At 27.4% G+C, this 72,089-nt stretch overlaps 2 protein-coding genes across 6 annotated transcripts; one reads left to right on the top strand and one right to left on the bottom strand.

Moving 5' to 3' along the window:
* Positions 1-216: 216 nt before the first annotated feature.
* On the bottom strand, positions 217-21,869 carry LOC129975638 (probable serine/threonine-protein kinase DDB_G0282963). 2 transcript variants are annotated; one of them, XM_056088728.1, is made up of 6 exons: positions 21,512-21,869; positions 20,576-20,646; positions 18,912-18,989; positions 17,538-17,670; positions 14,364-14,460; positions 217-9,206 (listed from the first exon to the last, which is right to left on the bottom strand). In XM_056088728.1, exons 3-6 carry the CDS (start codon positions 18,950-18,952, stop codon positions 2,683-2,685), a joined length of 6,795 nt encoding a protein of 2,264 aa, XP_055944703.1. In that variant the 5' UTR covers positions 18,953-18,989; positions 20,576-20,646; positions 21,512-21,869; the 3' UTR covers positions 217-2,682. The 2 variants fall into 2 exon arrangements, with proteins under 2 accessions (XP_055944703.1, XP_055944704.1); XM_056088729.1 differs by lacking the exon at positions 20,576-20,646.
* An 834-nt stretch (positions 21,870-22,703) lies between these two features.
* LOC129975883 (protein turtle-like) lies at positions 22,704-56,223 on the top strand. Of its 4 annotated transcripts, none has more exons than XM_056089148.1 (18): positions 22,704-23,134; positions 23,730-23,777; positions 29,649-29,838; positions 30,824-31,159; positions 32,066-32,181; positions 32,268-32,421; positions 34,087-34,374; positions 37,048-37,332; positions 38,565-38,680; positions 41,094-41,247; positions 41,727-41,838; positions 44,662-44,840; positions 45,021-45,098; positions 45,938-46,117; positions 47,421-47,522; positions 48,381-48,518; positions 49,121-49,202; positions 52,922-56,223. In XM_056089148.1, the coding sequence occupies exons 3-18, from the start codon at positions 29,772-29,774 to the stop codon at positions 54,435-54,437; spliced, it is 3,903 nt and encodes a 1,300-aa protein (XP_055945123.1). In that variant the 5' UTR covers positions 22,704-23,134; positions 23,730-23,777; positions 29,649-29,771; the 3' UTR covers positions 54,438-56,223. The 4 variants fall into 4 exon arrangements, with proteins under 4 accessions (XP_055945123.1, XP_055945121.1, XP_055945120.1 ...); XM_056089146.1 differs by having other exon boundaries at positions 23,684-23,777; positions 48,378-48,518; positions 52,922-56,222; XM_056089145.1 differs by having other exon boundaries at positions 48,378-48,518; positions 52,922-56,222.
* Positions 56,224-72,089: the final 15,866 nt, after the last annotated feature.

Here is a 72,089-nt window from a genome sequence, read left to right on the forward strand (position 1 = left end):
TTAGTTGCTTTTAATTTTCTTATTCTTTTTTCAAAGTATTAAGACACTAAAAAGATTAAAGCATCTTGTAGCATCTACTTATAAATTCATTTTTGGATTTTGCAGATTAATAAAAAAAGATTAAGGATATTAATAAAAAAGAGATGATTATACTATTTTATAATACACTCAATCCTAAAAAATAAGATTAAAATATTATTATATAATATTTGTATCACTTTTTTTACGGTTTGAACTCGCAATTTGTACATATATAATAGACTTACATATCAATTAGAAAAATTTTGGCTGAAAGCATTAACGAAATTAATATCAAAGTTAAAATTTTTTTGGTTTTGGAATTGTATGATAAAGGATAATATAACGCAAGATTATTATTTTCTATAATAATGCTTTAAATGCATTTCTCTAGTCCAACTATCAGATTTCTTTGTAAAACATAATGCTTGTAGCATTTTAATTCATTTTTAACAATTACGGTTTTTCTAACAAATGAATTAGTAAGACTGAAGTTTTAGAAAAGTTAAATATTCATGCTAGTTAAGAAATTACAAATAACATCAAAGTTAAGATATATAAGGCAGTGGTTATGAATTTTTTCTATTTGCGCCATATAAGTGGCTGCACTGAATTTTATGATTTTCTTTTAAATTTTCAACAATTATTTAATAATTAAATTGCATTATTTTTTATTACTTATACTTACAAGGCTATTTTGAACCCATTACTTTATTGAATAATTAATTGAAAAAGATGTGTAAATAAATACTTTCTGCACTCAAATACTGAAAGTTAATTTTTCAAAAGTCAATAACAATTGAGAGAAATATTAAATATAATGTTCATAATATGCTAAGTTACTAAAACTTCAAAGTAATTTTCTATATTTAGGAGGAAATACAAAATTATAAATTACAAGAAATTAATCTGATTTAAAAATTATAAATAAAACAAGTAATTAAATTCCAGCCTATTTTTTTATACCAATTTCTGTGTGAAAGCAGCGAATATAATTAGAAAATACAGATCTTGTATAATCTTTATTACAAAGAATAAAAACTATTGCTAAAAAATAAAACTGATGATCTGAATTTTTTATGATTTTCTTTTCTTTTAGATAAATTTATTCAAAAATGATTTTTCATATCCTTTTTTGACCCAATTATATTATAACCTCACCTGAATATATAGGTTTAAATTCCATGATGGGTTATAACTCTCACAAGACAGAGATGCATTGTCTTTCGCATTTCTAATTTGAATATATAGAAGAAGAAGTTTTTCTTATGCATCAGATTTCAACAAATGATTATTTATATACAAGTCAACTAAATAATGAGATACTATTATTATTATTATTTTTTAATTTCTGAAGACTGAAACTTTAGAATAAAAATTTATTCTGTAAAATAATTTACTAATCAACAAAACAATTTTTTTAGTAACAAGATGGAAGCATATAATTTTTTAATGCTTTTACTTCAAACTTATTAAGTCATAAAATTTTGATTTCCTGCTTGATAAGAAACGGAAAAATCAACTTTCTGGTTTACTAACATTGCACCAGTTTACATATCATAACAATAAATGAGTGTGAATGGATTCTAACAGAGCAAAGCATTAGGAGAGTTCTTTCACGAAATTAGTGTCAATCAGTAAATTTAGAAGAAAGAATTGGACAAATAAAACTCAATTGATTCTTATATTATATATTTTACCCTCGTAATTAAAAAGTTACAATGCATTTGTATGTTGATCAGGACAGCAATAAAAACAGCAATTCATAAACTAAAAACAACTATGTGCATTGTATTATCTTTTTTCTAAATTAATAATTTCTTTTCTAGTACATGGGGTTCTTAAAATGACCAGTTTCTTTTTATTTATGTGTAAAAGTAATAAAAGAAGTAGATGTAATATCAATAACAATAGAAGAAGTAATATAAGCATACTAGGATTTTTTCTTTCAGCATATATGCTATATTGTTTGTATTATAATGCATATAAACTTAGCATTTAAAATCAATTTAGACTTCTCTGTGATTCTGTGGCTTTTATTCTAAATCAATATCATTGTTTAATTGCCACAGTACACACATATAAAATTGTAAAATATGTTCCTTTATCCGCATATATTAGCAGTAAATCAATAAATTATTCCTATGTCATATCTTAGTGATCTATGGAATATGGACATTAATTATTTAAAAATATAGATTATAAATTAAATGCAATGTCATAATTAAAATTTAGAATTTAAGAATAGATTGACCTTCAGTCTTTTAAGTATCTTCATAATAAGATATTTAACATAATAATAGTCTAGAATCACAACATTTTAAAGAATATTAAAATTCATATACATAATTACAGCTAGGCATAAATGAATATGCTTATTAAAAAGAAAAAAATTATGTTGAATATAAAGAATGCTATATTAAATTCATGCAGGCCCTTTTCCTTGTTAAAACAAGTAATCTAGTAGATTCATGTGACATATTATTACTTTTACAAATTATACAAAAGTTAAAGAATTATTATTATTTATTTGAAAAAAAAAATAATAATAATATGCAACACAAATGAAACTTTTAGTTTTCTTAAATATAAGAATGAAAAATATTTCCCATCTATGACTTCTTTAATGATATTGAATTAAAGCTCCACTTTTACTAAAGATAATTATCGTTCATTACGAGGAAAACTCAATGAATGAATGACATTCCTAAAAGTTGGATTTTGAGAAGCTGAAAAAGTAATATTTTGAGACATAACAGGTGTGGCACCAGTACCAACTAAAGGTACTTGATTTTCACTAAAAGACTGGGGATTGTGGCTTAAAATTGGGTTGAGGGATCCACGTACCATGGGAGGATGTGGTGGATATAAGGCAGGAGTGCAGGTCTGATGGGATATAATATGTGCTGAATTGCTCATAGTGGAATTTGTTTGACATTGTGCTGAAGAAGACTGAAGAGTATGGTTCACTGGAGGAAATTTTACAGGCGGCAATGAAACTTGGTTGCTGGAACAACCCATATCAGGCAATATATTGCTTAAATTGAAATTTGGAACAGGATGATTAGTAGATGAAAATGTATGACTGATGATTGGAGTTGTCAAGCAGGAGCATGATAATGGTTGAGTTGGAGGACGGGGTAATGGACTCATTGCAAAATTTGAAGACTGAAAGTTCAAATTGAAGAAATTATCTCCTTGTTGATGCAGTACTGGGTTGAAAGGTGGATTGGTAGGTATCACAGTGTTTGGAGTATTCTCTGCTATTTTATGCTGGGAGCATGGCAATTGACTAGGAGGAGGTGGAATGACAGAATGACTATTGTTCTTAAAGTATCCATTGGGAACACAAGATATGTTACTTTTAGTACCAGGTAAATCTTGAGAAATGGGAAAATTGCCCATGCTGCTTGGGACCATATTTGTGTTTCCCTCATTAACAGGAAGATTTTTTCCCTTTTTGGATTTTGATCTGTTTGATGTGGCTGTCTTTCGACCAGGAAAGATTATGGGATTGTGATCGTGGAGATTCTGACGATGTCCTTCAGGCACAAAAGCTTCCTGAGTTGGTCTGATGTTGGACGGTTTGACAGTCATGTCATTTACATCACGTGTAGTATTATTTGTGTTATAAAATATATTTCCCACAAAATTAGCATTATTTTGAGAGAATGAAGTTTGAAGAGATGATCTATTAGTTTGAAAATTAGCTTTATCTGTATGAAATGATGGCACTGGAGGGCCTACAGGCAAGCTAATATCTGCAGGAAGTTCAGGATTAGTCGTTAATGTTCGATGAGGAAACTGGCAATAATTAGATTTTTGTGCTGACTGAGAATAGTTATTGCTAAAAGATGTTGGTGGAAAGCAAGCTCCAGATTCTGGAGTTCTAGAAGTTTCTAATGCGGGCTTAACATGAGGCAAGAAATTACAATTGTTATACAGAGATCCATGATTTTCAAAAGGTAATGTTATATTAGAATGAGGTTTAGGAACTGTAGATGAAGCATCATGTCTATTGGTAAGCACTTGAGATTCAACACTTAAATTCATATGATTCAGGAAATTTTCAGTTGGTAAAGATAAAGGAATATCGTGAGTTCTTGTAACAGAATTAAAAATTGTGGTGGATGGTACAGAGTCACACAAAGTGTAAGTTGGAGGAAAATTATGAAAAGAGGTAACAGGTGGCAAAGGAACCAAAGGTGCATTTGAAATATTTATGTCGCAACTTGTTACAGGCATAAATATGTTTGTATCACTAATACTATGCATGTTTGTAATATTATTTCTATCAGACTTCTTTTCTGCAATTCGTTGAACATATCGATTATTCACAACATTTTTGTTTTTGCTCTTTTCAGAATTAGCACAAGATGTCTGAAGCAAACTCTCAGCTGAGTAAGAGAGAGATGATCTCTGATTTCTACTACAAGATGAATTATTAGATGTATACTGTGTATCAGAAACAGATGGAGTGCAAACAACCGAGCTATGTACATACTCAGAATGACAAGCTGAAGACGAAGGCGACTCAGAATATGATGAATGATCAGAGATGAGAGATAAAGCAGAATATTTTGATTGAGATATATTAGAAGTTGAAGAGGAACTTGAAGCTTGTGAAGATGCTGGACCACTAGTTCCAATACGGTTTTCTCCCAGAATATTAGAAGTTTCTTTAAGGAGAGAGCATAAGGAATGGCTAAGGGAATCAACTTTGGCAGCAGCTGATTGAGATTGATACACTGTATTTGTGCTAGCACTGACTGTCTGAACTGGAAAAGATAAGCTGGTAAGATTTGAAGAAGTACTGGAATGAAAATTGGTATGTAATAGGGTTGAAGATGAACTTGAGGTGAAATTTTGCACATTGTTAGAATTTGACAAAGAAGGATAAAATGTCACTCCATGTGAAACAGAAGTAAAGTTGTCACGGGAAGAAAAATGAGGATCTGTTTGGGATACTGCAGAATTATTGCTTTGAGGAACATTCACACCATTCTGTATATTATTAAGCGTTTGATTATCAAATAACAAAGAGTTAGAACTATTGGAAACTTTTGCAGAAATACTAAATGATGGTTCTGAATTGCTTGGTTTTGATAAGCATTCAGAAGATTTTGTTACAGAATTTGTAATTGCTAAACTATGATTCAAAGAACTCAGATTATCCGAGGTATTGCAAAGATTGTTCTTCTTTTTAGGATCATTTTTGTTTTGCTGATCTGCTGAAGAAGTGGTTTCAGTAGTTTTAGATGTGTCACTCTGTGTTGAGCATAATGATACAGTATGGGCAAAAGAAACATTGGTTGCAGGAAGAACAGGTGGAACAGAAATTTCAGAAGATACAGGTAGATGCATTCTGGGTAAATTTAAATAATCATCATTAGAATTAGTGACAAAATTAAGAGACAGAAAACTTTTTTCACCCAGAAATAAGGATTGATTATCACTGCAAGTCAAGTAACCATTATTTCTAGTTTCCATTCCAATGCCATGAGAAACATCTTTCAGTATATCACCTAGCATAGGTGTGAGAGAGAATATGGCATCTACAGATGTTGGTGTTTTGCAATTACTTTCAGCTAAATGAATTTGATTTCCAAAATGACTCAAAGAATCAATTCCAGAATGATCTACTTCAGATGCATGAGATTCTGTTGAAACTTGTTTTTCTTCACAAGGCATATTTAACTGCGAATTTGAAGCAGATCTTTTTCCAATTTCTTCCTCAGTTTGGTGTGTATTTGTGAATATATGGCTGTTCGATGATTTAGAAGAAGAATCAATCGTTTCTTTCATTTTTTTCATTGGTGGCTCCAAATCTAAAATAGTTTTTGATTTTCTAGTTTTACAAGCTTTGTTTTGTTTTAATTCCAGATTATTCTGATCAGTTGTTTCTGAATTTGTTAATTCTATGGAATAAATATTTAATGAACCAGAGTTCTTTTTGCTGTTATCAGTCATCAAATTTGAAGACGTTTCTATATGTTCTACATTTGAAGAAGAACAATCTAATTTAAAATTAACATTTTGTTTTTCAGATGAAGAAGTTGGAATATTTAAATGCGAGCCATCTTCTGTATAATACATTACTGATCGTTTGGGTAATTGATTATTTTCAAGCATGTCACTACCAAATACTGATTCAGTAGCTCTTGCTAAAATATCAGATGTATATAAAAAGTTATTGGATTCTTGTCTCATGCAGACTCCTTCATCACTTTTTGATAGTGTTTCTGAATTTTCAGCTGATTGAGATTTATTTAATTCATAACTGGAGTTTATTCCTGAAGTGTCATTAGAATTGCAGATAGTTTGGGCATCACTGGTATTAACTTTGATTGGAATTTTCATGCCACTTTTTTTCTTTTTAGCATTTGGAGATTGTTTGGATGCATCGACAGATGTATTGATTTTATTATCCAATTTCGAAGTGTCCTGCATATTACTTTTGGCATTATATTGAAAATTTGCATCAATCATTTCAGAATTTGAAAGGGTATTAGTTGAAGTTCCATTAGGCCTTTTAGAATTTTCATTGGGAATTGTTAAAACTGGATATGTGCTTGATATATTTTCCTTATTTAAAGTTGTAAAAGATGGTAAATCAGAGCATGAATTGGGCAGCATGCAAGTTGTTATTGTTACAGATGACTCGCTAGATACATTGGTATTATGGGCCAAATGAACATTACTTGAAGCATTATCTTGAACAGGATACACAAAAGCTGGTGAATTCATAGACACAATTTGATTTGTAGAAAGTAAAGGTAAAATATTTTGATTAACAGAAGAATCATGCACAATATATGGCACATTTTCAGTAAAAACACTATTTATAGAATCCATGGGTATAGCTGAACTAATTAATTCTGAACACTGTTTGTTTTGGTCATGGTTCTGAAATACATTGATATCCTTAGGAGTTAATGTAGTATTTTTAGGATCAACATCAGAGTAGTGAGCATCATGCTTGGAAAATCCAACATTTTGATCAACCTGGTTCAATGTATTAGAATTTCCATGTGTTGTTATGCTTGTACTAGCACATGAAGTTTCATGATTTAATGTTGAAGTATTGCATAGTAAATTACTTCTTATACCATTCATATTATTATTTTGCTGAACAGATAATTCATTGCTTGAATTTTTCTCCACTCTATTTTTTGCATTATTACTTTTATAAGGCTCTGAATTTAATCCTGCACTAGTAACTGTAACATTGAAAGAAGTATCAAAATGTGTTGCAGAATTCAAAACATTGTTGCCATTTTGAGCAGAATTTTCTCCAATGGAACATACGGGAATATCAGAACAGTTAACAGTTGCTACTATGGAAGCATTATTGGTAGTTGCAATTGTAGAAACAGAATAAGCAGTTGGGACAGCCTGCAATTTTGAAACAGATTCAATTGAATTTTGAGAATTAGAGGGTCTAACTTCTTTTGAAGATCTATTGTCTTCAGTTTTATCTGAAATTGTGTCACCCATTAGAACATTTAATGAAAAATTTGATTTTGCAGTTAAGACAGGATCTTTTCTAATTGTTGGGGATGCAGTTGTTGCAGGAACAATTTTTTCAGGAAGATTTTTAGGGATGTCATTTTCACTCAAATTTACAGAAACACCAGGTGTATCAATTTGTAAACAAAAATTATTGGAGGACTGCAATGATTTTGTTTCATTTGGTAGAAGTGATACAGAAGAGATTTGGGAAGATTCCTTCCCCATCAAAGGCAAAGATAATTTTGTTTTACTCATTTGAGACTGATTTGCTAAAGAAATTATTTTATTGGCTGATAATACTTGCAAAGATGGTAAGGAACTGAAAGAAATACTTCTTATTTCCCTTGAGACAGATATTGCTTTCTTTTGAGATGATGCATTGCTTTTATTTCCATCTACTGCAGAACCAATAGATTCTGTAGGAATAGATGAAGAATTACTAGCTTCACAAGGTTCAGTTTGAGAAGCTTGTAGTGATGAACTAGGCGATTTGTTACTTTTGCATTTATCAGATAGACTCTTATCAAACGTAGTACAAACATTCTGTGGAGGTAGAGCACTTTTTTCCACGGTTGCTGTCGCAGAAGTAGTTGTAGGTGCTTTCAGAGGCAAAGGCACTATAACTTGTTCACTTTGCATTTGTGGCACAGGCTGTATAATAGAAGATATGACATTCTGTGTCAAATTGCCACTTGCACAAGCACTTCCAAGAAGAGCAGTTTGGGGAGATAAGATGATACCACCATTTGCTGTGATATTGGATGAAATAGGAACAACTGAACCAGGGTTTAGAGTCACTAATGTGTTACCCAAAGTAGCTTTCTCAGTCTGTGAGCAAGGATCATTCACTGGCCCAGAACAAATAAGTGTTGATGATAAACCTACATTCCTTGCCACTGATGAAACATTGAACACCTGCTGAGGCACAATAATAGGCAAAGTGCTAGGACATATAATGGATATGGTATTGGATGGTTTTTCAGCTGCAGGAAAATGTTGTAGAATACCACCACCTGTTGGAATGATAATGGTGGACATATTTTTATTACACATATTAACTAAGGAGGAACTGTGGGTAGTTGACATCAAGGGAAATTGTGACAGCACAGTTGTTACACCACCTGTATGAAGTGAAGGTGCTTCCTTTACAACTTCATTGCAACTTATATTTGATATTGCACTTCCCTGAGAAACCTGGCAGCCAAAAGGAACAGTATTGGCTGCTGTCAAGGAATTAGTAGAGACTGCATCAACTAAGTTGTTTACATAAGTTGCATCTTCATTTACAGATGTTTCAGAGGTTGTTACACATGGAGGTGGATTCACAATTTTGTCTTTCTTCAAGCTCTTTGTCTTGCAGTTTTTTACAACTGCCTTTGTTTTCTTTATGGGTTTTTTTGCAATTGAAGAGCAGGTGTTTAAGGAATTCACATTTGAAATGTTCACAGGCAGATCAGAGTTGACTTGAATGGCACTGTCAACTCTGGAGTTAACATTTATGTCAGAATTTTTTACAGTTAAAATGCCATTTTTCCTTTCAAATTTATCACTATATTTTAATGGCTTCTTAGGCAAGGCATTTAAGCTGATATTGGCTTGAAGTAATAACTTTTCATACACTGCATTCTGTTCTTGAACAAGCTTTAAATCTCTTTTAAGTTGCTTAACTTCCTCAGCTTTAAAAGAAATAAAATATAATTAGAAAAATAAATGCAGCAGATTTTAATGATAGTATTTGTTAAATATAATCATTGTCAAATACTGAAACTAGAATAGTACTAATTGTATTTAATGTATGAAAAATAGCATTTGATGTCAACAATTAAAATCCTTAAAATAAGAATAGTTTATAATGAGAATCCCACTATTATGATTGATTTGCAGTTCACTATCAATGAACTAAAGTTAAAGATGCAAAAAGTGGTAACAGAAATAAAAAGTTAGTAGGTTTTCTTTATAATGTTGACATTATAGTTGTTGAAATAAATATATGTCATTTTTATCAATAATCTCAGAAGAAGCATGAAAACAAAATATATTGAAATGGATTAAAGTTGAAATTGTGAAATTTCCTTATCATGAAAGGCATTATCTGGACACATACAGCAGTATGTTTCAAATATTCAGAATTTCAAAAAGAATGTGTTAAAAGATGTTACTATAGGTTTACATTCACTATAAACAAATCTTGAAAGCTAAAATTTTATTATATAGAAAAAGGATACGAAATTTTCATTTCAGAATGAGTGAAGACTAGAATCATGGAAACATTAATCTGGAATCCGTGTGATATCATGGAAAGAAGATACAAATGGAAATATATTGAACTTAAGAATTTTTATTAAAAGAGGAAAATAAAATAAATGAAATTCTCAGCAAAAAGAATTAATAGAAATATTGAATACAATTGGCTATTTTTATAGTTTTTCAACTGTCCTGGTCCCAGAAATTGCTGTATTCCATTATGCAAGCATTGCAACATACAAAATTATAATATTCAATTGATTATGCATAAGCAAATTACATTCCATATTCAATTTGGATGAGCACTTAAGAAATAGAACTAACTGAAAAGGAAAAGAATGTTTTTTATTTTTAGCTTTCTTTATCGTAATTTACTTTATTATGGAATAACAATTTTTACTTCCATTATGCTTTATGATATATTGTATATTATCTCTACTATTAATATAGCTGAATGTGTGGGACAGATTGGCATTCTACAGGTCACACTGTTTGACCTAGGATTACACAAATTTTGAACATATATATCTTGGTGAGTGGAAATATGCACTTCAAAGGAGGTTTTTGAAATTTTAATTAATTAAAAAATTTACCAGAATATAAAAACAGCTACCAAAAATATTGTACAAAAAATTTTATATCATTTCTAAATAAAAAAAATGTGTTTTAATTATACCAATTTAATACTCATGCAAATCTTTACTACATTTTTGCTATTTTTAAAAAATATTTTATAGTCTAACTTCCAACATTACACTATTGCCCACAAATTCAAATCATTTCCTTTGTTTTATCAAATATTTTACTGTGTGATATTCTTCCATTATTAAAAGCTAAAGAAGAAGATTCTGTTTAATATCAATGTAGTTTATGAGACATATATTAAATTCAATATTTAAATGAAACATTTTTAATAGTGCTATGATGTTATGGAACTGTTTCTATTAGAAATGTTTATGTATAAATAAAGAGAACTTAATTAAAATAATACAACTTTAATGTGATTCAATTTGGTGGAACCAAGGATATGAAATTATACCAAAACAATTGATCAGAAATTAAATATAAACAATATTCCTGATAAACCAGCTAGTTGCCTGAAATAGTTAGTTATTCAATAAAGTTTGGTTCATGGTCTCATTTGCATACCATATATTTACTGTTAGTGCTGTAACTCAAGTTTAGGATCAGCAAAGATTAGTTAGCTATGCTGGATTAGTAACACAAAGAATTAACCAAAAAAAATAGTAAATCACTTCTGATGTGCAAACAGTGCTTTGTCAGCTATGTCATGCATAAAAACAGCATGATCAATCCCAGATAAAAAAAGGGGAGGGGAGAAGAAAAAGAAGGCAAATAAATAGAACATCCTTGAATAATGTAAATATACAGTATGAACCAAAATATACAGTACTGAAATGAAAAGATGAACAAAATTACATTATTGTCATCTGTGAGTTTATTTTTCCTAAAAAGAAATTAACATACATACACACTATTAGCATGTTGATTTACCATGGTATGTGTAATGTAACTGTTCAAAGTGTGCACTGCCTTGCTGTAGACAGTGTTCATATCGCTCTTGTAGCTTCTCAAACATATCCTTAAACAAAGGTTGCTGCAGACTCCTGCAAAAAGAGATGATTTTCTCACATAATGCACAGTTCTTGGTGGACCTTCACAGTTAAACACATTCTTCTTTAACATTCCCCACTAGCAGACATCAGGTGGTGCAAAATTGGGGGAAGGGGATGGGGATGGAAGTCTAAACCACGTAAAATGATTCACACTGGAAAGTTTTCTGCTGCAGGACTTAAGATTCTCGCGCTGTATGGCTGGTCGTCCCGTCCTGTTGATACCACAATCTATTCATCTGCTCCTCCCTTGCATGACAGAACCTTTTTTAATCCTGAAGAAATGGCTTAATCATTAAACTCCTTATCATATTAAACTTATAGTGCTATCTTATTAAACTACTCTTATAATTGTTCTGCCACCTTCACAACCACTTCCATATAAGCGGAAATAATGCCCAATTATAAATATTTTTTCCTCCTCGAGAGACACATTTCTAACAATAACTGCACAACACAATTTCCTTTTCACTACTGCGAGCACATGTGGCTGGAGTTATGCCTCATCGATAAACATAATCACGTGTTCGAGATGCGCAAGTTTCAGTTCTGTATATTTTGGTGCATACTGTATTTAGCATAAATCATTTTATTTAAATCATGCTTATAGTGAAAAGGCTATTTCTTTAAGAAATGCAGCATTATTATTAAAAAATTTATACATTCCTACAATAGCCTTATATCTAAAGTAATTTAATGCTTTAGTAAAAATTTAATTAGATGAAAGAAAACCGCAGTAAAAAGAATAAATTAACAGTAATAATTATTTAATACAAGAATGAATAGTAAAAAATAATAACAGAATAACACAGCATCCCATTTCATTTTTTTAAATATTAAAAGTAATAAATGTCTTTTGCACAGATTGTATTATTAAACTGAATTTGACGGAGAAAAAAAATCAATTTAACAAGAACCATTATTTTAATATGCAGTTTTTTAAAAAAAAATTATGAAATATTTCATTTTTAATATTTTTAATTTAAAAAATTTATTTCTTGAATTATTGACAACAAAATTTAGTATGGAACTGAAGATCTGATTCTTTGTAAAATTTCAATTATTATATTTTTAGCTAAATAACCCCCATAAAATTTCTAAAAATATTAATTTTATCTTTTTTTTTTCTTATAAAAAATAACTAATATCCTTAGATCTACATTAATATTAATTGTAAAAATGCATATATATGAAAGTGGCAGCAAAAAATTTTAAAGCTCTATCTTGAATAGAAAAACGAATTAGGGAATAGAAAATACTTGCATAAAAACTGAGAAAAATGCATTTCAAGTTTGTAAAGGCATTAAATAAAAACAAATAATCTTACAGAATCCTAAATTCTTAATGTGTTATTTCAAAATTTAAAGAATGCACAAATAGAATGCGTAAGTTCAATATGATCAAAAATATTTTTTCTTACTCAAATTATGTTTTTGCACAATATTAATAATAGTGGTTATAACAACAATAAATTACTTGGCTTAATTTAAACCTAATATTATCATAAAAGTTCCAAGCAAATACACTTTAAAAAAATTATATTTATAACAACACAAATTAAAATGAAAAATAGCCATCTTTAATCATAAATTCTTATTTTTTTTTTTCAGTTTTAAATTGACGCAATTTATTTAGTTTGATTTGTTTGGTAATTATTAATTAATGGTGAAAGAGCCAAAACTCGCCAAATGTAGCATCAAAATTGGCATTGTAACCCTATGAACACATTTCTAACAAGCATCTGTTTATACAAAATTTACATTAATAATCACAAATCCTTCACCGCTACTAACAATTTTTTTATCTTGTGAATTTTTAGTTCACTGATTTTATTTTCAATAACCATAGTAATATAGTTTTATGCCACAGGGATAACTTTAACTTTATCTGCAAATCTGTATGCAAAATGTTTGCATTACTTATTCTTAAAAGTCGCACAAATGGTTATAGCAGGCTGAATTTTTCAAATTACTGTTTTCATCAGTTTGCCATCTTTTCAAAACATTATAGTACAGTATAATATTAATTAACAGTGAAGATTAATGATAATTTCATTGGCAAAACCAAACTAAATGTTTATTAGTGTACTATTAATGTAAACTTTGTATAAACAATGCATACTGATGCTTGTTTTCTTCTCGTAAGTGAGAAGCACACTCACAGGGTTGCTATACCATTTGGTTTTTGTGTTACATTTGAAAAGTTTGGCTATTTCTTCTTTAATTAATAAGTATCAAAAATGCATTATTTAAAATTAAGCAAAAAACATTAAACTTGAGAACATTTTTGTAATAGTATTTTTTTCAATAGAAAAATGAATAAGAAACAACAGAGCGTTAAAGTGCAAAGCTTTCAAATAAGACAAAACAAACTATATTGGTCTTAAAAAGTTATGAATATTAGTCAAGTAGTAATTAAAACTAAAAAAGAATGCAAAGTATACACAGAAATGATCTTAACAGTGAAAGATGATAATAATTTCATCACAGGTATTGATTTATTCAAAAATATTTTTAATCAATTAAATTTGAGAATGGGAAGTTCCTTCAAAGTAAAGTTGAAACTAACCACATCATCTAAATTTGAGACTGACAACACAAAGAAAATATATAATATCTTTTAAATAATAGATATGAAATCTGAAATTTAAAATCAATTGTATAGACCATAAAAACTGTATAGACCATAAAAAATGCAGAAAAAACCCTTTTTAATATTTTGGCCAATTTTAGGATACTGTGTAGCCATAAAGAATTGAAGCTGTATCTGAAAATTGACCCAACACACCAAAAGGACAACAACTTTCCACAGAATTCAATTTTTAACACAATTCTCTGTTTCTTAAACTTTTTATTTTTAATCATTTAAAGAACACTCATTAAAATTTTTTTTAATCACTTTTATCTAGAAACATTAGTAATTCAAACAAATAAATTAATTGAAAACATATATTACCTTGTACCTCTGAACGATTCTCTGAAAGTAGCTTTTCTCTTTCCAAGACAAGGAGTTTAATGTAATCAACAGTTTGTTCCAAAATGCTGATTTTGCTCTAAAATAGAATAGAATACATAAATAATTTAGATATTTAAAATAGGAATTTATTAAATATTCATTTGACAATATAATTTTTGAAGTTTTATCGAAATGCCATTTCATTCCTTGGCATTCTTGCAACTATAAAAAAACTTTGAGCATTAGATTTTGGATAAAACATGGCATTTAATATTTTTCAGAAGACAACAACAACAAACAATTAGGAGTCCCCTGCATATGTGAATATGATTCCTCAAAAATGACATGATCCCTTGGTATTCTTGCAACTATAAAAAAATTTGAGCATGAGATTTTTGACAAATCTTGGCATTTAATATTTTTCAGAAGACAACAACAAGAACAAAGAATTAGGAGCCCTCTGCATATGCGAATATGATCACTCAAAAATGATATGACTTAGATGTCTCACATTTGGAAAGTAGTTGCTGCAGCAAAATTTAGACTGTATCTATCAATGGGCAGAGGTGTGGCGACTAAGTTGAATGGTGATGCCAAGGTATTCATATTTCCCCACTTAGTTATTTAAATAAATACAGAACTAATAACTTGAATGCACTAAAATATTACATCAAAGCAAAACTATTCTTATAATGGTTTCTTAGCATGGAAAGTACCATACATATACTAAATAAAAAATTATATAAATTTTTAATTACTAAATTCATTTATCTATGTGTTGCCACTCAAACCAATGGAAAATATATACATTTTCATTAATTTTATTTACTTATACACATTGCGCAATATTAATCTATCTAGTGAAAATATAATATTTGAGCATAAGTCATAAATTAAAAATAAAATTTTCAAGAATTGTAGAAACCATACTAAAAATAATGCCGTAATAAAACTGGATTACAATATTATTTTTAAAGATTTTTTTTTTTTATAAAGGTTAAAAAAAAACAACTATATACCACCATTATAAAGATATATATATATTTTGAATTTTAAAACAGTGTAAAAATATTATTGTTTCTGCAATAGTTTCTAAAGTTATCATCAGAAAAACATTGAAAAAAACATCAGAAGAAAAAGTACTTTTGAATATATTTAAAAGATTTTTAAAAGAAAGTAGATTTTGGATATTTTTAAAAGAATGTTTAAATGTAAAAATTATAAGTAAAATAATTTTCAATGATACAGTATTGCCAATATCTTTTTATGAAAACATAAAATAAAGTCAAGAGATAAATTCTTTCAATTTTTCTGATGTTTTGTTATTAATATAAGAAAAGTAGTGCATGTAATAGAATGCCAGGAATTAGGGAGAAAATAAGGCATTAATATTTTACACATTTTTCTACATATTTATGAAATGCTAAAAACACAAAATATAATATACTTCTCCAAATGTCAAGCAGAGACACGTGATTTTTGACACTAACTTTTGATAGAAAATTCTCAATTAGCATTTCTCTTTTTTTTCTTCAGAAATGTGAAATATGTTACTTTGAATTCCTCCAGAATGATAGAATACTTTGAATTCCTCTTTTCATGATTCCCTTTTAATATAGCTGCAGTGTAATCTACATTAGGTCTAGATATTATACAAAACATCTCTTTTTCATACATTGCCAGTAATATAAAAGACAAGTTACGAATTAAATACATTATACTAAACATTAACATTGCTGTTTGATGCTGTAATAAGTGCTTTCTGAGAGAAAATCTTGCAGCTAACAGAACGAAATAATTATCATGTTTTCAACAAATAAAATGCATCTACAGGATATATATAAAAAATTATTCAGAGAAATTACTGATATCATCAGAGAACAATAAAACCATGTACCCATTTTAGATATAAAGATGAAAATTTTCACTAAAACTATTTTCAAATATGCATACATATTTGAAAATAACTGTTTAACAAAATAAATAATAAATTCAATGCAAGTATTTGCATGAGCTTCATAAAATTGATCTAAAAACCATTCGATCTTTGGGAATTCTGCATCAAACATAAAATTTGCATGGAATATATATATATATATATATATATATATATATATAAAGTATAATTTTTTATCAAAATACAGATAATTTTCAAACCTACAGGAAGCTTCCAAGTACTATATTTTTTAATAAATTAAATTTGCTGTATAGTTTTGCAATCAAAATTGTAGATCTGTACTAAATTAGGGTACACGTTACAGTTAATGATGGTTGGAAGAAATACTTCCATTTGCAGATTTTGTTGTGATTTTCAAGGCCTTGCTTCCCTCTCTTAAAAAGATGGTGATATATTGTTAAATTAAGCATCTGGAAAATATACAAGAGAATACTTTTTCTGGCTATATAGATTTGTGATTATGCTTTAACATTTTGAGATAGCATTTATTTCATTCTGGTGGACAAGTTATATATGTTGATAACATAAGGTACATCAGTTATTTATAAGATGATCACCCATTGAATAATTGTGGCCCTCTAAGGAAAAGTGCCATGGGCAACAAATAACTTAACTCTACAAAGGAAGTATATAAAAAATGAAAGCTTTCTACCATTGTTTTATGAAATGTATCATTCTACCTTATCATATCTCCTCTTGCTCAAGTCATTTCTAAATTATTCGATAACATAAAAAAATGCAATAAACCAGGATTTAAAAAAATGCCAATATTAAGTAATTAGAATCTAAAAATTTGCTATTTGACAGATAAATGACAAAGTTAATCAAAGTATCAATTAATTAAGGTAATGAATTAATTAAGGTTTTAGTAACATTAAAAAATATCAGATAATATAAATTAATATTTTTTTTTTAATTCATAACTGAAAGAAAGTTTTAAATCCAATATCTAAAGTTTTCAGTATGTTAACTCAAATATAATTAGACATTTTTAAATTCTGGATATTTTTTTAAGTCGATAAACAAAATGAAAAAAAAAAAGCAATCTATATATATACATATATAATTTTAAAATCTATTTTCACTAATTAAAATATAGAATGTCTGTAAATAAATTAAATAAAACTATTCCACATTTTACAGAAATCCATAATTTACATATATATAATTTCAAATGATAATAAAAAAAAAAAAAAAAAAAAAAGGTTTCTCTTTACTCTCTTATGAGGCTCTTTACATGGAAGCAAATCCCCAATTTTGGATATCCAACCATTGATTTTATCTTTCCGACGTCTTTCAACTTCATTGTGCACTTGTCGTTTACGAGAACCGCAAGGCCTCCTGCTTTTTCTAATAGAAAGGAAACAATAGCAATATATATATGTTTAAAAAATTATATTTTGTATAGTTGCACATGAGATAATAAAATTAAGTATTTATGAATTAACCATAAATTAAGAATTAATCATCAAACAAAAAATAATGATGATGGTTTATTGTAACCATTGATAATTGCTAAAAATTCCATCTTAATCTACTGACCAAATTCACTAATGAGATGCAGTTAAACCTAAAGTTTAAAAATAGGTACACCAGCAGTTTACCAATAGTTAACTAAAAGTTTACAATTATACACAAGTGCTTAAAATCACACAATGATTACCATTATTTTAAACTGTTTAGCCTCTTAAGGACTTTCATTTATTTGTAATTTATAATGATACTTACAAGAAAATAACTAAAATGCAATGTATTATATTTTATACTTTTAAAATATATAGTCACTTACATAAACATTTTCTCACATGCATTTTTACTTAAATCCAATATCTATTACTCATGAGAAAAACAACAATAATGTCCATAAAATTTTAAAAGTTGGACAAATAAATTTTATTTAAAGGAGAATAAATAACTTTTGAAGCATATATTGACTGAAAATCTGTTTAAAAAAAGGTAGCATAATAGGAAATAATAATAACAATAAAAACAAACTAAATCCAGCATCAATTATATGGATTATTAAATCAGTTTGTTAAAATCAAAAACAATTCTATACAAGCAGCTACAAATGGAAGAATAGTCAAACTGATGTTAGAAAATATTAGATGACATAGGATGAACAAATTAAATTAATTTCATAATTCTAATATTTAATTTAAAATAATTTTTACCTTAAAAACAACTATTTAGACATGTGCTTATTATATATATGCACATTTTAGTTGAGTGCTAAAAAATACAAACTAATTATAATGAATTAAAAAAAAATTAAATTCACTGTAATTAGTTTGTATTATTTAATCTTTTTTTACACAAAATCTACAAAACTCTTTTTTTGAAATGATTACAAAGTTGCTTTATATGGCAATGAAAAGAAGTGCAGTAATAAGATGAAATTTAATAAATAACTACAGTTAAATTGTCAATCATAGATGTGAAATGATGTTTAACTGACATTCAACACATTTTGGAAAAAAGATATCAAAGAAAGCTTTTATCCTTACATTGAAACAAATGTTCTGTTTAATGTTTAACATTTCTCACAAATTTTACATAAAGTTTTAATTTAAAAATATCTAAATACATACTCATTGTCAGAGTTTGTCTGACTGGTCTCTGACATTTTCATTCACAGCATCATATATATTTTTTACATGTCTTGATACCTGTAATTATAAGAATGTGTATGTTATTATTTATAAAGCTATTCAATTTCTTAAAGAATATTAAATTCAAAAGCACCATACTTCGAATAAAATAGTTAATGAAAATACATAATACAAATATTGTAAAGAAAGACACTTTTGTATAAGTCCAGTAAGAATTGCCACATTTCATACATGTTAGTGGATTAATCTTTTAGATATGTCTTGCATATTTTGTTTTGAAATTGCATTAGGACATTCTAATATTGAGATTTTGAACCACTGGGAAATGATGAAGATAAAAAATTAGAAACACTTCCTTAGTAAAATTATACATCACAAGAGCTGAAGAATAAATTATATTGACAAATGAATTCTATTGCCTTTTAGAATATATGATGGATTTTTATCTTCTGATCTTGAGATTCAGATTCTGACAATAGATCCTGCAAATATGAGATGTAGTAAGAAAATAAATGGACAGATGTTTTTAAAATATTTTATTTTATGTCTAACAAGATCACCTTTAATATATTCTACACCTTGATCTTCATACTGCTCAATAAGAATTTTCCACAGTTCATATCAGTGTCTCTGTTTCATGAAAGCCCTTTCATCACCTCCATGATTTTTTATTTCACATCTGCAGTCTCAAACCTAATTCCTTTTTGTGACAATTTGATTACAATTAATATATTCATGTTTGGCAAAATTAGAAGAATAGAATAAGTGTTTTAGGACAGAGATTTCATGTTCCACTAAAAGTATCTTGATCAAAATTAAAATGGATTAATGAAATCAAGTTTTTTTTTTCTCTCACAGATTGTATTATTTCCTCTATTTCATGTAGACTATTAGCAGATATGTAATATTATGGGTTGATATCAGACTTGGAAAAACTTGTCCAACTTCATTGGGATATAGGGCCTAATCACCTGTTGAACTTGTTTGAACTTTTTATAACATGAAAAAATTTGCAAATATGAAAAGAACACTCCATCCACTTTTTATGACATCAAATAAATTTTATTATTGATTTCATAGTAAGAGGAATTTCTCATTAACCTACTATTCTTTTTGAGTATTTAGCATTCTTTTTCTGCTGTAGCATACATGAATTAATTAATTTACATGAATTAATTAATTTACATGAATTTACAGTTGAAAGAGGAATATGCATTACTGAAAACTAAGCAAACAATATATAGGAAAAAGCAGGTGACACAACTATGCGTCATCTTTGAATTACTGTGAAGGTCATTTCAATGCAACTTAAAAAGTATAGTTATCATTAAATCACACTTTATATTGATTGGAAATGACAGTGATAAGTTATAAAATAATTATATAATAATAATAATAAATGTTTCTGGTTAAATTTGGTTAATAAAGTTACATGTTGCCCCATGTAAGGTACAATTTTGATTCACCTAATCTAAAACATAATACATCTGAAACAAGCACAGAAAATTTTAGTACAATGATGAAAACTTCCATTTCAATTACATCAAGAATAACTTTTTATTACTTTACTGAAAATAACCTAGATTAAAACTGCAGCAGAAAAGTTTAAATACATATATACAAAATATAATATTTATAATCACCTTCGAAATATAGTAGATAAATCTTGCATATAATGAATTAAATTTTGATATTTCTACAGATTATCGTGAAGCTAAAATGTTTTGATGAACATAAAAAAATAAAAATATCTTTAAAAATAATCAATGTTTATTTGCTTTATCTGCAAATTTGATTAAACATCAAATTAAAGTCCAGAAATCAAGTAAAAAAAATTTTCAAAAAAAAAAATAAATTACTACATGAAATTTTTATTTATCCCATTGACTTATATTATTTTTGCAATTTTACGATTTTAATTTTATAACAAAATTCTTCATAATCAATAAATTTTTATTTGTGTACCAAAACTTTTTATGAAAAACCCAAATTTCCCTTTTTTAAAAATAAAGATCATATTAGTAAGAATTTTATATGCTACAGAAATAATTTTTTTATAACTTTAATAAATTAGATACAAATAAAATAATATTATGAATTACCTTTTCTACTATAAATGTTTTTCATTTTTATTGCATTCATAGTTTTTATAAGAAAATCAGTGAATTTAATCATCCAAAGTAAATCATTTAATGTATATTATGTTTCATTACATTTACTGAAATGTAGAACTTGAATAAAAGTTTTTGAATAAATTTTAAAGGGCATTAAAAAATTTAAGAATTTTTAAGTAGGGAAAACTTATATTTATTAACCCAATTATTTAGAACTAATTTAACAAAAATATATTTAAGATATTTAAGGTTTATATATAAATGTATATTCTATAATTTTTCTTTATTCCTTTTTTACAAAGTTTTAGATTTAATTATGCAATATCAGTTTTTATATCTGTATTTTATTTGTTATCAATAAATAATATAAACATACAAAGACTTAATACCGTCATAAATTTAATTTAATTTAAATGGAATTATTTAATAAAAATTTAACCACATTTATTTGTAATATAAACATACCTTTATTTTTAATCATTATTTAAGCTCATGAGAAGCATAAAATCCAGAATGCTTATCACTTGATTACAAACACTGAAGAGAAATTAAAATTGTTAACTGTTTTAAAATAATAATTCATTTTGAAATTGTTTATTATTCACACCAAACAACAAAACAATTAATTAGAAGAAAAATATTTTTCCTTTAATTTCAATATCAAGGTCTAAAAACAATTATTTTTTTATTTTGTCACTGAAAATCCCAAGGAAAAAAGTAAACTTCTTTATTGGCCCAGTTCATTAATTTAAAGCAATCTTAGGATCCAGAAGAAATATTAAACAATTTAAGGCTAGGGTAACAAGTTATCACATATGTCTATATTAATTGCAGACGAAAAATTATCTGACAGCTACAGTTGTAGAGTAAATTAAACTTCAGTGATTCAATAAATAAATAAATTGTTGAATTTTTTTTAATGGAATCAATCATTAAATTAATAAAATATAAATTAAAATATAAGACAAACAAAACAGTCAAAAGGATTATATTTTCGATCTATTCCCGCAATAAAAATTAAAGGACGATTCGGTTTCATTGGAATTAGCAAAGTGAATAATTTGCTTTCAAGGGGATGAAAAATTAGAGATCTGATTTAAGCTTTCTACGAATATTAGATTTACACTCAGAGAAAGAATAAAAATAGTGATTTATCCAAGTTGCAAAACTGTATCGTTAATTCAAATATCAATTATAATACTATATTCTATAATAATATAGAATAGCTACTACAGTTTTTATTTATAGTTCATAACATAAACGTAAGATATTTGTTATTGTTTTGATAATGTATATGCTCATCAGTCGTAGAGCAGAAAAATTTTGAGCTTATTATACATGAAATCAAAACCAAAACTAAATAAATGCTTTTGAGATACGAAGACATATTATTTTCTACAATATGTGCTGTACAAATTTCTTTTCCGATTAAATTTCAAGTAGAGCCAAATAATATGATATTTAAAAAATATATTAAATCATAACTTATGTTTGTATTTAAAAGATGAATATAATTTGTAAAAACATTTATCATGTGATTTTCGTAGCCCCGAACCCAAATTTTCCATGCATTCCTCTGACTGCAGGGATTACTATAATGTATCCGAAGGGAAATGGTATCAAAAATAAAATAAAAAAAACTCTCTTGCATTCTCGCAGTAAGATTGCCGTGCAGATATTGGTATGTTGCCTTTAGCAACTGTAGAAGCTGAAAGTAAATAAATACATCATTAGCATTCGCCGTACTTGTTATGAAAAGATTGTTGAACCGACTTGAACTCACATGTCAACATAAAAAAAGAGAAAAAAATCAAATAATCAGAGGGCGCTAGCTGCGCAGGCTATGAACTGAAGTGTTATTGCTCTTGATAACGGCTATATTATAATTTCAAAGGAATTTGTATATATTATGATTGTGAAAATGTGTTTTGATTATCACAAACCAAATAGATTTGTAAAGCAATGGGTACTGATTAGTTCCTTTTACTTCAATACTTTTTCCATCACTTTAAACTCTATGGACTTCTTGTAGTAAATGATCGGTTTACCTGACAAGTCTTGAATGCTTTTTCTGCTTCAGTTTGACAGGTAAGAATCATAGATGTGTATCGGTATTTAAACTATATATTGTTTTGTTTGTCCGTTTAATTGTTTTTAATATTCAAATTTGTCAGGATTATAATACTTAGTAACATTTTTATTTGTATTTGTAATGTATAAATTTTTAAGCCTGAGCTGTAGATGTATTTAAATTTTACATAGGGTTCACACCCCCAAAATTTGATCCTGCTGCATAATTTTGAATGCAGTTTGAGACAAAAATGCATTTATAGAATGAAGTCATGCGATTTTTTTTCAATCTTTAAAATTTATTTGTTGCAATCGTCTCTTTTTATTAGTTATAAAAACGCTATTTATGTCTTTCATCCTTGTTTTTGATACTATTTTTTAAAAAATATCTGTTCATATTCTGATCTTTAATTTATTATGATTGTCTATTCTTTGGAATCGTGAGAATATTTTTAAATAATATTTCAATATGCATATAAAATATATATTACCTTTTTGAAGAAATCTATAGTATAAATGATTTAAGTGATTTTTTTTTCTGTCAGACAAGTTTCTTCTTTTTTTTAGTTTTGTGGACAAGTTCTTACACAGACATTTATTTGTCAATTTTCAGATGCAGTAGAATACATTCTGTACATTTTTCATATTGCAAATATGACAGGTTAGTGTTACTTTCCATTTACAATGTTTTTTTTTTTATATTAAAATATTAATTATATGTTTTGAAAATTTATGCATCTATTTGTGGTTATAGATCTTTACATAATGCACAAATAATTGTGTATGTTGATTGTTGCAAACAAGACTGTATGATTTTTTTTTTCCAATTTAAGATTTTAAAGTTAAAAGTGTCAAATTGCAATTTTCAGCTTATGAATGAAAATATGAAGTGTTTATAAATATAAATTATATTGAGTTTCCCTTACTGCTTTTTGCAGAATGAAAACTGAAAAAATTATTTAATTTTGAAATTAACATATCAAGTATGAAATGTCCATTTTTTTCTTCTTTATATCAATTTCTTTTTCTGTCTGGATACAAAATTAATCAAGCAATCATCATGTGAATGCAATTAGATTGTGTTTATAAATTTATCAAAGGAGAGTTCTTTTTTTCTTTTTTTTTGCTTGATAGCTATGATTTGTATATTAGTTTAATTTGTGCTGATGCGAGTCATATTCGTTGATTATTCCATTGTTTCTATTGAGTACTTTTTTTTTTTCATTTTTTTAGACCTAAGCCAGATTGTCTTAAAATTTTGATAGCCTTTAGATTTCAGATCCCCTCCCCCCCAAGATCATAAAATTATGAAATGCTAGATGCTTCCTGATTTTCAAACTGAAATCCACTATGTTTACTTATCAAGAAATGTCAGATTTCTATTTTGATTTTGTAATTTTTATCAGTTTCTGGACTAGAAAAACATTTCCAATGCCCTAAAAAGTTGTTTTAAAAATAGTAAATTGAGTTTAAATCTTGGATATGATTTTTTTTTTTTTGTAGATAAATGAGAAAGATGTTTGTCTTATTTTGTATTGAAAAGTTGATAGTTTATATATCTATCTTCATTAAAATCCTTTTTTTAGAAGACTTATATTTTATTACATGAAAATCATATAATTTGAACGAATAGAGAGGAAAAAAAGTCTTTGCTTTTATTGTGATATAATGCTCAATATCTGAAATGTTATGTATGATTGTAACGGACCTTAAAAGGACTTGAAAATCAAATATTAGCTATCAAAAATATTAGAGATGACTCTGCATTAATCTTTGCTTGTGTGCTTTTTATATATTATATATTAATCCTTTTGGTGATATATAATTAAATTTAAATTATATCTTTTATGCATAACTTTAATATATTAAACAAAGTAGTTTCACAAATTAGATTGTAAACAGACAAAGCCACATTGTTTTAATAACTCTGTATCTGATCTCTTCATTATATATGTGATTTATCCTTATGGAGTCAAGTTCCATGACATTATAGTGCTTTAAAAATATAACTGTCCTGCTTATTTACTGTATCTTTTATGTTATTATAACTGCATTTCTTTATTTCTCACTGACCGTCTTTTATGATTAACTGGTTTATCAGAATTATTGATAATATAATATTTCAATTAAATTTTTTTTATGTAAGTTTTAATGGCTTTCTCGGCAAAGTATCCATAATTGTCAAATATTGATAGTCATGTAACTTGTTCTCTTTTAGAAGCTTTTTACCTTTATATTCTTACTGCTGTATATTTCTCTAATTTTCTGTCATTTCATCTGAAATGTGATAAATTTTAAATGCAAAATGATTAATTTTCAACTAATGCAATAGATTGTATTCATTGAATCAAAGTTATTTTGAAAAAAAAAAAAAAATAATAAGAACAGAAAAAATAGTCATTCAGCATTGAAACATTGTATGTATTACAGGATAAGTTTCATGATTGATATGGTATGTTGGAAGATTCCAATAAAAATTTCTGATTCAGTAAAAAAGAGCAATAATGTAAATGTGTTTAAAAATAAGTGAATTTCAATTGTTTGTATCTAAAATTAAATGTTGGCTGCAGTTTAGCAATAATATTTTATTCAATAATTTTTTTAAAAATGTATTTTAATAGAAACCTATGTAGTATGAATAAAGTAATATGAGTTTGATAATCATCATATCTTGATTATCAAAAGCAGGGAAAATAGGATGAAATATTAGCATCAATAATGAATATGCTTTTGGCAATAAAAATATTGTTATAAAATGTATTTAAAAGTATTTATTAAATCTTGACAAAACATATTGTTTGGCAATTAAATTGGTGTCTTTGAAAAGATAACTTTCTGATTTTTAAAATTGTATAGAATAAATTTGTGTATTATAATATTTTCAGAAATTGTTATGGAAGATTACCAAAATCTAGCCTTAATTTTAGTTAATTAAAATTTTAAATAACATTTTCGAGAAATAGCTCTGAAATGGGAATACACCTCCGACAAATTTGGTAGCTTTGAGTCTGGCGGTGTGTTCTGTAAAATACCAACACACTGACAGAAGCACATGTACATGCATTTTTCTTTATTATTAATATATATAAATTTTTTAATCAATTACTTTAATGTATCTTTTTATTATGAGACAAATTTTATTGCATTTACCCATATAGTATTGTGAAACAATTTAATGTGATTTTTTTTAAACATTTACTATTAAAACTCTTTTTTTTCTCATTTAAGTTGTGGAATTTCAATTAAGGTTTTGCTTTTAAATTTCAAATTTTATATATTCTATTCCATTAAATGCATTTTCATCCATTAAGTTGAAGATTCAATGCAATAAATTAAGCATTTGTTACTGTTTGGTCAATTCTGAAAATATTTACAATTTTGAGTGCACATTTTTAATTAAAAAATGCATTAATTTATAAAGAAATTACTAATATTTAAAATTTTTTAATATCCAGCATCTTTATTTGAAGACAATTTATGATTCATTTCTACAGCTAAACCACTTGCATTCTGTAATTTTTTGCTTTGCTGTTGTATCAAATCAATATGCATTCAGGAACTCTTTAGCAAGTTTCAAATCTTTAAGTTGCATGTTCTCATTTTGAATTTTTTTTTCTCCTTTTGTGTTTTTTTCTTCAGGTAATGCGTGGAAATCAAAGTTAACCTTTATTTTTTTTAAAAAAGTTTACACTTTTTGAAATGGTTTGAAATTGAAAATGTCTATCTATAAAAAAATGTTAAAGAAAATATTTTAAAAAGCTAATTTTTCTAAAAGAATTATAAATTATTTAAGAGTGAAATTTTAAAGCAGATTACTGAAATTTATACTTTACTTTAATTTGGACATTAACAGTTTAATGTTGCATAGTGAAGCAATAGTGTATTTTATATGAAATTATGTATTTCTAAATAGTACAAAAGAGCTTTGCTATATATCACATTTATTGTAAATTTTTAAATGTACCAATTATCACATATTTAGTTTGTTTATTGTTCTGTTTGTAATGAAAAAGAACTTTTAAAAGTGCTTTTTCTATTTAGGTCTTTGAAAAAAAAAAAAGTTGTAGAATATAGGAAAAAGTGAATTGCTGTTATAAGCTAATTTTGTATGAATGAAATGATAAATTTTAAATTTTAAGAATAAATTTTAGTAATTGTTATATTGCATCAGCAATTTTAAATGTTGTTTCAAGATAACTGGGAGAAAAGGTCAAAAGTATTATTTTTTTCTTCAAGTTTGGTAAATACCTTGAATTAATGGTGATGAATTTCAGAAAGTAATATTTCTAGATATGCTCTAAGCTAATTCTCTCCTTCTAAAATTCTACATTCATTTTTTTGGCACTTTATTTTTTTATTACAAATTGAGTGTATAAATTTTATGTTTAGTTGAGTTTGAAATTCTTCTCTGAATCACCTTTTTGAATATATATGTTTTACTTTGAATATTTTATAATGTATATCTTAAAATGGTATTTTTTCTATTATTTTATGAGTTGCACAAAATGAATATTTCTGATTAAATTGCATTCTAGTTATGTAATTATTTTTCTTCAGATATTTTATTAATCATTTTTTATACTTGACACATCAATATATCTACTTTTTCAGATCCCTTCCATAATGATAATATTTTTATTTTTCTGTATTTTTGAAATTCTCTCTTGGTTATAAATATACTGAGCTTATTTAAGAAATTCTCAAATATATATTGGAATCTTGGGGGAAATTTTTTGCCTTTTATATTCAATATATTTAAATATGCAGTTTGCTTTTCTTATATCATTTTATCATGAAAGGAAATTTTTATGTTTTAGTCATTGCTAGCAGTTATAAATTTAAGATATAGTGTTTATTCATATTCACAGCATTTAAAGTATGTACAATTTTTTATTTTAGTATTTGTTGATGTTTATTTTTCTCTAAATTTACTTGGTAATTTTCAAATTCTACCTAGCAGTATTTTTATAAAATGCTAAGATTTCATCAAGATGGCTGCATTCTGGTGTCATTTGTAAGTGATTTATCTTAAGCGACTTTAATTGAGGATGATTCTAATTTTTTGACGGTTTATTGTGCGGGAATAAATATGAACAAGTATCTTTATGTCATTTGCAAAAATCATTCTTGAGTAATATGAATATAGTTGATTGACTACGGCTATGATATAAACATTTTATATATATTGCCAATTTGGATCAAGAACAAATGATATTTGCCAATTATTATTAACAAATAATTTTCAAATGACTTCACAAAGGATTTATTTTGGATTAAAAACACTTTAGAGTTAATTTGGTTTCCACAATCAAATATCTGATGAACTAATGAGTAAGATTTTCTGAAGTTTTATTCAAAATCTTGTTATTGTTTTTAGCAGTTTCATAATCTTTTTTTAAAGTGAATAAGGTAAAAATTTAATTGTTTTTAATGTGAATGTTTTATTGATAATTATAAAGAGAAATTAAAATTTTTAAGATAAAATTTTACTCTATTATTCATTATAATTAGTAATTGATGTGGATTTTATTCCATTGTTTATAAGATTTCAAAAATTAATTTTTGTCATTACCATTTTTGTATTATCACTCTTCATTTAAAAATTTAGACATTGCAAAATATCTTCACTCTTTCTATAGTGAAAAGTCTGATAATTTATTAAAATCAATGCAAGATTACCTACATATAGACAGAAAACATTAGACTTAAAATTATACTTTTGGTAATGTTTATCTGCTGTTTTTGGTAATATTAAATGCCATTTTTTTGTGTTATGAGAATTTTCAATAAGATTGCACTGCTGATTTTTTTTTGTCACTGTCTTTGAAACAATGTTAAAAAACTTGCTAAATGTCAACATTAAAGAATACAATTGAGTTAGAACATTTGGTGAATTATTGCCTTTGAAAAATTACATTATTGACATTGGTGCTATATTTTTTTAGTTTGGCAAAATTTTATTATATTTATGTCTAAATTATTCAGGTTAATTGGATTCAGGACCGGTTTTGAATAATTTGACAGTTGATGAGTAAAGTTATTTTTCTGAGGAAAATTTTAATTTGCTGATAGTACTTTAATGTAAATGAAAAGAACACATTTGGTGTGCTTACATACTGTAGGGAAATATTTCTGCAGTTATTGAAATATCTCTATCATAAGTTATTAAAGCCATTTGATTTTCTCTCTTTACTCATTTGATTTTCTCTCTTTACTCATTTTTATTCAGGGAAATTTATTTTTGCAGTATAGGTAGATAGAGTTTAGATAAATGGAGTCCTATTGTATTTTATTAATACAATAGGATTCCAATTATCTAATATACAATTTAATTTTTGCATTTGATTAGTAAAAAAAATTAAAATCTTTCCTGATTGTGTGTGTGTGGGGAAGGGGGGCTTGCAGTTTTACTCATGTTCATTTCTGTTCAAGCATGGTTTTTTTGAACATTTTAAACAGTTCTACTGTTTTGAAAAAAAATCTATTTTGTTTAAGAAAATTCTCTCTATATATATTTATTATTATTTTGCAGAGCATTTGATGTTTTCCATTATATGCTCAATGAGAAGCTCTTGCCTCCTTGGTAAAAGAAGGAAAGGATATAAAGTTTCTTACCTTGGAAGATGAATCTAAATTTTTAGTGATAAGTTGTGAAATGGTGATGAAGAAAACATGTCATTTTATTGTTTTTATATCAGTTTGCTCATTCGCTGTTTATTCAGGTAAGCTGGATAGTTTATTTTTAATTTGTTTCAATTTTATGTAGTGTAGTGTCCTATTAACACTGCATCTGTACGTTTAAAATAATCATTAAAATCAAACAATTCCCTGTCCCTAAAATTTGGTTAATTTGCTAATTTTTATTTAATTTGAAAGTTTTTGACCCATTGGGAAGGGGGCAACCTATGCAACATATCTGTGGATCATAAGCTTCTGTATGATGCAAAGATTGGAAAATTGATACAGGGGCTGGAATTGAGATACTTTGCCAAGATTTCTCTCTATTAAGAATGTGCATTGTATAGAATCAGCGAAGCATTACTTTTGACACTTCTTTAAAAAATGGTTGAGGAAGGGTGGGGCTATTAACACTCTCTATTAGGTAATGTAAAAAATAAAAAGGATTCATTTTTTTAAAAAAAAGTGATTTGTGCAGAATAGTATTTTTTTCTAATAATCATATTCATTAAAAGATTAATGCAGTGTAAAAATAGAATGCCACTTGCTGTTTACTAATTTCTATTTTGGTACAAATTTCATCTACATATTTTTGCAACTTAACAAATGGTAATATATATGCACTGTGCAATGTAGGTTCATTACACAGTGTATCATTGTATATCATTTTTTGATAATGCATTGCTTTGACATATTATAGGAAGATTGTCGTATACTGCTTGTAAAATTAATTTTTAAGCAAATTTTTCAAACCAATAGTTTGCTTTATTTTGCATTATAATATTTTTACTTTTAATTGATTGGCAAGTGAATGAAATATAATGAATAAAATATTGCTCTTTCAAATTATTTTATGAAATATAATGAATAAAATATTGCTCTTTTAAATTATTTTATGCACAAAAAAATTGAAATCGGAGTTTTCTTAATAGCTTACATGCTGTTTCATGCTCATTTGGTATTAAACAGTACAAATATACATTCCTTATAATTTAATATTGAGTTTGTAAAAATTAATAACATTTTTAGGTATTACCCAATCAGAACCAGAATATACCACTGCACTCCTCGGTGAGGATGTGATACTTCCTTGTACCTTCTCATTTCCTGAAGGTACTCCAGTACCGTATGTGGTACAGTGGCAGAAACAGGATGTGAAGATACCTATTTATATTTGGTATGATGGATATCCGCCTCATGCGGGTGAAGGTTATGAAGGAAGGGCATCTCTGGCTGGATTAGCAGCTCTGAACCTTACTTCAGTAAGGGAAGCAGATCAAGGATGGTATGAATGCAAAGTATACTTTTTGAATCGACCGCCTGATTCACCTAAAAATGGCTCATGGGTGCATCTTGATGTACTTGGTAAGTCTAGGTTTATATGAATTAGGATTTTAGGTATTTTGATTAAATAAGTTGTGTGTATCATGAATATAACATAGTTTTTCTTCAGTAGTATGCATTCATATTAAATATGTATTTGAAGTATATTTCTTTTCGATTTTAAACTAACTGCTTTGAGAATAAGCTTGCATGTCAAAAATACTGATTTTTCTTGCTGTTAAATTATTAATATAAAACATATTCATTAATATTTGACCTTTTTATTTAATAAGACTGAAACATATGAATTGAATGGAATTAGTCTAGAAAAAAAAGTACTGGTCAGGTAAATTAAAATATAAAGGAATTCATGTACTTCAAATTATTTTTTGAAAAAAAAGCTAAGATAAATCATAATCAGTTATTTCATTCATAATTATGCAAGTCACAGTGATTTCTTGTCTGGCACTGGTTAAGCCTAATTTTGTGCTGGATTAAAATTTCTTCTTGATGCCAGAATTTTGATTTTGTTTGCATTCCTTTTCTCTAATTGAATTGAAGCTTCAGTGACACAATGAATCCTTTTCTAATAATAATTTGCAGCTTCGTTACTTAGCTATGCTAATTTCCAAACTAAGTGTAGCTGTAAAAACATTCAGAGAAGTTGTATGGAATATTTGTATGATAGTTTATTTATATTTGATTGTTATCATTTTACAGAAATGGGTCTTATTACTTATGCTAAGTAATAAGACCAATTTCTGTACTACATGTATTAGAGTATTAAATATAGATGCTAATATATATAATGTAATGATTGAGTAACAAGTGAAAATAATTTTGTAATTCAGATTGCTTAAGAGTGATTGAAGTTTAAAGCTTTTCTCCTTAATATTCAAATAATTACATTTGTATTGATTTAATTATTCATATTTTTTTCCTACATAGCTCCTCCTCACTTTAAACTCAAACCACCAGATACAGTATATGTCAAAGTAGGAGAATCTGTTACTCTGAATTGTGAAGCTATTGGAACACCTCTTCCTGTAATTTCATGGACAAAAGTAAGAGTTTTTTTTCTTCTTTTAAAGTGGGGTATCACGATTGAATTGTTTATCATGGGCTTTATGATTGAATATTTTCTTTTTAGGACAATCTGCCCTTGCAGGCATCTCCTTCTATACAGATTACTGCATCAGAACTGAGAATCAACAATATTCAACAGTCAGATATTGGTGACTATCTGTGTGTTGCCTCAAACAAAGAAGGAAAAGTTAGTGCTTTAACAAAAGTTATAGTTGCAGGTAACTATTGCATTACTATAATATATAATATGTGTAATATATATATATATATATTATTACATTCTTATAATATATAATGTATTTACATACAAATTTATTTATATTACAACACATAAATTACCATAAAGAAATATACATTTTCTCACTTTTTTACTTATTTGTGATATATTTATTTTTGATGAATAACATTTTATAGCCATTTGATTGCAATTATATTCTATATAAAGGTCCTTTCTTATAAATCTGATCAGTAGTTATACAAAATATTTTGCTTTTGTGAAAATTAATAAAAATTCTCTACTGTTTTTATAAATATTTTATCAGTTTAAGATCATGAGAAATCTAATAATTCATGTTTTTAAAATGAAATTTAAATATACCATTTTAGTGAGAATGAGATTTGAATTGCTATATGATTTTCTACTGCATCTGGAATTATTGACAAGTAACAAAAAAAAAAAAAAAAAAAAAAAAAAAAGAAAAGAAAATGTAAAATGGTTTTTAGTTATAGTGAATATTATTCCTTTTAAATTACCTGTCTTAAATCGAGAAAGGGAATTTCTCAGTGAATTTTTCAGTGAATATTAGAATTTCAAAAAATGTTTATAGATTGCATTATTTTACTAATAATAAATATGATTGATATGATAAATATGACACACTTTTAAAATAGTTGAAATCTTTTTATGTAGATATAGTTTCTTTGTTATTTCTCTTTAATGTAGGAATGTTTACTTAGTTTCATTTGGAATATTTTGGTTCTTGCTTATCAGACAAATAATTGAACAAAAAGAAGTTTATTTATATAATTGTAAACATAATGATGTTTTTTTGTAGATTTAAGAATTGTAACGATTTTTTAAAAACTAAATAACAATATAAAAAAAGAGAGAATATTTGGATCACATTATATTTAAATTGAAGAAAACCATTCCTTCATAATATGCAAATCACAGGAGAAGATAAGTGTAGAGAAAAACGACGTATTCTTGCTTTCTTTAATTTGTATATGAAATACTCTACATACTTTCTTTTATACAAAGTATTGGAAGAGACAGTATTGTGAAAATCAAAAATTTGACCTCAACAATTTAAATCATGTCTGTGAATATGATAACTAAAAAAATACCTTGAATTAGATAGATGAAATTTAATGTACAATCTTTATATTAAATTTGTAGGCTTAATGGATTTTGTCAAATTTTGGGTAAAATTTATTTAGAAAGTCTTTCTGTATGTCTTCCCGAATGACTGTGTATATTAAAGCAATAACTGTAAAATGAAGAGAGCTAAATGCATAAAATTTGATACACATTTAACATCTGAAGTGTAGATATTTTTCAGATGTTATACCATATCTGTCAAGAGGTTGACATCTGCCGGTTTGTACTTTCATAGGCATGTAAATTCAATGACTTAAATGTATGAAATTTGGCATGTGATTTTGTGACTGTAGGTGTAATTCTGTATCAAAGTTTAATTTGAGTTGGATTTTTGTTTGGACGATTAGTTTCAATAAATAAGATAAAATTTGATTATATTCATTCTTTAATGGTCTTTAAAAATGATTGATTTTTTTAGGGAGTTATGCATGCAAAATATACTGATGGAGTTAAACATTAAAACATAAATTTTTGTCTAAAATTGGGCCAAATTATCTTTTAGGACCTGCTGTGATCACAGTGCCTCCTCGCAATACTAGTAAATTGGAAGGTGGTAAAGTTGAATTTATCTGTGAAGCAAAGGCTTTGCCAGCCAATATCACCCACCGCTGGTATCACAATGGTGTTGATATCACTCAGCTCTCTTGGCTGGAAAGTCGATCTCTTATTCGCAAAGATGGACTACTTTTCATCAATCCTCTTACTGCAGAAGATTCTGGCCTTTATACCTGTGAAGTATCCAATGGAATTGGCAATCCTGATTCTGCATCTGCTTATTTGAGTGTGGAATGTAAGTATATATAACTTCATAAGATATCACTGAAAAATAATAAAATAATTTTTGCTATTCTACTTTTAAATCTTTAAAATTTAGATAATTCCCTGTGTTTTTATTGTTTATAAAATTTCTGCTACCATTTTAATTGGAACTCATTTAGAGATATTTATTTGCATTAACAGCTGTTAAATTATTAAAGCAATTAGTGAATAAATTCTTTTTAAATTTTGAAATGTATGAGAAAAGTCACAATTTTTTTATGAAGATTAAAAAATGTTTCCATCTAATTTTAAGCTTGTGTGTGAATTAAAAAAAGTGCCGAAACAAAATTCCAATGAAGCTATTCTCAAAATTTTGATTAAAATTTTTTATTTGATGTATCTTTCTTGTATCGGTGATTATTTTGTCAAGAGATTTGTATCTGTCATTATTCCTTTACTTTCCTTTAATTCTACTTTTTTATGCTGCTTGATATGAGCCTGACTATGATTTATTGATAATTTCTATTTGGTTAATATTGGGCATATGAAATTTTGATAACAAATATTGCAAGTTTCAACTATTTGATATTATGTTATTTCCTATGAATTTATTACATCAAAATAAGAACATTAACTATGCATTATGAAAAACTAATTACAAAGCAGTTTAAAAAATCGTCATTTATGTGATTATCGCAAAATGTCATTCATATTAGATAATGACTAACACTATCATTAGATTATTAATACAAATTTAAGCACGTTTCCATTTATTTCTTTTTTAAATTGTCATTAATATAGTTCTCAGGTTAAAATATCAAGATGTTTTTATACTTTTACTTATTGCCTCTGAATGTCTTTATTAAATCTATACAGGAAATTGTATTCTAGTTATTGTTGCGTAAAGTAGAAAGAGTTGGCTTGCAGCATTATCTGGCTTCCTTTTGTTGGATTCTCGTATTAAATTCCATACAGAATGTCTTTTTCTTCCTGCTGCTATTTCTGTTTAATTATCTTATTTACAAATAGATTAATTCTGCAAACTTATGCGGTTTTGATTCATTTTTAAAAAAGAATTTTAACCATATCATGTTATTCTCTAATATTTTGATTTTTAAGACATTGAGAAATTTATTATCATACAATTATCAGTAGTTGAATAACTGGTTTATTAGAATATTTTATAGTATAGGTGAGAACAGGATGTATATTATTTCTTTTGGAAAACCAAATATATTGTGTGTTTCAGAATTCATATTAAATTCTCTTGTTTGAATTTTGTTTAAAAGTATTTGAGTGATTTTTTTTATTGCAGCTGTTTGTTTTTAAATGTAAGTGTATATAATGAAATATTGACTCTCTCTCTTTTGTTTATATAAAGTTTCCAAATTTTGCATTGAATTCTAAGAAATTTTACTGTTTTTAAATTGAAATGAAATAGTTAATTTTTAGTATCTTTATTTATTCCTATGTTTTGTAAACTTAAAAAAAAAAAAAAAAAATCATATATTTTGTCCATATTATTGGGTACCTTAAAATGCTATTCATTAGATTTTTCTTGTTATGAGGATTTTATTTATCTTTAATTTTAAATGTTGATTTCAAACAACAAAAATATTTTTTAAATGTCTTGATCCATTTTATTGGAATTTAATTTTTGGTGTTTCATTTTTCACTCAACTTAATTCAGTTTTTTTTGTTTATTATTTATTGGTTTTTTTAAAATTCAGATACAAGCAATGTTTATTATAAAAATAACATGTAATTGTGCTATGGTGAGACAATGTTTTAAAATTTTCCAAGTTGTTTAGTGATTTAAATTCTTGAGATAGTAATGTAAAAAAATAAATAATGTAAAAAAAATATTGATTTTAAAGAATTGTAAATGATTTTCAAAAAAAAAAAAAAAGCATTAAATTAAATAAGGTATATTAATGGTGTCTTTTGTATATTGTTGTGGAAAATTCAAAATCAAAAGAATCAAAGGTCCAATGTAGTGGTTGTACATTAAAGTAGTCCAACAGACGTGATAATAAATGATACTTTATTGTATATGATGAATACGCTGAAGCTGAAGTGTGTGTAAAAAGAGCAATTGCAATAAATACAGCATGCAAGAAAATATTGTGTGCTCAAATAGTTAGAAATCATCCATAATAGACAATTGGAGAGAATTTAGCTGGATTAGAGACTTCACTTTACTGTTCATGCTTCTCAAACATCTGCTACTCTGCCCCTAATTATCCACTAGAGCTGAACTTGACTGATGATCAGATCAATGCTGGACTCAGTACCGACTCAATATTGAGTGAGTAAAGTTCAGTTTTCCATTTTTTTTTATAGTTTCTATGACAGGGCAAAGAAGGTTGTAGAAAGATTATCATAGCTCACATTCTAATGGATCTTTTGCCAAGTTTGTTGCCAAGGTCAGGGGTCATTGATTTGGCATCCATTCAGCTTCCATTGGAATCTGTAAAACTATCTTCCTTAACATGGGAACTGCATTGGAAAGCAACATTACAAATTCCTAACAATATTAAATAATTTTTTTCAGCTTTCTGATAATTTTTTAAATTAAATAATTTAAAAAATTATTTAAATAAATAAAATCTTTATTTAAATGTTTAATTTATGGTAACTTCAGTTATTTTTTGTTTGAATGTTTTTTATTTTGTTTGAAGGAAATTTATCAATTTTATTTTAGATCCAGCTCGTGTTACATACTCTCCTACTATACAATATCTACCTGCAGGATTGTCAGGTATTTTACGTTGCTATGTTCAAGCAAATCCACCATTTCAATTTATCAACTGGACAAAAGATCGGCGGCCATTTGATCCTAATGCAAATCCAGGGGTGATAACCCTTAATAATGGCTCTTTGTTGTTTCAAAGAGTAAGTCATGAACACCAAGGCAGATATCGGTGTACTCCATATAATGTTCATGGTACTGCTGGGACTTCCAATATTATGGAGGTTCTAGTTAGAGGTAAGTTTATTGATTTTTTTAAAAAAGAAATTGATTTACTGTTTATTTGCTTTCCACCTCATCCCCCCCCTCCACCCTTTTCCCACTTTAGAATTTGTAGGAAAAATTATAAAGTATAATTATGGTAATGTTCTTACTGTATTTGTCATCTTGTGCAAAAACATTACAAATTCGTTACAATATTAAAAAAATTTTTCAGTTTTCTGATAATATTTTTTGTAAAAAAAATTGATTTATTGTTTATTTGCTTTCCACCTCATTCCCTCTCCCCTACCCTTTTACTTCTTTAAAATTTGTAGGAAAAAATTATAAAGTATAATTATGATGCAATAACAAAATTTGTTTTGAATTTATATGATATAATAGTATTTTCTTTAAAAAAAAATCATGAAAAAATTTTCCCTGTCTGGTTTTGTCTAGCACCAAGTTTTTTTTTATAATAATTATATTATAAAAAAAATTGGTTTTTACTGTCAGTGGTAAAAGAAGAAAATGCTTAGAGTAATAACAAAAAATATTTATTTTAATGACTTAAACTTTTTTTTATGTAACTATAAAGGTTCTTTTATTCAAAATGTTTTTTAATTTTACTTGGTTTTTATATTGAGAATGCAGTGTTGAAAGAGAACACAGATTTAAATTATTGATGGTTCGTTATGATGGTTCGTTTAAAATTGTTTAAAAATTTATGATTGTGTAAAAATTTATTTATGCTTACCAACAGAAAATTTCATTTTCACTTAAAAATTTATTCTAGTGACCAGATGGAACGAGAGATTGTGTGGGATCTTTTATATGATAACAATAGATATTTTAAAAAATATTCATTTTATTATTATATAACATATTGAAATCTCTTTATTAGAATGTAAAATAACTTTCCGAAATATATATATATAAAAACTATAATTTATATTTTTGATTTATTATGTTTGTCCTTAGTTTGAATTGTATTTTGTGAATGGGGATTAAATGATGTTTCTAAAAAAAGCTTAAAGAAATATTTTTTGTGGATTAGCATAAATTATAGTAAGTGTTATTAACTATAAGTGTTATTAACTAGCATATAAAACTATGCCGGATTTATTGTTTTCACAGAAATCTTTGAATTAATAACCAAGGAAATTATTTATTGCAATCCTACAAAAGGCATACATTATTTAATAATTTGTCCTTTCACGCAATATATTGTTGTTAGTTTTAATAACTTCTATTTTGGCCATTTTTTTTAGATCCTCCTATGTTTATTGTTAAACCTCATGACACTTATCAAAAACCGGTGAACAGTGAAGTAAAAATGCCCTGTGTTGGTTCTGGACAACCAAAACCTACCGTAGTATGGCGTCGAGTATGTATCTTGTTTTTATGTTTTTCTTTTTAGTGCTTTCTAGAAACAATATGCTCCCAAAGACCTTATTTAAAAAATTTATTTATCTGATGTTTTGGTTTAATTCTTATTTACTTATTTTTTACGAAATGGGATTTAAAAAAATTTAAATTTTTATTGTAATTTTCTAAACAACCAATTATGAACTTTTGAGAAATTTATATTTACAATGAATAAATTATCTTTTTGATATGTAATCAAGTCTTTGTAAACTACAAAATGTTTTGTTTTTGCAATATCAAGAAGATATTTAAATAAGGTATTGTCTTGAAACTAATCACTAAGAACAGAAATAGCCTGTTTGACTACTAAGAGGGTTAAAGAAAATAATTTCGATAGTAATCAATTATAGATTTTATCAAAAACAAGTTTCTAGCTTCTTAAAGATTTAAGGTAAATATATTTAAATATATTTGTGATTATGCATATTGAATTATTTTAAACAAGTAAATTATTTTTCAGCCAGTATTTTGTCATTGTTCTCTTTACTAATTGTTATATTGAAAGTAATTATCTTAGAATAAATTGCTTTAATTTAATCATTTTTTTTAAAGCCCCAAGTTTTCCATATTTGAAATCTCTTTGCAACAGTATCTCTTAATGAAATGGATGCCATAACTCACTTGTCACAAGTTAATTTTAATCATGAATTATATTAATTTCTTGAGAAACGTTTATTTTTTTACGGTGAGAAAATAATGACTTAATTTTTTTCACACAATTTGTCCATTTTTTTTATTGATAGGAATTCAAAAAGCAAATAAATAAATAAAATAAATTTTAAAAAAAATAAAAGAGCAAAAAAAAAAAAACCAATAAAAAAATTGCAAAAGAAAATAATATCCATATTGTAGGCACTGAGTGTTATTGGTAATTTATGAGTGAAAAGATTTCATACATTCCGAGTATGCCGATTCTTCACATTTATCACAAAGGTAATGAGCTTGTCTAACACATTTTTGCCATTACATCTTGGTCGATTTTTCAGTTTTTTTAAAGTAAAATGACCTACACTGTCCAGTCTGATTTCAGGATTAACTTAAGCACAGATTTTGGATTTTTTTAGGTTGATGTTCATATACAGAGCTTGAAATAGATCTGCCTCATTTTTTTGATTTATTCTCACTCATTTTTATTATTGTAGTAGCTATTGATGCTTTAAACTCCAGAAGAGACATTTTAATGTTTTGTTGATTACAGAACACATTGAACTGAGCTTGATGAAACTGTGGAAAGTTGATATTGTTTTATATCTGTATCAGCTGGTCTTTCTTAGTAATTTTCCAAAATATATATGTATTTTTTATTGGGCAATTATTTTGAGCAGTTATCTCAGAATCTGAACATTCTGCAATTATAAATGGCTTGTGTAGGTCACTTTCATTTTTTATATCAAATAATATTTCCAAATCTTCAATGTCAGTTTTTGTTATTTTCCCTTCCTGTGATAATTTAGATCTCAGTTAAATTTTTCTTTTCCATTTTTGTTGCTATTTGGTCATAAAAATAATAAATATAAAGTCATGAAAAGTTATGAATTTTGTTACTTGCTTCCACAAAATGTTAAATTATACTTATGATTGTATTTAAGTAAAAACATTATCCCAAATGATATAGTATACATATATGTGTATATGTTTGTTAATATCTTATAAAAAAACTAACATTCAATTTTTTTGTTAAAATTATTAGATCTTAATATATTTAATGTATCCGATATTATTTTTATTAAATATTAAGGATTTGTTTAAATAATCCTACAATACTGCAAAAAAATTATTTCATGCTTTTTTTATAACATAATTAGTGCAGCCAAATTATGAAAGTTTTACTTCTCTTGTGGAGGAATTCTGCAATGAATAAATTTATTATCACATTTTTTATCTTTTTATTATTGACAGTAATTAAATTATACAAAAACTAAATATTCACATACATGACCAAGTGCTTGAAGAAGTTTATAAAATTCAAGCATCTGGATGTGAAAATACATTAACATCTTGTGTGATAACCACTATGGTATAATTTGCTATTTTGATGATTGCAAAAATCAACAATTAAATTTTCTTTTATTTCAGAAAATAGTGAGCATTAATTTCTTTTCATTTAAAAATAGTTTTGGCATGCAATCTTTTCATATGATCAGTCAGTCAATCTTTTTCTTATTGACTGATTGCCATATTAAATTTTTTAAAGGCAATTTTGTCAGGAGACAGAATGAGATGTAAATAAAACTATTTTTTTTTTAAATGGACAAAGATGTTTTCTGACAATTTTCTTACTAACATACTTTTGATCAATGTAATTGAACATTAGTAAAAGGGCTTTGGAAATCAGTATTATGAATTTAAAAAAAGTTTCTGTAATTCAATAGGCTGATGGTGAAAAATTGCCAAGGGAAAGAGCTATTATCAGAGGAGGCAATTTAACTATTAAAGGCTTGAGAAAGGAAGATCATGGACGATATGAGTGTGTTTTAGAAAATGAAATTGCAACATTGGTCACCAGCACTCTTCTTCTTGTTGAAGGTATAATTATTATTTATTTTATGTAATTAAATGATTCATTTAGATTTGTAATATATAATTAGTTTGTTTGATTCAATTAGAAAATTCACATAGTTTGATGATATTGAAGTTTGCAACTGGATTTAAAATTGATGCTACCTCTTCTTCTCTTCAATGCTGTCCTGTTTCTCGAATCATGTTTTGCATATCATTCATGCATTTGTGCAATATTTATAAATAAAATAATTACAATCGTGTAACAATTTGTTTCTTGTCTCATTAAAATAAAAATCTAACAAAACAATATATTACAAATCTTGTTAACAATCAGTAATTTATTTAGTTGCATGCACAATATATAATATGTGAAATCAAAATTTTGAAGTATCGTATTTTGTATGATTTTTTATGAAGTATTAATATTCACATTTTAAGAAATTTTCTCCTTATTTCTGTTTTTAAAATTAAGTATTTGTTATTGATATATTTTCATATTATAGGAACTACGCCTCATGCTCCAACTAATGTCACAGTTAATACAAGTTCTTTTGATGCAACTCTTACATGGTTACCTGCATATGATGGGAATTATGAGCAGACATATGTTATTTGGTAAAGGTTTTGGTATTTGTTATATTTTTTAAAGTTTTGTAATGAAAATGAAGTATGGATCAGTATCTATACTCTAAGGCAGGCCAATTTGAGATTGCTATTCAAGCCACCTCACAACAGAATGTCATTGTGTATGTTTCTACACATCTTAAGTGTACTCTGTAAGACTTCCAATAATGAACAAGAAATTCACTTTTTAGCCATGGTTAAAAACAATTGAATAATCTGAAATTCACTTTTAAAACAAGAGAGAAAGTTAACAGACAGATTAACTCATTTTTGTTCACACTATTGCATTTAAGTACATGCCTTTTTCATTATAAATTCAATTAATCGTCCTAGTTTCCATTTTCATTTTTTCAAAATGGGTACTTGAGAAGTCCTGATTTTAGCATAAATGTCATATAATTTTTAAATTTGTACATAAAGGAAAAATTTTGTGCAGTAAAAAAGGATTGTTATACTTTCATACTTTTATGTTGACAGAATATTTCAATAATTTAAAAATATTAATGTAATATATATAATAATGTAAAATAATATTTAAATTACATATATGATTTATTTGAATTAAAATATCATAAATATCAAATTAGAAAAGAAATATGAATTATATATTTAGTAAATCAGTAAAATAACTACAATAATACATAAAAAAAATAACTTATGTATGCTGTTTTTTATTCTGAAAAAAATTGTAATCAGGAATTTTTTTAGAAACTAATATGGTATGTAGATTAAATATTCTATTATATTTATTTATATAATACAATACAGTTGCAAGCTATGTATTCTATTTGAAATATTTTCTATGGCATAATTTATGAGTTAACAGGCATACTTTTGTCTGAATTAGTTGGTTAAATTTAAAATTCACTACCTTTTTGTATTCTTTCTTCTTGGTTTGTTAGAAGAAATTTATTGAACTTTTGGATTTTTGATTGGATCAAAATTTTACAAAAAGACAGCTGGAAGAAAATCTGGACAAATTATCAAGATAAGAAATGCTGCATGAATGATGATAATTCTAACTTGCTTTATTGAATATATTTCTTAGAAAATGTGTAGAAACCTTAATTGTTTTGAAATTTGTCTTTTTTTCTATTATGTATTCTCTCCGAAATTTCTTTACTTTTTCTACAAATAAAAAAAAAAAAACTGCATAAAAAAAAAAACATGATTTAGAAATTATTTTCTTGAAATTGCACTTATCAATTATAGTGCAATTTTTAAAAAGTAATGGAAATATTCAAATATGCATTGAAGCATTATTTGTTGTAATAAATCTTAAGCAAGTTTGCAAAAATAAAGAAGGTAGCTTAGAATACATATATAAACAATATATAATATATAAATCTTTGAAATTCATATATATTAAACATCATACACTGTGAAACATTTATTTCTTCAAAACAAAAACTAGCAAAAAAAAAAAAAAAAATCTTGCACCTAGACGCTTGAAATAATAATCTGAGCTTGAAATAAGATAAATGACTTCTTTCTGAAACCAATTCGTTGATACATTTTAGATCAAATAATGATCTCTGTTTAGTGATTTTTTTTTTTTTTTTTTTTTTTGAAATTAGAAAAATGATTTAAAATTGGAAAAAATATCTGTAATGAAGCTTTTTGATTTGCAGTTTTGCATTTCATTTTTGCCTCATTCATGCACTTATTTTAATCTAACTTTAGTTTGAGATAATGTTTAATAATATTTTAATTTTTATTTCATACATATACTTCTAGTCACCATATTCCTCTTTTCATACTATATTCTTTATGCGAAGGTTCATGTTATATTCATTAAGCAATAGAGATAAATATGTTCAATACATAATTTCAAAAGCAGTGATATTCAAGAAGTTCTGCGATATAAAAATTTTATATAAAAAAAAGAATAAATGAGAAATGAAAACCTGTGTTTTGAGTAAATTGGAATATAATTATGAGCATCTTGAGAGATAAATCTCTTAACTATATAAGTTTCAAAACCATAAACCAACTGTGCTGCCCCTGTGCTGTGATAAACCAACTATGCGTAAAAAAATAGATTCTAATTATACAGAATATTGATTACTGATATTTAAAGCAAAATTCTGTTCAAATATGATAGTAAATTTCAAAATGCACTAAGAGTGTTTCACCAAATGAAGGTTATGCTTAACCCTTATCTTCATTTTGTATAGTATACCATACATACAACTTTATAAAAATATACTACCACTATAAAATAATTTTTAATTTAGTTTTATTAGACGATTTTTATCGCACAATTTTTTAAATTTATTTTTTGATGTTTTTTATAGCGTAAAGAAGCTACCTATATACATTTTTTTTTTTAGCTTTTCTTCAAAAAAGCAATCTTGCCACGATAAGGGTTAATAGCTTTCACTATACTGTTAAGTTAACTTGTTTTGGATTATAATAATGCTGTTCTGTTTATGCCTGGTAAAGTAATCTCTAAATTATTACATTGCTCCCCCTATTTTGAAATAATGCATATTATTATTATTAGATTTTTCTTAATTTTTAATTTATTTAATTTTTCTGAAATTGTAACAAAAAAAAACAAGAAGGAGGGTGTGTTTGAAATTTATAAATAATATTTATAAAGCCTGCAGATTTAAACCAAATTTAGCATATTCATTTTTTTTTTGTTAAATATTTCAAATATTAGTCATATTATACAAATAATTATGCATATATTTACGCAAATCTCTCTATATATTTTTTAATTTTTGAATCCACTAATTGTTTTTTAATATTTGCATTTTATGTTTGCTTAGTACAGTCCAATTAATTAAGAGAAATTCTGTACCACAGGTATCGTTTAGCAGATCAAGGCATCAGTGAATGGCGGACTGTTCGAGTTGTACCTGAGGGATCTACAACTGTCACTCTGTATAATCTGCAGCCTGATACTGAATATGAATTTCAAGTTCTATCCAGAAATATTTTAGGAGATGGCTTATTCAGTCCTATTGTGAAAGCACGAACTAAGAGTAAGGATTTTTATGAAGTTAATAAGTATTATATGTTAGTGTACTGTTTCATTGGTTATTATTATTATTTTTTTTTATTGAGAATAGAACTACAGATATGTAGTTCAGTTTCCTTTTAATTCTGTTTTGTAAAACTAATTATGTGAACAACAATCAATTTTTGAATATTTTTTCTTTCAGCTTGGGATTATCTTGGTGGTGTATATCCTACTGATGCATATGGAGCAACTTATATTCCAACTGTACAAAAGCCTTCAGGTATTTTCTCATTAAAAAATTATAGATGCAGAATAGATATTTATCTTAATTTTTTAGTTATTATGGCAATCTTATCTTATAAAAATTTGTAGAATATCTCTGTTTGGGCAACACTTGTTCAGTGATGGAATGAATCTTATAAAATATTATGTAAATAGTCAGTAAAGTTTTAATTTGATAATATTTATGGACTGACATGTTATCTGTAAATTGTAACATGTATGAAGAAAAAATAATTTAAAATTTCCTGATGGGCAGACCATTGAACTTAGAATTAACAAATGTGGCAGGTAGTTCTTTTGGGGTAATAGGTGTTCACTAAGAAAGAGTGTTTCAGAATTTTAATGAAAACCAAATTAAAATTTTAATGTTTTCTGCAAAGTGCATAATTATTGGGAAGGGGGGGGGACCCTCCACTTTTAAACTATTAAAAATTTTTTTTTAGTAATATACCTATTTTATTTTCCTGAATTTTATATTCATTTATAGATTTCATATTCGATTCATTTATAGATTTTTTCAAAATACTCTTAACTATATTTCGGGACAAGCCGTTTTCTTGTATTAAAAAATAAATAAATTCTTGTATAAAAATAATATTAAAATAAATAAAACAAGCCTAAAATATTATCATTGTGTCATTTTATTAAAGAAAATTTTTTCTCCATTTTTCTAATTTTTGAAGTATGTAATTTTATATATGTTTTACTCAATGCATATGTATGTACTTTTTTCTCTGTATACAATCTTAAAGTAGAATATTGGAGTCTTAGAAATTGAACACATTGCTTTTTATTATTTAGTATGCTAGTATTAACTTTGATAAATATTATTTGTAGGTCCTAAACCTTGGCCACCTAGAAATGTGACAGTTATCAAAGGAGCTTTGGGTGTTATAATATCATGGCAACCTCCAAAGAACCAGACTGTACCTGTTGCATTTTATTTTGTTGAATCTCGGACAGATGATGGTCAGTGGCAACGCTGGGGACCTATTCGAGATGAAACATCTTATTTAAGTGAGTTAACTGTTTATAAAATAAATATTTTTTAGGAGGGATCGAATTAGAAAAATGGGAAATTGTAGATTATTTTTGGAGAATTACCAAATATTAATTTCTTTTGCAAAATTTGTATAACTGTTGAAATTAAAACTTCTTTGGGTTTATATCTTTTTCTACATATTTCATTTATTAAAAGTTATTCATTTATTTAAAATTTATCATGCACTTTCATATAGCAAAATTCTTTTGGTGATGTTATATGTTGGAAAGATTATTATCATGTGAGAACATGATATTATTTTGATTTGGAGGGTTTTTGAAGCCTCTAAATGCACGGGCAGAAAATTGGTAATTTATCACTTTTGAGGCATCAATTTTTAACTTTTGGGGTATTAGAAAATAATAAAGAAGGTTGCCACATTAGGTGACTTATCGCCAACAAAAAGTCCCAGCCTGGCGCTAATGTCCGCCATGTACCCGATTCTCCTGTCTGGCCAATAAAGGGCAGGTTCGTAAGCAGTTATTGTCCAAAGAAGCACAGAGAAGAAAATGGGAAATAATGCAAAACAGCGATGGAAGGGATCAAAAGTTTATATATATAATTTTTTTTAAAAAATTTCAATTTTTCTAGCTAGCAAAAAAGGTTTTTTGAGCTCAAATGATTTTGAGATGAAAAAAATCCTGGCTTTTCTAAAAGTTGACGATTGCGCAATATAGTAATCATGTGAGCATCCCGTTTAAAACAGATTTTGATTTAAAAAAAAAAACTCTGACTCTCGAGATAAAGTTTTGGAGCACGAATGATTTTGAGATGGGGAAAAAGACCCCATGATTTTCTAAATATCAATGTATACATAATCTGATTGTTTTAAATTGATTTTGTGCAAAAAAAACATTTTAGCCTTGAGGAAAAAAAATGTTACATCTTGGTTGATTTTGAGGTGGTCAGAAATCACCACTTTTCTAAATGTTGGTGATTGCAAATTATGAGTCATGTGAGAACGTGATGTTTTTCTGTTGGATCGATACCACATGACTTAAAAAAAATAACATTCGCACATGATAACTTGAAATTTGCGATAACAGATTTCAATTTTTAGAAAAATTTGATTAATTGTAATAAATATTATGGAATTTTATAAGAGAACTCTTTATTCTCTTTTTTTTTTTCTTAATGCGAAAGAGACAGTTTTAAACATTGTTTATGAATTTTATATGTTGATTTTAAGATTTGATTTTTTAAGATTTTCTTTATTGCTTTATAATATTAAAACTTCATAAATCAATGCATTATTATATATTCTACATCCTCCTGTAGTGTCAACTCTTACTGGGGGCCAAACATATCATTTTCGTGTGTATGCATATTCCATAATGTCAGTGGGCTCTGCTAGTCCCGAAGTCATTTTTCATGCAGCTGGTAAGGATAATTCTTTTATCTCAGTTTAAAAACTTGTATTATTATTATTATTTTTTTGAATTTGAATATTCCGAATACAATTTTTTACTATTAATGTTTAATTTTTAAATTGAAAAGATTGTAAATTTTTAAAAAAAAATTATTGATGTTGTGGTAATAGCTGCCTTTGATTAGTAGTTTGCTGACTTGATTTATTAATTTTCCTTGATTATTAATTTACAATTTGATTAATTTACAATACTTGATTATTATTACTGACTTGATTCATTAATTTACAATTTTTTGGCCTCATTTTAAATTACTAAAACTTAAATTGATATTTGAAAGAAGAAAAAAAATATCCCCTAGTTGTGCATCTTTTCCTCCAGTACGCACTTGTGTAATCCTGTTGATACTGTTTCGTTCAGTGGTGGCAGGGTGGTTGACTGTACACAAGAAGAAGTGTGTGTTTTATAGCTATGGCTCTAATGATCTGTCTTATAGAGAGGCCATGTTTATTTTTATAGCTAGTAAAGATATATGTTGGTGTCAATTAATATGAGTTTACTTAACATGAACTTTTTTTTGTTTAAATCTTACAATTGCTTGCAGTTGTCTGGAGGTTTTTTTATTGTTATTTATGTTTTAATTTTGTTTAGAATCTTTATTAACAATGATGTATAGTTCAAAATTCAACAGAATTATTTTTATTGAAACAATAGATTGGGAGATATTTTAAAAATATTTTATCCATATTAGATAGAACTCCTTTATGGTTTTAATTATACTGCATTATTCAGTAATTTATCTGTTACTCATTGATTGTTCACATCTTTTATTATTTACATTGTAAATACTCATATGGTGTTTTTGAAGGAGATGATGAAAGCCATGGCAGGAACAAGGCTATCACTGCTGGTGTAGTTGGAGGTGTTTTGTTTTTCATAGTTGCAATCATTTTATCCATATGTGCTGTCAAAATATGTAATAAACGTAAAAGAAGAAAAGCTGAAAAAGGTAATCTATTTGTTAAAAGCAGATTTAACTGAAATGTTTTTGATGAATAATCATCTACATTCTACCTAGTAATATGCTTTTGATAATCTGTGTTTAAATGATTTTTTTTTTACTTTGTGCATAATATTTCATTAATTTAAATTAATTATTGAAATTAATTTACAAATTCATGTAGAATTATTAATAGGGATATTAAATGTATTGTTTTATATTTAAACCAACAAGGTGTTTGGGAAGTCTTCATATTATTATCACATTAGATAAAAAAGTTTTTCACAAAAACTATATATTTTTCTATAAAAATTGTATTTTAAGATTACCATGATTTTGAGAGAATGACTAAAAATATTATTGTAATAAGTATTGAAATGAAAATAAATTTTTTGCTTTTAATATAAGTTATCAGCATTAGTATTACTCTCCTCTTCTGTGCTAAGTTGGTTAAAAGTTTAAAATGATTTTAAGTCAAAAACTGAAATTCATTTTCTTAAAAATATGTAAGTATTATTTAGAATTATTAACAAAGTCGTAAAAATAAAGAAATTTCAAAATTAATTTGATGTCATTTTTATTTTTTAAATTTTTTTCCATGTCATTTTTAGCTTATAAAATGGTGACTTGTTCAGTTACTGATCAAAGGAATGGAGGTCATTCTCATACAGGCTCACCACTTCCAATAAAAAAGTAAGTACTCTTTTTTTTTTAGCACCATTTTACCTTATTTTTTTTATAATAAAAGAAAGCAAAGAATTGTGGTGGTGGGTAATATTTTTGTGCTCTTGAATGGCTGTGGATTAGCAGGGATTTATTGCAGAACCCAAGGATTCTGAGTAAATAGTCATTCAAAAAGAAAAAAAAAATTACAAATAATTTCATGGTACATAGGATAAATGAGTAAAAGCAAGATGTGAAATATTGAGAAATAAAAGATTTATTGTAAAAAAAGAACTAATGAAGTTATTTTTGCATTTGATATTATTTACTGAAATATCCATCCTTAGGTTTGTCAGTTAGTGTATATGTTACTGTCAATTTTGTAAGCTGTCATTCTGCAAAATTCCACCATTGTGAATCAAGTTTGACTTGTAGCATTCTCGATTTTGTAGAATGCCACATGTCAAACCGGCAAAGTATGAAATGCATCGCCGGTGCTAGAAAAAGATCCCATTTCAAAAAACATGGATGAGATTACATTCAATGGTAGATTAGCCAACATGATATATAAAAGATTTCTATTTCTGTGACCTATTGTGCATGTTTAAATTCACATTCATTCATATTTGTACATTCTATGATGGCATGCTAATAAAGATGATAAAATGATAGGCCATGTTATAAAAAATGATAAAATTATAATTTGTGTACACTTTGTTTTGAAACTAATAAGCAGTTTAAATGATAGCATTATCTTTATTTAATTTCCTAAATATCATTTGTAATTCTGTTGATGGCTTGCCAAGTTGCCATGGCACCTTGGAAACTGGGGAATTCGGAAAAACACGGGCTGTTTAAAAATCGTTTACTAAACAGAAAAAAAATACAGGGAATTCTGATATTATCTTTAAAAATAATAAATATACTGGGAATTAAAAGTTTTTTCCCCCTATCTAAAAAATGCCAATCTTTTTTAGCATTTCAAGAATAAGAGATTATTGCCATAACTTTAAAAATTAAATAACGCTATTTAAGACTGTTAACTCATTGGACTTCATTCCTTTTCTTCTGCATAGATCAATCTAATTTCCAAGACTGAGAAAAAATATTGATATTAGAATAATGATTATAAGTTATTTGAATACTAATGGATCTACTCAAAAAGGAAAAAGCCATTTTTAGCTATGTATTTTATGCATGTAAAGAATACTACAAAAAAAGAAAGAAAAAAAAAAAAAGAAAAGGAATGCTTGTTCAAAAATGTTGCTATTTTGAAAGGTGTGTAATGTTTTAATCCAAGTTTATTAAAAAACAGTCCAGTATCATATGAAAAGCAAATGGTTGATTTGTTAAAGAGATTTGTTTCAATATGCTTTAGAAAATCTGTAAAAAGTTCAGGGGGAAAAAAAAAAATCCAACAAATGCAAAGCAACTTTGCATATTAAATTGTTGCAGTAGAAAAAAACAAATGGAACTGATTAAAAAAAATCTGCAGAAGTTAAGATAAAAAAAAAAAGGAAGAAGCTTTTTGTTTTTTTTGTTGAGTAATTGTTAAATGGTTTATATCATGATGGCAAGAATGTTATTTTGTGTTTTATTTCACCTGAGTCCTTAATTTTGCGTAATTTTAAATTAAATAGCATGAGTTAAATAATCAATATTTTCCTCCCTCCTTAACTTTTAATATGTGAATTAACTTGTTACGTGAACAAAATTTTAATCAATAATGGAGAGAAATTGCTTTTTTTTCTATATGTTAATATGAACATTAATTTAAATACTTTTATTTCAGGTTATATTGCTATTTTTTAATTTAATATAATGTAGAATTGTTACTTATTTTCCTTTGTTTTTTCCATTGATAAAAACTTGGGGGTTATTGTTATTCTTTTATTCCTCTAATGCATCTCCTCTTGTTTCCTCTTATACTGCAAATGCATACAGCCAGAACACAATTCCCCCCCCCCCCCTCCAGATTTGAGTGGCAACTCTATGCTTAAGTAATATATGCAATGCCTTAGCAAAGTGTTTAGAAATTCTCATATTTTATACTTTGCTAGCATTTTATAAAGTGCCTAGGTATTCTATAGAATGTTGCATTTCATACATTGCCGGTAACATATATGTATATATTTTTGAGTTCAAAGGCTTAAAAATAGAAAAGAAAGAATTGTTATTAATAAGAAAATTTTTTCAACATCGAATTTCCCACTAATTACAGATTATTACATTATTTCTTACACCATACTTCACTTACTGTCTTCTGTTAGCTAAATTTTATGGAATATAATATTTTTTCAGGCAATTAATTGAATTGAATTTGAATTCAATTAATTGAATCAATTAATTGAAAGTAGTTTAAAAATTTGTAGACCATCAGAAATCCCCATGACCTATTTATTTCTTGATTTAATTATGTTATGAGATCCATTACAGAAATTCAGTTTTTATTTTTAGTTCATTGATTATCCAAAAAAAAAAAAAAAAGATATCATGCCAGTAGTAGTTTATAAAAGAAAAAAAAAATGTATAAGAATTTCAAATTTACATATTGAAATTCTTATACGTATCTCTACATATTGTACATATTTTATTTTCATTGCAGTATTAAATTATGATGAAAATTTTTAGAAGACAAGTGGAAAGTAATTAAATGTTATCTGCGTTTTTCTTTACTCATTTTTAATGTGAAACATACTTTTCATATATATCAAATCAAATATTTATAATCTGGTTGAAATTAGGTTTAATAATAATCAGGTTAATATAATCTGGCTTTTATTTTTGTAATACCATATTCTTTCTTTTTATTCATCATTACTAGTATTTGGAATCAAATTTCATAACATTATTATTAGATGAAGGTAATAGTGATCACAGTTCATCTCTATTATAGTGTTTAAACAAAGTATAATCTCATTGGAAAAGAAGATATTTTGCTAATTAAGATTTCTTCCAAAATTGTTTTATCACTGTGTGGAATACTTTAAAATGAAATTTATATCTTATATTAAAATTGAATAAAGAATCATTTATAGGGTTAAAGTTTATTAATAAGATTACTGATAATGAGTGTTGAATCTGTTAGTTAATAAGTGATATTCAATATTCATTTTAATTATTTTTTTAGAAAATTGAAATTGAATCTTTGTTAAGATATTTTGTGTAGAGGAGTATTATATCATTTGTAATTTTTTTTGATGATGGTATATACTCACATAGAATTTCTTTTACTATTGCTGCTTTTATAAAAGAAGAAAGAAAGGTACGGCATCCGTCTTCACTTTGGTGTGTGCTAATGAAAATATCTCCGAATGTTGAATGCAATTGTAATTACTTATTATCCAAATATTATTTTTCTTATTTTTCAGGAAATCAGAGTTTAATTAAAGTTATTGAATTTTTTATATTATGCATGCTTTGATTTTTATGTCTTTTTTTTAACATTAAAATTATTGCTGAGCATGAGAAATAATAACTAGATTGGATTATAAGATTTGCATGTAGTCTCCATCCTTTTCCTGTTGATGCTTGCTGAAGATTATTATGATAGTTTGTTTTTGGCATTTTAAATTAATTTTTTTTTACTATTTAAAGTTTAATGTCAAATAATGGATGACATTTAAATTGAATTTTACTAGCTGGTTTTTTTTAAGACTCCAGTTGCATTTGTTTATTTTTTCTTAATTTTCAAATTTAATTTTAAATATTAGATTTTTTTATTTCTAATATTAAACTCTTTTCTGCAGAAATGAAGAAAGCGGAATACCAAGTATAAAATTCCCATCTCTGGCCAGCTTAGGTAGAATAGGCATAGCATCCAACCCTAAGGAACGGACAAGGACTTTTCATGGGTGGCCAGTGCATTTGAGACATCCAAGGGGTGCTCGTTACAATGTCCAAATGGAATATTCCCAACCCCTTGGTTGGATCAGCCGCTCAGCGGATGGTAAGTTTGTGTTGCGAGGCAGTGCTGATGATGAGGAGGGGGGTTTTGTGAGGACAGCCCCGACTGCTGCTCACTCCCTCATTCCGTCCAACTATGCAGGAGCCAGGGGCAGCATTCGCAGTGATGGAAGTGGACAGAGCAGCCACCATTTGCATCTGAGTCCATCAACTCCTTTATATGGACCCTATGCAACTCCATCGCGATTCCACACTAGTAGCCCTGGCTTGGGTGCATCCTCCTTCTTTGCTGAAGATATAAGTTCAGTCCGTCAACCCTCTTCTGTAGAACGCTCTTTCCCAAGCACAGTGTCAAGTCATTTGACACCACCATTTCCAATGCACTTCAGACCAATCCATAGAGCTCAAGATGCACCTCCACCAAATTGGATGCTCCACCAACAGGTCCTGGGGTCTCCTCTTCAGACATCCTATCAGCAAGGATGGCCGGGCTCCCGGCACTGGTTGCCAGCCCAAGCATACCCAGCAACTCCAGCTGGTCCTCGTTTTTATCCCGTACGTCCATCTGTTCCCAGGGGTTTTAGTGGTAGCATTCACCCAAGGCAGCAAATCTCCCCTACCCATCATCGACCTTTGGCAACGAGTAGCCCTCCACATCTAGAAGGCCATGGGGTTTCTCAGGTTCCATGTGGTAATGATTCTAGTGAAAGTGGTAGCAGTGATGTTCAACCGGTGACATACACAAGGGATCGACTGTTGGGTGCCGTTGAACGTGTCAGAAGTGCAGCTTATCACAGACAACTTCATGCACCTGGCATGGAATTCTTCTCTGAAATGGATGGCCCACTCGTAAACAATCGGAGGTTGACAACTCCCAGCCGTACTAGTGTTACCAGTGGCAGTTCAGGACATGGTAGTAAGGCAGCTTCCCTTGCCCATTCTAGTCTCCAAGGAGAACTGGATGTTAATAATCGTAGTGGAAGCAGTAGTGGTTTTGTGAGCCGCAACCACTCTGCAGCCTTTCATTCAGCATCATTGACGCCTAATGGAGTACCTCACCACAATGGTGGTTCTTCTGTTTTTGAAGCAGATTCACCCCACTCTGAACCAGCCTTGCCAATTGTTGATGGTTACATACGGCCTCGTAATAGACCATCTGGAGCTGCTCGCTACATGCGAGATGGCTGGAGTGAACGTGGCCTTAGTGATAGTGAACTCTGTGGTGGTTTATATCCTACCGGACCTCGTAAATATGAGAATACTGAGGCACGATGTGCTGCTCTGAAGGAAGAGTTTCTTCGTTTTAGACAAAGACAACGGGAGAGACAACGATCTGTTGAATTGGAAAGCACTTGCTGATCATGTTTTAACTGCCAAATCTGAAGTGATGTTATCTGTTCATCCAGGCTGCACAGAGATTGAAGGAGCTTCCTATAGTGCAATAAGTTGACAAAAACTATCTGGAGTACACTCTTCTATTTGTTGTACTTAAGTGTGGCAGTGGTAAGTCAATTTCTCCCCCTCCTGTTTCTCCCCAAAAGCAGTGCTTTTTATTTTCTTTCCTCCCTTGTCATTGTGCTTATCATGTTGTCTGTAAAAATCAAAATGTGGGAAAGTTTTAAGTGATATATCATCCCATCAGTGTATTTATACCTGCCCATTTAATGTTTATGTATTGTTGCACAAAAATGTACAGGCACTAGTGCAATGATTATTGATGTTGTAAGAATTGGATTTCCTTAAATGAAATATCCTCTATCTGCAGTTTAGCCACCTCGTATAGATTCTAAAACCTATTTTAGAAATATAAAATGTTGTAGTTGCTGATTTTTATTTTTTATATAATGAAAGGTTTACAGAAGTTGGATGTTGAAAATTTATGTGAATTAATAAAATCTAAAATTTTTTAAAGCAAAAAATGCAATATTAAATATTTTATTTAAAGCAATATTTGAAATTATTCAAAGTGTTTATTATCAAATAATATTAACTCTGAAGAGTACCTGAAATATTTCATTTTTTTTTCTGTTCAGTTTTTTTTCAGTACAAATTTAGATATATATCTATTTTTATTTCTGTTTGAAATTCTTTCTAAATGCTTTAAATATTTATTTGTTACAAAACTCTTTTTAAATATTTGTTAGATTATGTTGAATTATTAGAATCAAAGGCATTATTTTTATATAAAAGATTATCATTTAAACATTATAGTTATTATTTTTTTAGTGAAGTTTATGGAGATATATGTCTAAAATAAAAGCTGTTCATATGATCATAATTTGTGGGCATCAAGGAATTAATAATTATGTAAGAAAACTATGCAAATCTAAAACTATTGCTGTTTTACATGAACTGGATTTAAAGTTATATTTAATTAGAGAAACACTTTCTCCCCACCCCCACCGTGATTTAATTCTAAAGCAATCGTAACATTAGCTTTCGGCATTTTTAAAATGGTAGCAAATTGGAATGCATAAGTGTTTTTTAATTCTTCTGCTATTTTAATTATAAAGAAAGAAAATTAATACTGTTTTTTATTTAGTGTTAAATGTTTAAAATAAAAAAAAACACTGGAAAAATTATCATATATTAATTCAAAATATGAGAAAATCATATACATTTAGTGCCTCCACCCTTCCAATTTACGATTTAAATGTTATCACATGAAATCAAATCTTATGTACAGTTTCATTCTTTCTGTTTTAAAAATAATTTTTCATTATTTTTTAAATCTTATTTGCTATTAATTCGATGTTTGTATACAGTGTAGCAGCAAAAATATGACTTCACAATTTTTGGAATGTTACAAGTTGGGTGAGAAATCACAATAATAGGTTTCAAGAAGGGATGGGAGCATTGCAAGGAATGGAAATTTCCCATTTGAAATGTAGATTATTATATTTTATTATGGAGCTGAGACTGAGACTACAAATTAATGTCCAACTTAAGATATAGGTCTCGGTAATTTTTTTTTTTAAAGTAAATAAAAGAAATAATAAGACTAAGGTAAATTTTAAGTAAATTAAGATGTTAAGAAATTATTTTTTCTTTTTCTTTTTTAAAGAAAAATTATAAAACAACTGGCAAAATAATTTTGAAAAACTTCTTTATAGATATATTTAAAAAAAAATTGTTAAATATGATAACATAAAAAATAAAGACCCTTTTCAAATTCATTGCATTATTTTGAAAATAAAAAAAAATTTCAAAATGCTAACAATTTGTTTTATAGGTGGGAAATACCAATTGAAAATTCTTGAAAAGTTTGGGAAAAAAAAACAACACTTTGATTTGCTAATAAAAATAAGTAAATGTAACTCTTCTATAAATAGGAAACTGAGTATTAACAGAGTTAAGGTTGAATCTTGGTTTAGTTAGCATTGATTAATTACTCTGAAAACACTTTTAAAAAACAAGTCTTGCAACCTGCATTTTTGACCTCAATGTAATGTTATTTGTTATGAATCTAGTTCCTTCTATTTTTCAAATTAATGTATTGATAAATAATTTTGAATAAAACATGCAGTCATGTAAGGGAGAGTGATAGAAATGGTGGAGGGGGGGAGATATGTGACCTCATTATAGAACATTTCCAGTTTTCAGCAGTATTGCTATTTTTTAAAAAGTCATTTAATATTTTGTTCCACTATAAATATATGAATTATTTTCTAAGCAATAATTATTATTGCAAATTTGTTCCTCTCAGTTTCTATATATTTCCAAGTTATTATGATTGTATTTGTATTTCTGGTAGCATTTTTGTTGGAAAAATTAGAAATATAATATGCATTCAGTAATAATTTAATTTAAAATTGATTATTTATCAAAATTACCATAACTTCACATGCATATTCATTGCTTTATATATAAGCATTTAAATACTAGAGGTGGTTTTATTTGTCTTCCAATGTTTTATTGAACTTATGTAAGAATTCTTTTTAAAAGTTTCAAAATACTATATTTGTTGAAAATAAAGCTGTTATTTGTCTTTTAAACAGTTAATTTTAGCTATTTTTAAGAATTCATGATTTCTTTATATTATAAATTTAGTATTATTATTATTTAATTTTATCTAATGGTTTTTTTTTAAAAACCTATGCTTATATTGCTAATAATTCATTTAGACAAAATGAAGATTTATATGCATATGATAAGCTAAAACTATTAAGAAGAGTATGTTTAATAGTTTGCTTAATTTACCCTGTGCATTGTGTATGTTCTTTGATATTTGCATTGGGAAAAATGTGTTGCATTTGTATGAATTTCCAGTTAAAATCTAGGACAAAAATCTGAATTATTTTGTCCTTGTTATTTTGTATTAAGATATGTGCAAGTAGAACTTTTTGCTGTCAGTTTGTGGTGTTTTGTGTACTGTATTTAGAATTATTTATGACATCTTTGCATGTCTGCTAGAATTGACAATCTTAAGGTATAACTTATAAGTAAGTATTAATATTTTCATCCCTACCTTCCTACAGTATTTTGAAATATTCATTCTCATTTTCTTTTATATATCATTTGAATTGAACTCTCAGAACCCCGTCCTCCTGTATTTAAAGTATGTTATTATATTGTATAGTTGTATATAAGAATTGTAAATAAAATGTATTTTAGTTCATTAATATGGTGATAACAATTGTGTATAAAGTTTATTCTCAAAGCTTTCTTGCTTCTATGAGATTTTTTATATGCTTTTTTTAAATATCATTTGTATAGCAAGAATTGCCAATTTTATATTATTAATTCAATTATTTCACTGCCATTTTTTCCCCCTGTTGCATGAGAAATATCATTTAATAAATATCATGTCCTTTATGATATTTTAATTAAACTGCAAAAAAAATTTTATGCAGTTTAAAATCATTTTATGTTTTCTTTCGCTTGTTTATTGGGAAAACTCTTTTTGTCCATTCTATTTCTTTGAAAAGTACTAAATAGAGCCATATAGGGCATGGCTTTTGACTGGCATCTTTATAGCTTATTGTATTTTGAATTTTTGTATTCTTGTATCCACTGCTAGTCTTTACTTTGAAGAATTTGGTAAGATCTACCATCCTTGAATATAACAATCTTACAATTTTTGATATGATGATTACATAGCAAATTTTATCCACCAAACAAGCTTTGAATCAATATATTCACAGGTTGATAAACTTTTTTTTCTTTGATTGTTTTTAAAAGAATTAAAGTATTGAAATTAAATTTCAATTTCACATTTTGGATTATTATTACCATATTTTCTGTATGTGTATTTCATATCTGAGAAAGTAAATATTTAAAATTATGGAGTTTTTTCTTCTTTTTTTTGCATATATAATTTACATTATTTGCTTCTTATTGTTGCTTCTTTTGTTCAATGTATGGAAGTATTATAATTTCTGCATTTACATCTAACATTTCTGAGTTTTTTTTTTTTTTTAATGTCTTTATATGCAGGAACTTATACATTTATCTTAAATAAATTTTTAAAATTTATTCTGAAAATAGGAATCCAATTAAATGCATTTTTTAAATTTAAAAAATCAATATTTGCATCAATCAACATTTGAATTAAATTTCTGCAAGCGGCTCTGTTTTCAAGAAGCTTCATAATTTTTATTCAATTCTGTATTCATTTCTGGTTGATATTTTCCATGAAGCACTGTTTTATTTTCTTAAAAATTTAATAAGCAATTTTTTAAAATAAAGTAATTTTATGTTCTTTCATTATTCAGTGTTTTATTTTATTCTTACTGTAGCAAGTTTTTAATATTTGCTCTAAAAATAATTAGAATTTTTCAGTATATGTAAAAAAGCATTATAACATTAAAATACTGGAAATTTAAAATGCTTTAGCTTCAATTATTGAAATCTTAAAGGGCCAATATAGTCTTATATAATAGATTTAATATAGAGTGTTGTTTTGTGAAAAATGCAATTCAGATTTATTTCATCATATATATCCATAATACTCATTTTATATAAGTCTAAAACAAACAAACTAACTAATTAACTAAAAAAATACTTCAATTGGAAAATATATAAAAATGCAACAAGGATTTTTTTGCCATAGATATCAATTTGATTATATGGCTGAAAATTTTTTGGAAAGTTTTAGTGATTAATTATTTATAATCAGAATATTGTAGGCTCATTATCCAATTTCTCTGAAAATGTATTGTATATTTAGAACTAAAATATTTTAAATCTGTCATGATGGGTAAAATATTTCTTCTTTGGCATACTTGTTATGAGATTTGAGTATTGATTTAAGAGTTCTGTCTAGAATTTGACAAAATCTCAAAATTCCACTAGAAAATTCCTCTTGTGTAGTTTTCTAAAAGAGATATTAATACTACAAATCAATCTATTAAGGCTGAATTCTAAAATCTTTTTGAATTTATTGCATTTGAATGTACTTATAATTATTTGTATTTAACTTTAATATGAAATCTTGCTTTTTAGTTAATATCATTTTTTGAAGCATTTATTGAAATGAAAATGAATATCATTTTATTGTCCATGCCTATGAAGTTTTTTAAATAGTATGATTAGAATGATTAACAAACGTATCGCAACATATTTAATATTGAGTGGCGAGGTGAATTTGTTAAATGATGTTTCTCTGCATAATATTTTTAAAATTTTATACACATGATTATTTTTTGTTGTTTTTTTATTATGGCACTGTTTATTCTTATTTGATATTTCCTTTTTTAAATTTATGAGCTCCGATTGGAAAGTGAACTCATAATGTTGTTTTGGTGCATAATTTTTTGTATACATGCAAGCGTGTTTTTTTTTATACACTATAGTTTATTTTATTTATTTTGTGTGAGGTCTTTCTTTTATATTCATTTTTAGAAAAACACAAGTCAGATATTTTTTAAGTTTTGCAAGTTTTATTGTGATTATATACAATGAATGTTATATATATATATTTAATGCGATGCACTTCATGTTGTTTCAAGTTGAAAGCATAATGTAAAATAAAAGTTGAATTGTCTGGCTTTTATAATAATAATGTAATGTTAAAAGTACTATAATGAATTTTAATTCACTAAAGGCAAATCAAAACTGTCATCTTAATTTATTTGCTATAATAATTTTAAACAATATTCCTTATTTCAAAGCCTGATGACTTATTGATAATTTTTTACTATATTTGCAATTAATATAATTTTGTTGCAAGCTTTTGCTGCATTTTTAAGCATTGCTTATTTAAAAAGCGTTTAAAAGTATATTAAATGAAGATGGTTTGTAAGATTTAATTCTGAGTTTAACTTTTTGATACTAGAATTAATTCCAGCATATTTGATTAATACTTTTATTTGAAAAATTGAGGAATTTAGGGTTTTGTTAAGTTTAAGAAGATTTGTTATATAATAAAAATATTGCGCTCATAATTAAGTGCTCTCTCGTAGAAAAATAATACAAAATCATTCAAATTACTGTTTCTAATTTAATTTTTTCAAAACAGAAAGATTTAAAATGATTTTTAAAAAAGATTTAGATTATGATTTTTTTATAACTTGGAGCTTAAAAGAAATAAATTATGAAATACACTGAATAAATGTTGAAAAGCATGAGCATTTCAATTATAATGTTTTGAAATTGCCTTCATATTTAAATGTTACTATAAATTTTATTAAATTAGTTTTCTGCATGGGCTTGATTTTTAAATTTCAAATTCATTGTTTCCATTTCAATAAAAGCATATATTTATATCTACTTGATATTAATACACTATCTATCTATATATATTCTGTGAAACCTAATTCGGCAGTTTTTTAAAAATATTTAAATCATCAGTTGTTAGCCGATGTGACAACTTAATCTGTCAGAGATATAATAAAATATAAGTATTGTTATAATATGCTGTATAAAATTGTTTTAATCTAAGCTTTCTTTATGTTGGCATTCTTAACTGTCTTGAAAAATGAATTTGTAAAAAGAAATATTACAATGTTAGAGCCAGACACTCACAGCTTTTATTGCCAATCAGTATTTGTTATAAGCTTCAACATAGTTTCAGTTCTGTTGGGATGATATAGCCATTTAAATTAGAATGCTTTCTACTTTTGGCAATCCTCACTCAGCAATAAAAAGAAATGTGAGATAGCATTAATGCTCAAAAGGAATCTATGGGCATAACGCCGCCTCTGTGCAGCCCTGTAACCATAGTCAGAGTGAATCAATCATTATGTGTCATATCACCCCACGAACTGCTGAATTTGTATTGCACACATTCCTTCATTCACATTCCATGTGTATTCATGTAAAAAAAAGTCATGGCTGCCAAGGAACAATTAAGTTATTTCCTTTTGTCCGGTACAAATTTTCACCCCTTCTCGGTGGTTGGGCTGTTTTTTATGCAGCTCAAAAAAGGAGTTGGTTTAGTCTTTGTTATGTTCTTCCAGTTGTTTGTTATAATTTTTTTTAATGCCCGGGATATTTTTTTTCTACATAGTTATTAGTTGTTTCCTTACTCCATGTTTTTTGGTTGAAATGAAGTATTAAAAAAATCTTAGATAAGTTATTTAATAAAAAAATAAATAAAATTTTTCATGTCTGTGTTTTTGTAAATTATTTCACTTCCTTTTTATTCATGCGAACTCTTTGTAACTTTCCTTGGACTCGGAAATTAATGTATTTTTTTGTTTACACTCGGACAGCAATAGAAACTGGTATGCTGTGTGCAGAGATCAGTGTTGCAACTTTTTAATAGTTACTTAATGCTGCAGATTCTCATATACTGCTTGTTAAATATATTGTGCACTCTTTTATAAGCAATGCATCTTTTTATCACACATTTAAATTTTGATTATGAAAAAAACTGAAAAATTCTTATAATGTTCCTTCCCCCCCCCCCCATCATTTTAACAAGTTTTCCTAAAATTGGACTACAAAATGCCCTCCAATAAATATATTTCTAGACTAAATTAATTGCTTTAAATCAGCGGGAGTTTGTCTCCCAAAATTTTCTCACATGCTGTAATAAAGTTGCTACCCCCCCCCCCCCAGATAAAATTGTGGATTTTGTGTAAGGCCGCTATTGCCTTGCATTGCATTCACGAACAATAATTTGGAAATATATTCCTTTTACTCAATCTATTGTTGATCTTTGCCGATAAATCCATGGCATGTAGTTTTAATACACAAGTTCCCGAAATTCGAATATGTATTTTATATTCTATTTTTTCCGACCAGGTCATACATAGAGCTGCAGTTATTGTTACAAGATCACATACCAAATTTCATTTGTTTAATTCTTCATGTTTTTGAGTTATGCTTACATGAAGTACAGATCGACAGATGGTCATCCTTTCATATATTTGGTTCAAACATTTAACAAGAATTCTCAAAGACTTAAAAAGCTCTAAATATTAAATTCCTTGAAAAGGCCATAATATTTTAAAGACCTTGAAAAATGTCTATTTCTGTTTTGAGGTATTAAATTTTTTACCTTATTTCAGCATCTAGCATCAAATTTTTAAAAAAATATATATGAAAGTAAAAACTGGTTTACTGGCGATGTATGGTGTGACATCAAAATTTCAAGGCGAATTGCAACTTTCATAAAGCTTACACCGATTGCTAAATATGCAGTAAATAATGAATTAGTCTAGTTATAAGGTTGGGGTAGGGGCGTCCTTTGTGCTTCGAAGGTCATGATGAGGTCCATTGACTTTTAAATGAATGTTTATTGGCAAGTTTTGGAAATCATTAACAGTATTTATAAAGGTCAAAATGTAATTATGAAGGCAAGTCAGTTCTTTTCCCACTTTCTAAGACAAGTCTTAAATTCACTGGAGACAAGATTTTAAAACACTTATTATTTCTGAAAAAGATGTTTTTGATTTAAAATTACAATGCCAAAAAATATTTTAAGAAAAATCCTTAATTATATAGTTTTAGAATAGTTAGATATTTATGTTGTATTGATACCAGAAAATTAGCTTTAAATAGTTATAATTATTGAAAAAATGTATTATCTCATTTAGTGAAAAAACAGCATGTAAAAGAAAATGAATGTGATGATATTTTAATTGAATTTAATCCTTTCCTAAGTGAAATAATAGTAATGACAAATTCTTCAAAATTTCTGAAGGAACAATACATGAGGAACAATCAGTATTGACTTTTTTTTTTAAAATGAGCATTTAGGAGGAGTTGAAAACGTTAGAAAATTGTGGAAAATTATTCTGACACTTAATTTTTAGGGACAAGCTAATATATAAAAAGAGTTATTTTTTGTCATAAAAGAATCGAATTGCAAACCTGAAAGAGTAATCTTAAATAGCCTGACGATAGTTTATTGATTATTTGAAATGTTCTAATAATTCAAATTGCCTTGATATTACGAACAAAAACTAAGATTGTTAGTAGCGGGGACAAAAATATTTAACGTACTTTGAAGATAAAAAGATAGGGAATGAAAAAGAGATTCAACATCATCATCATCAACAACAAAAAAAAAGAAGCTTTTTTGTTGATTTAAACGAACTAATAAGAAATGATACAAAGTGGAATTGACGAATTGGAGAAAGCTTTGAAAAATTAGCAAGGAAAGCCGAGTTGACAAATGATATGTATTTATTAATCGAAAAGTTTCGCCATTCAGCAAAAGAAAAAAAAGATAAACAAATAAAAGAAAAGGAATTAGGAAATATCGAGGAAAAAAATACAGAACTATGAATTAAGTGAAGATTAATTTTTTTTAAATCTCTTGTAATGATGTTTTCTGTGGTACACTTCCTGTGTATTCAAACATAAAATATTTTCTAATTTCTGAAAAAAAGGTTGTCAATTTTCTGCTTTTCATGTTGTTATGAACTGGACATTTCAGATGGGAATATTAATTGGAAACATTTTTCATTATGAAGGAATTTTGGAAATGCCAAATTGTATATTTTTCTTTATAGATTAATTTTTTTGGTTTTATTTAATTCTTTATAAAGGCAAACTCAAAATGTTATTGTAATCTAGATGGAAATTCCATGTACCATTATTTTTGCTACAAACTTGTTTTATTAATAACGCATTATATTCCAAATGGCCTTAAAATTAGTGAGAGTAGTTTTAGAAAGCTCTTAAAAAGGACATATTTTTATGCAGGGTAAGGATGAGAATCCTGTATAAATAAAACAAAAAGTATTAATTAATTATTTAACAATTAAAACTAAAGTATTTATAATTTCAAAATTTTGGGTCAGTGGAATTTTGAATGGAAAACTGGTATTCCTGCAAAAGTCATCCTCGACGTTTAAATATGTTTCAGATTTATGAAATCAGTTCTGAAATAGTTTTTGTATGGTTTTAGAAAGGAAAAGATGGGCAGTAGCGGCCTAAAACAGATCAGTTGACGTCTCACATTCGAACATTCTTGAATCAGAAATTCTTCTAAAAATAACTGCAATTTATTATGCAGATATAAAATCTATTCTATGATATGACTTTCCGATCTTGACAATTTTCATTTTAACCGTATACTGTAAATTGTGTGAAGCGACACGATGACGCGAAAATCTTTCAAAATGTTGTATTAGGCAGACCGTTTAATGCAGAACTGCCAAATGTGGCAATGTTTTTTTTCTTCTCTCTTTTTGGATAGTATGTGAAAATGTTTTTAAAATTTTTTTAATTCGATTTAATCTTTAATTAAGATGAAATCGAAATTTTAACATTCTTTACCAATAGGCAACTCCGGAGCTTACTGATGCGCAAAAACCATTTTTCTCTTAATATAAATAGAAGTCATTTTATATATGTATGTTCTACATCTGCTAAACGAATAGACCGATTTTAATCAAACTTTGCTCTCTTATTCTTTAGGATAGAAGAAAGAATATCATTTACTTTTCAGAGAGCAACAGTTAATTAAATATTTAATTAATCGAAATCGTATTTTTTTTTGTAATAGTAGCTTTCGGCCTAATGATTTTGAAAGAAGTAATTTAAAATTTTATCTTTTCTCTGATGCCAAATTCTTTTCTATGAAATTTTTTCTTCAATTGTTATGTCGGCAACAGTAGGACTCGGATTTACTCTGTAACTATTTCTTTTTAAATTGCTGCTATTATTTTTTTTAAAAAAAAAAAATTTAAATTATTTCATATTAGTTGCCTTTGCCGACCAGTTAGGTTCGCCAGGAATAATGCTCTCTAAAATTTTCAATTAAATATTTATGTAACTTGGTCTCTGAATGTTTCTTCAGCAAAATGTTTTAAAGCTTTAAATTTTGATAATTATATAACTCATACTTTTATAGAAGCCTTACGACATTCAGTACATTGTACTATGTACCTCCCCAATTTTCTGTCTACTCCCAGTTCTGAATTTGAAATGGAAGAGATAAAACTTCAAGTACGAAATTTTTTTTGCTTAAACCAAGCATATTTTTAAAAATATGTCTACAAAAAATCGAACCCGTCAGCACATATCTATTTACTGGGGGCACTCAATCTTTGCACCGATGCCTTAAAATCCAAAGGGCAAAGCTGGAAACACCTTTTTGAACCGGATTAATCCAAATTCCATTATAAAAATTCGTTTTTGAGTTGATATGCAACATTGAATTTCAAACTGTAAGATAATGAAAACCGCTGAATAACTTAAAAATTCAATTTAAATAGAGTGGTTACTGTACAAATAAGAGCGAATAAATTTCAGTAACCAGTTATAAGCAGCTATTAAAAAAAAAAGATAATCGATTCATGTCCCTGATTCAGTGCGATTCTCTCCTCTTCTATTTCAGATAATAGGAATTATTGACATTTGTCCAAAATAGAGCCTCGAAGGCTAACTGTTTCTAAAAATGGCATATCCAGAATCTTTGCGAATGATACTTTGTACTCAATCATTCACTCTTCAAAGCAAACCGTGGTATCTTGAATATTACTTACGGAGTGTTGTTGTTGGATAAGGATTAAAATCTGATTTCATTTACGTTGTTCCATTTATTTTTGTGACGAATCGAAGCAAAAATTCACGGGATAAAACTGGACTTGATTCTCAGCTTTTATTGGAACAGTAATTATATATTTTGACAAATGAAAAAAACCCATTTAAACTTATTTATTTTTTTACTTTCTTGTAATATTAGAATCGTTAAAAAATTCGGACGAGAGATTCTGTGAACATGATGGCTGAAAAACGCTTTTGAGCTGGACGGATGAAATTTAGTATATTTTCCACACCAAATATTTTTAATAATTAAATTTATATAAATTTTTATATTCTTTACACCAAATTTGTTGATTTTTATCAAATTCAGAACGAAATCAGAAGAAGTATTTCAGTTCGAAAATAAGTTAATTCAGTAATTATAAATGAAGAGAGCTAGAGGAATAAAATTGGTACACAGATTTAACATCTAAAGTTAACAATATTGTTACGAATCTGTGATGCGACTTCCCAGCATAGCTGGCTCCATAGGTGGTATCAGAGCTTGGCAACCATCTGGCGACTTGGCAACGAATTTGGCGACTTTGGCGCCAAAATAGATTATACCCGAAACATCGAGAATTTTCCCCTGCCGTCCAGTAGGAACGAAGATACGCCTCGAACGTTCCTGATTGGTTGAGAGGCGTCTAGCCCCGCCTCCTGAGACCTATAAAAGGAAGCACCCGCAGCTGCCGGGCAGTGGTGAATTGAGTAGTCGGAAGCGACAAAGAAGAGTGGTCGTGGACCAGTGGAGTCGAAGAGTAGTCGGAATCGACAACAAGAACTGGCCTTCCAGAAATTAGCGGAGCAGCGACGGAGTCAAGTGAGTGCTGAATTAAGTTGTGCGCTACGGTCTGCATTAGAGTCTGTTGTCTGCACGTCTCGGCTGAAGATAATTGTGTGCTGTATATAGCTGTCGTCTTTGTGTTGTCCTGTGTGTCTTCGTGTAAATAAACGTCGTTGTTTCATTTTCTACTGCCGCCTGCTGATTGAGTGTTCTCCACACCATATAACTCACACTATCCAAACGAACCCCGGAAATTTCGTAACAATATATATGCGTGCTACTGACGAGGAGTGAAAATCACAGAACCTGACTCTAAATGTTCATTCATATCCTTAACTTAGATCATTGTAGAACTTTTGCAAGCTACAGGTTTTTATCAAAATAATGGACACAAAATGTGGTCGTTAGATAAGTAGAAGACAGTAATATGGTTAGTCGAATGTCTTGGTGCACGTTTGGAGGACATCTGCACAAGCTTATGATCGTGATTGTCTACTTCCAACTATCAGGCATGGAAGTGGATCTGCCATGGTGTTGGTCGCCGTGTCATGGTTTTCTGCTGATCCAATCATAACTCTGAAAAGAAAGATCACTGGGGAGAAGTTATAATTGACTAGGTCCATCCTGTGATGCAAACTTTTTTTCCTACGGGAGATGGAATTTTCCAGGACGATAAAGTTCCTGTTCATGCAGCGGAACTTGTTCCATAGCGATTTTATGAACATGAAGTTGAAGTGAAACTACTACTTTGGCCTGCACAGTCCCCGACCTCAATATAATCGAACCGCTATGATCTATTTTAAAGCAGTTAATCTGGAATCGATATCCTTTATTGACGTTTCTCCCAGAACTTTCATAATATCTCCATGAAGAATGGATCAATATTCCTCTAAACACTATTCAACACTTGCGTTATTCTATTTCGAAATGAAAGTTGCATTACATGCCAAAGGCGACCCTACGCCGTATTAATAAAGATTCTTAGATTCCATTATCGTTTCCATTTTTTTTTGATAACCACTTGTGTATTAGAAGACAATTGATTGATACTATGCAATTTTGAATATAGGCAGATTCTTTTTATAGGTATCTGGATCCTATAAAAGGGGTGATGGGTGAGATTCGGAGTATAAACGTGTACCAAGCCTTTGTTGACAATTAATTTTAGTGTGATAGAGTAATAAACAATAATCCAGAAGCGCAGAATCAGGTCTCTACAGAACACAATATTAAACGAAAAATGGATTTAAAAGGTGTTAGTGCGATTGATTTTAGAATGCGAAGCTTAGATCAAGCACATTCTTATCTAAACAATGCGAACACGGCAAGCTGCATGGGGTGCATCCAATATAATACAAAAGTTTTAGAATTTTTTTAAATCTTAGGCTGAATTAATAAAAACAATAAAAATAATTATATTAAGAAAATTTAGTTACATTTAATAAAAACAAAAATTTACTAGAAGAGATAGATTTTAAGAATTTGAATTAATTAATAATTTTAATTAATGTTTCGGGATTACAGATATCTGGAAGTATCCCACACGATTTCAACCAGAATGAGGCATTTTAAATCTTGATTCAGATCTGAATGGTTTGTCGTATTTCAAATGATCCCTGCTACAAAAAAAAAAAAAAAAAATGCCATCACGTGAAAGATGTGATTATTTTCGTAAATTCATAATAACCATCTCTTTATTTAATCATAAAGAAAATGTACTAAGAGAAAGTATGCTAATTTACGAAAAATTTCATTTTCAAATCTTATCGAAGATATTGTCATCAATCTTCTTTGTTGAATCCCCATGTTTAAGACCTTCTCGAATCTAAAAAGGAAATCTTTTTCTGTGTCGTACTCGGATGTCTGTAATAATTCCTGAAATGACCCCAAAGTGGGAAGTGTTCTGTCCAATACTTTCTCGCACACACTTCAATAAGGGTTTTATCGCCCTCCCACAGCATACAATATTAGTCCTTAGTACCTCCTTACATGACAACTTTGTTACGAAAAATATATCTTTATAGATCTTTAGCATAAATCTATCATTTCTACTGAACCTATCTTGTGAATGTGGGATGTTTCACAACTTAATAGGTAATGTAAAATATAATGTTTTTTTTTCTCCCTATTCTTTTTCTGTACCAATATGCGTTTCCTCTAGAGGGGTTTGAAAGGGTCCAATATGTCATCAATTATAGTTTGTTCCTTCATGATAGGTGGGGTTGCTCTTCGGCGGCCCCATCAAGTTTGCCGCATGGCCTCTGGCTAGGTCAGAGTATCGCACAGTATGAGAATGTGTGTTTTGGATGCTTTTTTTTTCTAACCGATTAAAACCAAAACCTTCGTGGTCACTAGGCAGCAAATTGATTATTATTGATTTGATTTTCATTGATTATTGCTTTTACATGTATACGAAAACACACGTCACCTGACAGTCAACTTTATGCAAAATTTTTAATTGCTTAGTGACAAATTTAATCAACTGTGGCCTTGCAACAATATCTTTTCTATCTGTTCAATAATTAATTAAAAAATGCGATCTTGAATAGATATAAAACGTGACTTATTTTTTTTTAGATCGTCGAAGCATCAATATCATATTTATTACGGATGCCGACATTGTTAAGAGGTTCTGTTTAAATGCAATAGAGAAAGAAACAAATATCTTCAATTATTGAAAATAATTATTCTCCGAAAGAATTTTTTTAGAAATTAGTTATTATCAAATTCTTTACTGTTCCACCGACGTATATTGTTAAAAATTGACCATTATTGCTTTGTAAAAATGAAAAAAAAAAAAAAAAATAATCAGAATGTAAAAATACATTGGGTTTGATGCAACATAGCGCTATACCTGCAAATTATTTATCTGACCTTTTACACTTTGAATTAAATTTGTTGACATAAAAGGGGGGGGGGAAACGTAAATGATTGCCCACCTTATGTGGCTCTGGCTTGTAATAAGATTTATATGTTTTTCATATCTGGGCTTATTTTTTTTTTTTGTGGCCATCATGCTAGTAATAGACAGTAAATTTCCAAAAAGCAATATCAACAAATCTATCCAAACGGAACCTCAGAAGATGCCAGAAATTAGAAAAGAAGAACATTTGACAGTAGATTACAAGACCAATCGAAATTTTGATGGAAAGAGAAATAGTATTATTTGAAATCTCAACAGCAAAATTGAAGAAGAAACATCAGCAATAAAAACAATAAAAATGTAAAAAGAAGAAGGGGGAAAAAAAGGAGGGGGAACTATAAAGCAAAGGGACAAAAGACGAAAAGAAAAACTGAATTAAAATGTTTGGAAAAATTTAAAAAGCAGTCAGACAGAAAGAAATTATTTAACATTTGATGTACAAATTTAATTTTTTTAAAAATTAAAATCCACCAAAACTTACGGTTTAATCTTAAAAAAAAAAAAAGGATAAAATTGATTGTCATCGAGAAAACAAGAAAAAAATTGTACATCTACAATACAAGAATCAAGTCAAAATTTCAAGGAACTCCACAGGAACAGTATTAAAAATTATTCAAAACACACATCTTCAGAGCCACATGAGTAGCTGCAACTGAAAAAAAAAAAATTGTCAGAAGCTATGTTTCTTTCACATATATATACACATACACAAAACTATTTACACTATATATATATATAGTGTAAACAGTTAAATTTTGTCTATATTGTAAACAGTCATATATTATGTAAATATTTCAACTTTTAATTTTTTTCTAAATTTTTAATAGTTTTTGTAAATATTCTTTTATTTTCTAATATTACATAAAGATTACAAAAATAAATAAATAAAAGTATATAAAAAACATAAAATTTAAAAGGAAGCAATATTAAATTATAATTTTTTAATGGATTGTAAAAAATATAAAAAACTTAAATTCAAGTGTAAAAGAAATATGTTTAAAACTTGTTAAATCTGAATGAAAAAAAAGTTTAAAAATAATTCAAAAATTGTAAAATATTAAAAAATTATAAATAAAAATTTAAAATTACAAAAAAAATTTAAAAATTAAAAATAAATTAATTTTTTTTAAAAAAAAACAAATGTTAAAAAAATATAAAGTTACAAAGAAATAAATGTTGCAAAACTATACAAATAAAAATGTTGAAATACTATAAAATTTAAAAAATAAATGTTGAAAAATTAAAAAAAAAATAATATTAAAAAATTTGTAAATTAAAAAATTCACATCTATACGCTTATCAACGTATTTGTTTTCTATACATTTTTCAATATATCTTTTATATATTTAGTGTATAATAAATATACATGTCAAAATATGAGTGTGTCCTTTTTTTTAGTTACTGAAGAATTCATTCTCCAAAAAAATATTTTTAATTTTATTTGTATTAAACATGCGTTATTAATGTTACTGTTCAACTTTTATTTCACTGCTGCCTATCCTATTCATCTACTTATCCATCGATATTTGTAAACTTTAATTTTCGCTTTGACCAAATTTGGATTCTTTTGATCTAAAAGTCTGTCCTATTGAGCATCAATACATACACGCATTCATCTTTATTATTCGATAAAAAATATACCTGTCTCTTATTAAAAGCATACATTTATCTCTTATTGAATATAATCAATTTATTCTTTTGCATATAAATAACCAGCCTGGGTGATCTCCCAAAACTTTCTCTCTAATAAACTTGTCATGTCAGAGAACTCCTTATATGGTATTGGTGTATCAATAGTTGCGACATATTAACTGTTGGCATGGATTTAGAATTGTTACTCAATCTATCGTGTCATCCTTGGCGAGTTATTTGGCGATTAATCCCTGACACGCAGTAATAGTATCCAAAAATCAAATTTGTGTTTAAAACATGTTTTTCTCATCCGATTGAAACAAAAATTTGACAAAAAAATGCACTTGTAGCATTTACCAAATTTGATATATTTAATTTATGGCGCTTCTGAGTTCTAGCGTTTACATGTTTCTAAAAGAACAGACCGGCAGACAGTCGACTCCTTGTTGGATTTGGCTCAAATTTGACATGTATCTATACTATAGATGCTAAATCTGTGTACCTGTCTATCCGGTTTTGCAGTTATCGTGTTAACTTATATTCGAACATCTGGACAGACGGATTTTCTTTGAACAGATTTTACTCAGAATTTGATTGAAAACTGCAGATTTGGTGTAAAGACCATATACTAAATTTCAACCTTCTAGCGCAATGCCTTTTTGAGTTATCTTTGTCACAGACAGACAGACAGACATTCTCCAAAAATATGTTTTTCGAACTCACGGATGTCTAAAACTTGGACATT

The sequence above is a fragment of the Argiope bruennichi genome, chromosome 7 (genome assembly GCF_947563725.1).
Source record: "Argiope bruennichi chromosome 7, qqArgBrue1.1, whole genome shotgun sequence".
NCBI classification, from domain to species: Eukaryota; Metazoa; Arthropoda; class Arachnida; order Araneae; family Araneidae; genus Argiope; species Argiope bruennichi.

Bases quoted from the DNA above. Each gene is read 5' to 3' on its own strand.
- LOC129975638 (XM_056088729.1), bottom strand. From the start codon at position 18,952: ATGAAAATGTCAGAGACCAGTCAGACAAACTCTGACAATGA. The intron at 14,461-17,537 runs GTAAAGAGAAAC...ATTCTATTTTAG, and splicing joins GTAAAGAGCCTCATAAGAGA to AGCAAAATCAGCATTTTGGA. The intron at 9,207-14,363 runs GTAATATATGTT...TTTCTTTTAAAG, and splicing joins GAATCGTTCAGAGGTACAAG to CTGAGGAAGTTAAGCAACTT.
- LOC129975883 (XM_056089146.1), top strand. From the start codon at position 29,772: ATGGTGATGAAGAAAACATGTCATTTTATTGTTTTTATATCAGTTTGC. The intron at 29,839-30,823 runs GTAAGCTGGATA...TAACATTTTTAG, and splicing joins CTCATTCGCTGTTTATTCAG to GTATTACCCAATCAGAACCA. The intron at 46,118-47,420 runs GTGAGTTAACTG...ATCCTCCTGTAG, and splicing joins AGATGAAACATCTTATTTAA to TGTCAACTCTTACTGGGGGC.